This window comes from Arachis hypogaea, chromosome 19, assembly GCF_003086295.3.
Source record: "Arachis hypogaea cultivar Tifrunner chromosome 19, arahy.Tifrunner.gnm2.J5K5, whole genome shotgun sequence".
Classification (NCBI taxonomy): domain Eukaryota; kingdom Viridiplantae; phylum Streptophyta; class Magnoliopsida; order Fabales; family Fabaceae; genus Arachis; species Arachis hypogaea.
The window spans coordinates 99,765,715-99,836,750 of record NC_092054.1 but is presented as its reverse complement, the minus strand read 5'-3'; the positions used below and the strand labels follow the sequence as shown (position 1 = coordinate 99,836,750).

Sequence of the window (71,036 nt, the reverse complement as noted above, 5' to 3'; positions counted from 1 at the left end):
TTCATTAGTATTAGTAATGCATGCATGCTTTCATTATATATTCATGCATGCATAAGGCATTACTAATTAAATGCATCATGGTCATGGGCCACGCTTTTAAAAGCGTGGCCTAACGTTCCAAAGCGTGCTCAACATTAAAGTGTGCTCCAAAATTCTTTTTTTCTCCTTTTTAGCTTATTTTGTGTTTTTTTTGCTTCTTTTTCTTCTTATTTCCTACAAAGTTTATCAAATCAAAAGATCAAAGAAATATACCATTTAAGCACAAAAGAATGCAACATTTAAGCACTAATTATCAATTTCTTGTATGAAAAAGCATAGAAAAACATGACATGATGACATGTCATCACAACACCAAACTTAAACCTTGCTTGTCCCCAAGCAAGAAAAGAATCATGCAATAAAGATTGACAATCCAAGGTATGAAGAATAGCAACTCAATGTTCATGGTTAGCTGATAAACCCCGATTTTGTGGTTTATCTTGTGCTTATTTTGGGGGATTTTATCAACATTTCTCACACTTATTCGCAAGAAATGCATGGTTTTGTGTTCACTTCCCAATATTGCTCCATGATGGAAAACATGCTTATTTTGCCTTAAAACTGCCATATTTAAATCATCTTCTATTGCCATTCGATGCCGTGATGTATTTGTTGAGTAATTTCAGGAGTTATAGGGTAGGAATGACTTAGAAGAGAGGGAGAAAGCATGTACAAAAAGGGAGGAACATGAAGAATTGAGATCTTGGAAAAAGCAGCATCAGCGCGCCCGCGCACTCCACGCACACGCGTGGATGAGGTTGGCTGGAAGCGGCGCGCAAGGATGGACGCATCCGCGCGGATCAGAAGATTCCTATCAACGCGCACGCACGCTTGGCGCGCACGCGTGGATCGCAAAAGCAATCGGCGCGCACACACGCATGGCGCGCACGCGTGGGAAGCTGCACGTGACCTCATTAAAGGAAATCGTGCCTGGCGATTTCTAAGGCTCATGAGGCCCAATTCCAAGCTGTTTCTGCATGAAAAAGACGCAAGGATGCTAGTGGAAAACGGAGGATCAATCATTTTACACTAGGACATAATTTTTAGCTAGTTTTTGGTTCTTGGGTGATTCTAGAGAGAGAAACCCTTGTTCCTCTCTAGATCTAGTTTTAATTTGATCTTCCCTTGTTGATTTATGAATTGGATCTTGTTAATTGCTAATTTTAATTGTTCAATTTGAATTCCTTGCTACAATTTTGCTTATATCTTGTGATAGTTTATGGATCCTTGTTACTTGTCATTTTATACCCATTTCATGAATGTTGTGATTCTTGACTTGTTGATGTTACATTGATGATTTCTATGTTTAGTCTTGTTGTTTTGATGATTGTATGTTGATAATTGTTAGTGAGTATTTGTAGATTCCAATTTAATTGCTATTTTGAACATGTCTTTTGTTAATGCTTACTATGTGTTCGATGAATTGTTTACTTTGATTATGGAGTAGTCTTCTTTACTCTTGCCTAGGTCAAGGGAATTGGGTAAACTTGAGTCATTAGGTCTAATGGATTTGATGATTTGGGAGCCCTTGGTGGTCAATTTGATACTCATTGACTCCAACCCACTACTAATCTAATTAGTAGGTAGGTTGGGACTTATGGGTTGATGTGATCAAAGCCATTTGACGTACTTCAAGTCTAGGAGTAGATATCACGTACTTAAGACTTTGAGGGTAGACTTAATGAGCTTGGTTCCTTATAATTTTTAAGATATGGTTGTTAGACAAGGATGGTGATCCCAATTCCCATGCCTAGCCAAGAGTTGCTTTTATTATTCATATTTGAAAACCAACTTTCTCAATTATTTGCTTTAGTTATAGTTACTTTTTTGGTTTATAATAGAATTAAGTGGAATGTTACTTATTCATTGGAATTGCTCATGTTTTGCTTAGTTAATTGAATTAGTTTGTTGCAATTTAAGATTACTTGCTTGTTAAGATTCCCATTTATTTTCATGCTCATAACTCACAACCCCGGATTTCTAACTAATGTTGAAGCATATGTTTGCCCATTCCTTGTGAGACGACCCGAGGCTTGAATACTTCGGTTATTTCTATTGGGGTTGAACTTGTGACAACCAAATCCCTCTTCTAAATTTGACACCCGAGGATTGTTGTTGGTAGAGCTATACTTGCAATGCAATTTTATTGAAGAAAATCTTTACCAATACACCCTTGGGGACAATCGGGTCAAATTTTTGGCGCCGTTGCCGGGGAATGGTTGCAACATGTGCCTTGATATTGGTTATATGAATATGTGAATATTGTAGATATTTTACCTCTTCCAATACTTAGCTATAGTTTAGACTTCTTTTACATTTGTGCTATGACTTTCAAGTTTGATGACTCGATCTCAATTGAATTCTAGCTTAGCCAATTTTGATCCCGAGATTAAAAGAACTTTGTTACACACTCAGCAAGCTAGACGGCGGTTGGACTATACGCCTAGTACTTCGGCCTCTCTTGAGGAAAATACCAAATCACTAGACGTCATCGAGAGTGACTTGGAGTCTGCTACTTCCTATTCTTCTGTTGACACTACTAATACATCTTTGCATCCTACAGGTGAGCCACACATGGCGGAGCCACGCCGGATCACTTTGCATGAGCAAGGAGCTCTGGATATCATACTTCAACCGTTGCAAGCAAGGTATCCTAACCTTGATCCGAACTTTGAGTTGAAGAGTAGCTTGATAAATCTACATCCTAAGTATCATGGGTTGCCGGGTCAAGACCCCATCCGACATTTGAAAGATTTTCAAGCTCCATGAGGCAGAAGAGGAAGGAACCAACGGAGAACATTCCCTTCGACGAGAAAAGATTCAAGACTGCCTTCCATGAACGAGAATTTGAGCGGATAAAGCTCAAAAAGATACTACCCGAGTTAAACTTCCAAATCAATGAAGACGAATGCCCACAGATTCGGGAGAAGATTAAAGAAAGAGGATGGCAATTGCTCACCAATCCAGAGGGGAAGATCAATGCAAACCTCATCAAAGAGTTCTACACAAATGTGGTCAGAGAAGACAAAACCAGAGCCCCAACCTTCAAAAGCTATGTAAGGGGAAAGGAGGTAGACTTCAGTCCAAATGCTATAATAAGAACTCTTCACCTGAAATCACCATACTTTGATGAGCCTAGCTATCATACAAGGATAAGTAAAAGCCAAGACAATGATGAGCTCACTGAGATAGTGACTGACATCTGTGTTGTAGCAGCTGACTAGGAAAGGTATGGAGATGGGAGACCCCGTTTCATCAAGAGGGGAGACCTTAGCCCAGAAGCCAAGGGGTGGTTTGAACTCGTGAGGAGGTCTATTCTCCTAGCTGCAAATAATTCAGAGGTAAATATTAATCGAGCAACTATGGTACATTGCCTAGTACAAGGTGGAGAAATCAACGTGCATGAACTTATAGCTGAGGGAATTCAAGATTCAGCTGAGAAGCTTGAATCAGGTGCCAGGCTTTGGTACCCCAGTACCATTCTCCGATTGTGCACAAAGGCCAAGGTGGTCTTTGAGGATAGTAATCCAGACTGGGTTAACCCAGGGAGGCTAATGACAACCCAGCGTATGGCCTATACTACACCTGCTCAGTAACAAAGAAGGCCACAAATAGGGAAACTAAAAGCAAGGGAAGGAACTCACCAAGAAGAGTCTCATCAGGAAGAATATCAACAGGGAGAGCATCCTTACCCAGCCGATCTGAATATGAATTATCTTCTAAGAGCTATTGAAGATTTGGGGATGAGACATATGGAAGAACAAGAGCAAATATTGAACTGGATGAGCCAACAAGAAGAGTGGAAGAAACAACAAATGGAGCAGCAACAGGAACAATACTCCCAGCTCACTCAAACCATCCACCAAGTTACCGAGAGGCAAGAACGTCAAGATAAGCATTTGCAGGAACTCAATCAGCGACAACTAGCCCAGATGAAAGCATTCAATGAGTTCACTGTACTTAATGAAGGACGACAACTACATCGGGAGGAGTTCAACGTCAACACTCAAGCCAAGCTAAACTACATGTCCAGTAATATGCATCAGCTACACTATGCCATCCCTAAATATGATGAGGTCCAAAAAGATTTTGTAGAACAAGAAGAGAGGAAAGTGAAACAGCAAAAGGAGACACTCAAGAAGAAGATGGAAGATGGTGGTTTCTGGAAGAAGCTGCTTGGAAAAGGCAAGGGAAGTGGGAGCACAAGCAATCAAGAAGGAGAGCATGGACATCCACAAGAGTAAAAGGTGGTGGAGTTCCTTCTTTGGTCCATCTTTCTCTATGCTTTAAATAAGGAAGATCTTGTATGAAATAGAACTTGCTTCCATTTCAGTTTAAACATTTCTAAATTCCTTCTTTTAAGTTCTTGTTGAAGAGGTTTATGATATCTAGTCCTTATGTCACTGCATCTTTACCGTGCTTACTTATATGTTTGTCCCTTTAAATCAGATGAAAAAGAGAATGAGTGTGTTTTTAAAAAGACCAAAGTGGAGTTCATAATATGGAAGTGCATTCATGAGTTTTTTGGTGTGATCATAAGTTAGCTAAGTTGGTTCAACCATAAGGTGGGAAGACAACTATCTGTCATGAATACTATACTTGAGACACACCCCCATGAGACTAGATAAATAAGAAGATCCTAATAAGAAAAAGGGAAAGAACAATCAAAGTTGAGGAATAAAAGAAAAAGATTAAGCAATAAGACTAGGCACCAATGGTTTTAAATCTTGAGGCATGTGTCTGTGGTGTTCTTGTATTAGGGATCTACTTGGATGAATAAGCTCTTAGGGGTGCCTTATCACTTGGTAACTTGGGTTAACTAACTCGGGATTATCAGCTGAAAGTCCACTATCAAGAGTAACCCTCACCACAGAATATTTAGTAACCCAAAGAGGTGCTGGACACCAAGGCCTCAAGAAAAGAAAATGAATAAACTATATGCCTGTGGTGTGTATGTATGGGGGAGAGGCTTGAGGGAGTAAGTCCTTAGGGGTGTCTCAACACCTAGCACCTTGAACCAACTGGTTCGGGAGTGTTGGCTGAAAGCTTATCTTAAAGAGTTGCCCCCTTATAGAACACTTAGCCTAAGAACACAAATAAGCCCTGAAATAACAACAAAAGGATCAATAAATAAAAGTTTCATGGGATGCAATCATAGTGTGTATTCTATGATATGATAAAGGTCTGAAAGCCAGGAATGAACCTAAGTTGCTATGCATGAAATCACTATAAAACCAGGGACATGACTTCCACAAGAATGACTCATTTCTCTTGGTATCTCATTCATCATTCTCTTGTTCCAGTACTTGCTTAGGGACAAGCAAGCTTTAAGTTTGGTGTTGTGATGCCAGGGCATTTTGGCCAGTTTCACTGACCTTTTCTTTACTGTTTTTAGAATAGTTTCATGCATTTTCTTAGGAAATAAGCTAGTTTTGGGTAGATATTCACTTACACCTTGATTCAAGCATACATTGTGCATTTTACATGATTTCATGAGGATTTTGCATGAGTTTAGTGACAAATTGTATTCTGCATTACCCATGACTTGGACTAGAACTTTGATGCACTCTATTGCTTGATTTCAGGACCAAAGGAAGCAAGGAATGGGAGGTAACTTGCAAAGTTAAAAGTGACTGCCAATGACGCTCTCGAAGCCATCATTACCCACGTTAAGAGTCACGTTAAATAAGTTAACATGAACTCTAATGTGAAGAAGGGAATTTGAGCCAACGTTAGTGACACTTAACATTATCACTAACGTTGGCCAATGCTCACAAGTGGCCACGTTAGAGTCCACGTTAACTTAGTTAACGTGGCCTCTAACGTTAAAAGGGGGAAAGGAAGCAAATGTTAATGACATTCAAAATTGTCACTAACGTTGGCCTAAGTGCACAATGCCACGTTAACTCCCACGTTAACTTGGTTAACATGGAAGCTAACGTGAAGAGGCAAGAGTGGTCGACAACGTTAGTGACACCCAACATTGCCACTAACGTTGGAAGCAACCACACAACCCCAAGGAGCCACGTTAACTTCCACGTTAACTTAGTTAACGTGGAGGCTAACGTGAGAGAAGAAGGTGATGGACAACGTTAGTGACACTCAACATTGTCACTAACGTTGGAAGGAGCCACACAAGCCACTATGAGTCACGTTAACTCCCACGTTAACTTAGTTAACGTGGAAGTTAACGTGGATGAGGAATGATGAGCCAACGTTAGTGACACTCAACATTGTCACTAACGTTGGGGATGGCTAAGCATGGCCACATTATACGCCACGTTAACCTAGTTAACGTGGATTCTAACGTGAGACATGGGGGCACATTGGAACGTTAGTGACAATGTTGAATGTCACTAACGTTCTCGAAGGATGGCAAGCCCACGTTAAAGATCCACGTTAACTAAGTTAACGTGGGCTCTAACGTAGGAGCAATGGGGGCTTTTCAACGTTATTGGGAATGTTAAGTCCCAATAACGTGTGCGAAGGACCTAGAGGCAATGTTGGTGGCAACGTTTATGCCACTAACGTTGAGGTTAAAGTGGCTTTTACTTAGGAACGTTAGTGAGAAAGTTGATGTCACTAACGTTCTCGAACTCATATTTTCACTAAACGTTAACAACCCTAACGTCCTGAGCTAAAATATCTGCCCACTTCACACTTTCTCTCTGCAAGTACAGCCAAGCCCAAATGAAGAAGAGAACTGCTTCAAACTCAAGATCCAAAGGCCCAAGACTTGAAGAGCCAACTAGAAGATGAGAAGAGTAGTATATATAGGAGTAGCTTTGAATTATTTTAGGGAGTTGCTAGTTGTTGGAAAATAGCATAGAACTACTTTCTGTATTTTACTTTCTTTGCTCTTCTAGTTTTCATCATGTATTCTCCATCTTTGTTTTCATTTTCCAGAGCTATGAACAACTAAACCCCTTTCACTAGGTTAGGGAGCTCTGTTGTAATTTGATGGATCAATACTAGTTTTCATTATTATTCTTCTATCTTTTCTCTTGATTTTACTTGAAAGCTTTCGATCTTCATCCAATTGGGTAGTTATCTTGGAAAAGAAACTATTCATACTTGGATCTCTTCTGAACCTTGGAAGAGGAATGAAGAGATCAAGCTAGAAAAGCTTTCTCATGCTGGACCAAATTGGGTTTGGATGGATATGTGACTATAATCCTCTCAATGCTTGATTTGGGAAATGCATGTGGTATAATCAGTGACCATACTTCATCTCTTCTCATGAGCAATTGACCAAGGAATTGGCTATTGATCAAGATTTGAGAGATTGAATTACAAGAAATTGTAATTCAATCACTTAAGATTGCCAAGGAGATCAATGAGTGCATTCATTGAGAAAGAGATGTAAATGAGATTGATCCGGAGAATGCAACATATCCTAAGCCCAATGAACTCCCCATTTCTGATCTTACCCATTCTCTTTAATTTCTGTCATTTACATTTATGAGCAATTCTCCCATTCCCATTTAAGATTCTGCAATTTACTTTCTGTCATTTACTTTCCCGCATTTAACTTTCTGCAATTCACAACTCAATTTCTGATTTGCTCAACTAGAACATTCCTCTAATTAAAGTTGCTTGATCAATCAATCCTTGTGGGATTCGACCTCACTCTATTGTGAGTTTTTACTTAACGACAAATTCGGTACACTTGCCGAAGGAAATTTGTTATGAGACAAGTTTTTCGTCCATCAGCGAACTACTTGGTTGCGAAAGTCTTCCCTCCCAACTTTTTGAAAAACCAAAGGGGCAAGTTGAGGAGTGATTTCAAATAATATATTTGGGATGACCCTCACTTGTGGAAGAGGGGCGTGGACCAAGTAATTCGAAGATGTGTCCCGGAGTCTGAATTCCAACTAATTCTTGAAGCTTGTCATTCGTTCGAATGTGGTGGCCACTGATACGCACAAAACTTGTCTCTCAACAAATTTTCTTTGGCAAGTGTACCGAATTTATCGTCAAGTAAAAACTCACAATAGAGTGAGGTCGAATCCCACAGAGATTGATTGATCAAGCAACTTTAATTAGAGGAATGTTCTAGTTGAGCGAACCAGAATTTGATTTGAGATTTGCAGAAAATTAAATGGCGGGAAAGTAAATAGCAGAAACAGTAAATGCTAGAAATAAAGAGCTGAATGTAAATGGCGGAAAGTAAATTGCAGAATCTTAAACGAGAATGGGGTAATTGCTCATAAAAGTAAATGGCAGAAATTAAAGAGAATGGGTAAAATCAGAAATGGGGAGTTCATTGGGCTCAGGAGATGTTGCATTCTCCGGATCAAGTTCATTTTCATCTCTTTCTCAATCAATGCATTCATTGATCTCCTTGGCAATCTTAAGTGATCGAATTCCAATTTCTTGGTAATTCAATCTCTCAAATCTTGATCAATAGCCAATTTCTTGGTCAATTGCTCATGAGAAGAGATGAAGTATGGTCACTGATTATACCACATGCATTTCCCAAATCAAGTGTTGGTAGGATTATAGTCACATATCCATCTAAACCCAATTTGGTCCAGCATGAGAAAGCATTTCTAGCATGATCTCTTCATTCCTCTTTCAAGGTTCAGAAGAGATCCAAGTATGAATAGCTTCTTTTCCAAGATAACTACCCAATTGGATGAAGATCGAAAGCTTTCTAGTAAAAACAAGAGAAAAGATAGAAGAAGGAGAATGAAAACTAATATCGATCCATCAAATTACAACAGAGCTCCCTATCCCAATGAAAGGGGTTTAGTTGTTCATGAAAGGGGTTTAGTTGTTCATAGCTCTGGAAAATGAAAACCAAGATGGAGAATACATGATAAAAGTAAAACTAGAAGTGCAGAGAAAGTAAAATACAGAGAGTAGTTCTATGCCAAAGGCTCCCTAAAATTTTCAACTCCCTAACTAATTCAAAGCTACTCCTATATATACTACTCTTCTCATCTTCTAGTTGGCTCTTCAAGTCTTGGGTATGGGCCTCTGAATCATGAGTTTGAAGCAGTTATCCTTTTCATTGGGCTTAGCTTTACTTGCAGAGAGAAAAGGTGAAGTATGCACGGACTTTGACTCAGGACGTTAGTGGTGTCAACGTTAAGTGAAAGTGTGGGTTCGAGAACGTTAGTGACAATCACCTTTTTCACTAACGTTCCTAACCCAAATATGATCACATTGACTTCAACGTTAGTGGCACTAACGTGACCACTAAAGTTGCCTCTTAGTCCTTCGCGCACGTTATTGGGACTTACCTTTCCCAATAACGTGGAGAGTCCTCCCTTGTCCCTACGTTAGAGTCCACGTTAACTAGGTTAACGTGGCTTCTAACGTAGCAGTGCCAATTCTTCGAGAACATTAGTGACATTTACCTTTGTCACTAACGTTCCAATGTGCCCCTATTTCCCACGTTAGAGTCCACGTTAACTAAGTTAACGTGGCTTCTAACGTAGTCATGCTAGCCATCTCCAACGTTAGTGACAAAGGTGAGTGTCACTAACATTGGCTCATCATCTCTTTATCCACGTTAGCTTCCACGTTAACTTAGTTAACGTGGGAGTTAACGTTGCTCATGGTGGCTCTTGGTGGTTCACCCCAACGTTAGTGACAAAGGTAAGTGTCACTAACGTTGGCTATCAATTGCTCTCTCCACGTTAGCTTCCACGTTAACTAAGTTAACGTGGGAGCTAACGTGGCTTATGGAGGCTTGGCCAACGTTAGTGACAAAGGTGAATGTCACTAACGTTGGCTTCTCTTTTTCTTCTTAACGTTAGAGTTCACGTTAACTAAGTTAACGTGGCTCTTAACGTGGCCACTTATGAGCTTGGTCTAACGTTAGTGACAAAAGTAAGTATCACTAACGTTGGCTCCATTTTCTTTCTTCCACGTTAGAGTTCACGTTAACTTAGTTAACGTGACTCTTAACGTGGGTTATGATGGCTTCGAGAGTGTTATTGGCGATTACTTTTCTCATTAACGTTGCAAGCTAGCTCCCATTCCACGTTAGTGGTCACGTTAGTTAGACTAACGTGGCTGCTAACGTGGTTCTTCCTTGCTTCCTTTGTCCTGAAATCAAGCAATAAAGTGCATCAAAGTTCTAATCTAAATCATGAGACATGCATCCTCTAATTTGTCATATAATTCATGCAAAATTCTCATGAAATCATGTAAAGTGCACAATGTATGCTTGAATCAAGATGTAAGTGAATATCTACCCAAAACTAGCTTATTTTCTAAGAAAATGCATGAAACTACCTTAAAAACAGTAAAGAAAAGGTCAGTGAAATTGGCCAAAATGCCCTGGCATCACAACACCAAACTTAAAGCTTGCTTGTCCCTAAGCAAGTACTGGAACAAGAGAATGATGAATGGAATGCCAAGAGAAATGAGTCATTGTTGTGGAAGTCATGTTCCTGGTTTTATGGTGGTTTCATGCATAGCAACTTAGGTTCATTCCTTCACTGGCTTTCAGACCTTTATCATGTTCTAGAATACTCACTTGATTGCATCCCATGAGACTTTTATTCATTGATCCTTTTGTTGTCATTTCAGGGCTTATTTGTGTTCTTAGGCTAAGTGCTCTGTAAGGGGGCAACTCTTTAGAATAAGCTTTCATCCAACACTCCCGAACCAGTTGGTTCAAGGTGCTAGGTGTTGAAGCACCCCTAAGGACTTACTTCCTCAAGTCTCTCCCCCATACATACACACCACAGGCACATGGTTTGTTTATTTTCTTTCCTTGAGGTCTTGGTGTCCAGCACCTCTTTGGGTTACTAAATGTTCTGTAGCAAAGATTGCTCTTGATAGTGGACTTTCAGTTGATAATCCCGGGTTAGTTAACCCAAGTTACCAGGTGATAAAGCACCCTTGAGAGCTTAGTAATCCAAGCAGATCCTTGGTACAGGAACACCACAGACACATCCCTTAAGACTCAAACCCTTGGTGCCTAGCCTCTTTTCTTGCTATTTTTCTTTTATTCTTCAACTTTGATTGTTCTTTCCCTTTTTCTTATTAAGATCTTGTTATTTAGCTAGTCTCATGGGGTGTGTTCAAGCATATGATTCATGACAGATAGTTGTCTTCCCACCTTGTGGTTGAACCAACTTAGCTAACTTATGACCACACCACAAACTCAGGAACTTACTCCATAGTATGAGCTCTACTCTGGTCTTTTATAAAACACTCATTCTCTTTTCATTTGATTCAAAAGGACAAGCATACAAGTAAGTAAGGAAATGATGCAGTAATGACATTCAGACTAGCAATCCTAGACCTAAGCAATGAAAAACTTAAAAGACAGAATTTAAAAGGGTTCCAACTAACGAGTAACTATTAATCAAAAGTGCATTCGGACTTCCAACTTTCAACATTCTAAGTACATGGAATTAAGTAACAATACAACCTTCGGGTGATGGTTTCTAGTTGCCCTCTTTTTGTCATCATCCTATTCTTTGCTACCTCACTTCCTTGGATGAAGGTGCACCATTTCCTCATAAGATTCCTGCAAAGTTATTGGAAGTTGCTTGTTCCCAAAGCACTTGAGAAATAGTTAGCTTGCATGTATGCTTGTGACTTCTGAACTTAATTTGGTGTGTGAACACCAAACTTAGTTCTTTGCCCAGTACAAAACCTTGCATATATGCAGAGAACCTCATATATTGTTATTAACAAAACAATTATTAACTAAAGTCTAACTACATTTAAGTGGTTTCCCTTGATTGGTTGGAGCTAGCAATGTGCTTTGGGAGTGGAGTGTGATTCTAACTAAGATCCTTGGTGGAACACCAAACTTAGAATTACACTCTCACTCTTGGATTGTTTTGGTGTGGAACACCAAACTTAGCTCCTCGCAATACATGGGAAACAACTTGTGACCTTTATTGAAATAAAGATGAAAAGGAAACTACCTGAGGTTGGGTTGCCTCCCAACAGAGGGCTCTTTTATCGTCGCTAGCTCGACGATTCCTCAATTACTTGAGATGATACTTTACTCTGGGGTTTTCCCCCATGTTGCCCATATAATGTTTGAGTCTTTGTCCGTTCACAGTGAACGTCCTCTCTGAACCTTCATCCATGATTTCTATGTGCCCATATGGCGAGACCTTTGTGACAAGGTGATGAGCGGATAATTTATACGCTTTTTGGCATTGTTTTTAGTATATTTTTAGTAGGATCTAGTTACTTTTAGGGACGTTTTCATTAGTTTTTATGTTAAATTCACATTTCTGGACTTTACTATGAGTTTGTGTGTTTTTCTGTGATTTCAGGTATTTTCTGACTGAAATTGAGGGACTTGAGCAAAAATCATATTCAGAGGTTGAAGAAGGACTGCTGATGTTGTTGGATTCTGACCTCCCTGCACTCAAAGTGGATTTTCTGGAGCTACAGAACTCGAAATGGCGAGCTTCCAATTGAGTTGGAAAGTAGACATCCAGGGCTTTCCAGCAATGTATAATAGTCCATACTTTGTCCAAGTTTAGATGACGCAAACTGGCGTTCAACGCCAGCTCTCTGCCCAATTCTGGCGTCCAGCGCCAGAAACAAGTTGCAAAGTGGAGTTCAATACCCAAACTGGCACAAAAGCTGGCGTTCAACTCCAAGAAGGACCTCTACACGTGCAACACTCAAGCTCAGCCCAAGCACACACCAAGTGGGTCCCGGAAGTGGATTTATGCATCAATTACTTACTTCTGTAAACCCTAGTAGCTAGTTTATTATAAATAGGACCTTTTACTATTGTATTAGACATCTTTGAATCGGAGGAATCATCTTTGGACGCCTGGTTCTTAGATCAGAGGGGCTGGCCATTCGGCCATGCCTGGACCTTTCACTTATGTATTTTTAATGGTAGAGTTTCTACTCTCCATAGATTAAGGTGTGGAGCTCTGCTGTTCCTCAAAGATTAATGCAAAGTACTATTGTTTTCTATTCAATTCATCTTATTTCGCTTCTAAGATGTTCATTCGCACTTCAACCTGAATGTGATGAACGTGACAATCATCATCATTCCCCATGAACGCGTGCCTGACAACCACTTCCGTTCTACTTTCGATTGAATGAGTGTCTCTTAGATCTCTTAACCAGAATCTTCGTGGCATAAGCTAGATTGATGGTAGCATTCAAGAGAATCCAGAAAGTCTAAACCTTGTCTGTGGTATTCCGAGTAGGATTCAATGATTGAATGACAGTGACGAGCTTCAAACTCGCGATTGCTGGGCGTAGTGACAGACGCAAAAGGATAGTAAATCCTATTCCAGTATGATCGAAAACCGACAGATGAATAGTCGTGCCGTGACAGGGTGCGTTGACCATGTTCACTGAGAGGATAGGATGTAACCATTAACAAGGGTGATGCCTCCAGACGATTAGCCGTGCCGTGACAGGGCATTTGGATCATTTTCCCGAGAGAAGACCGGAAGTAGCCATTGACAATGGTGATGCATTACATAAAGCCAGCCATGGAAAGGAGTAAGACTGATTGGATGAAGATAGCAGGAAAGCAGAGGTTCAGAGGAACGAAAGTATCTCTATTCGCTTATCTGAAATTCTCACCAATGATTTACATAAGTATTTCTATCACTATTTTATTAATTATTTTCGAAAACCCCATTACTATTTTATATCCGCCTGACTGAGATTTACAAGGTGACCATAGCTTGCTTCATACCAACAATCTCCGTGGGATTCGACCTTTACTCACGTAAGGTATTACTTGGACGACCCAGTGCACTTGCTGGTTAGTTGTGCGAAGTTGTGAACCATGGTATTGGCATCATGTTTTTGGCGCCATTACCAGGGAAAGAAAGAGCGATGAATTTTACATAATCAAAGTGTAGTCACAATTTCTGCGCACCAAGTTTTTGGCGCCGTTGCCGGGGATTGTTCAAGTTTGGACAACTGACGGTTCATCTTGTTGCTCAGATTAGGTAATTTCCTTTTTGTTTTATTTTCAAAAATTTTTCAAAAAAATCTTTCAAAAATTTCTTCCTTGTTTTCGAAAAAAAAAATTGTTTTCAAAAATATATTTTTCTTCAAAATTTTTAAGAATGAATTCTAGTGTTTCATATAACATGTTTTAGCTTGGCTGGCTATTAAGCCATGTCTAACTCCCAGGATTTTGATTGAGGACTATGAATTCATTGCTTCCTTTTTCCCAAATATTTTCGAAAAAAATTAAAAGAAAATACAAAAAAATTTAGAAAATCATAAAAAAATCAAAAATATTTTTGTGTTACGGAAAAGCTCTGCATACAAGCCCTAATGGCTTGTATGCCATACAAGTTCATTAAAAAATAAGATCAAAATACGCGCTGCTTCAGGTACGTTGATTACACGCGCTATATAACATCGCGCGTATATCTAACTACCAGATTTAAAATATTTCTTTCCCTTTTCGTTTTCGTTATTTTGAGATTTCGTTCTTCTTCTTCTCCCGCGTTTACCCTCCTTCTTCTCCATTGTTCTTTTCTTCTCCTTTTCTCACTAGCATCTTCTTCGTTTAGGTTACCTTTGTCTCTCTCTGCAACTCCATCTTCGTTTTCTATTTTTGATTTGTTGTTTTTCGAAATCAAATTTTGATCTCGTTTTGAAGATAATGGATCATTCAACCTCAGATTGTCATCTGAATGCAGGCGAAGTGGATTATGAGTCAGAATCTAACGAAGTCCCTGAGGTTTGATTTACATAGGATTAGTATGAAATTTCTTTCAGTAATTTGTATAGCATTGTGTAGTTGAAAAATTACTGAACATTACTGTGAAAGTAACACGTTTACGTGAATCTGTCGATTCAATGTATTAGTTGTGATTAATTACCTGGAATTTGTAGCAGACGCTCGGGTGTAGATCAATTCTTGTTTGGGTGTACTTTAGCTAGAAGTGTGGGTGTATCTACACTTTACTGGTTTTTTGTTATTTTAATTTACTTGTTGTTGTTCAGCTGTATTATAACAGACATGATTAGGTGTGTTTTTAGAACTGTATTATATCTGCATGCTGTGTATTTACAGTTTATGGCTTTAAAAGTCATTCTGTTGTTGAGTTGTTGCGGTTAGGGTGTATCGTATTAGACATGATTGGGTGTATTTTAATCATATCTATGGGTGTATTTACAGTTCTGACACGGTGTATTTTGCAGCCTCTCTCAGTTGTTGATGACGAGCTTGTTCCAAAGGTCGGAATGACCTTTACCACCCTTGAAGATGCTGGAAAATTTTACAGGAACTACGCCAAGGCTGCAGGTTTCTCTACAAGAGTTCGGTGCACAAATAGGAAGGGAAACGAGATTAAGAACCAACTGATTACATGTAGCAGAGAGGGAAAATGGAAATCTAAAATATCTCCGACCGAGAAGACCAATCCGACAGCCGGTCTAAACTGTCCTGCAAGAATTTATATACACACATTGAAGGATGTCGGTGCTTGGATCATTTCAAAGGTTGTGCTGGATCATTCACACCCCTGCTGTCCAAGCAAAGCAGAGATGCTCAAACAGCACAGGGAACTAAGCATGTCCATTCGTCGTACGATAGAGAATAACGAGGAGGCCGGTATCAGACCAAGCAAAACCTACCAATCATTTGTTGCTGCTGCCGGGGGTCACCGCGAGTTAAATTTTATCGAAAAGGACGTGAGGAATTACATTACCAGGGAAGTGCGGAATGTTTCCGAACAAGAAGATGCAAAGGAATTCGGGAAATATTTGTTAAGAATGAAAGAGAAGAATCCGAATTTCTTTTTTGAGCTCCAACTCGAAGAGGATCAATCGATTAAGCTGGCTTTTTGGGCTGATGCAAGAAGCAGAGCCGCCTTTGAGTATTTCGGAGACGTCATTTCATTCGACACCACCTACAATACAAACAGGTAACAAACTGTCCCTGTTTATGATGCCAAATTAATTTATTTTTACGAATCCGCAGTAGAGGTGTATATTGGCTGTTTCATTGGGTGTATGCGAAGCATTTGTTAGGGTGTAGCTAATGATTTTGCATTCTGGACCATGGTAATTTGTTTCAGGTATAATTTGGTCTGTGGTTCTTTTGTCGGGGTGAATCACCACGGTCAATCAACACTTCTCGGATGCTCTTTGATGAAGAACGAAGAAATTGAATCATTCAAATGGTTATTTCAAAGCTGGCTTCGTTGCATGGGAGGAAACGCTCCGAAAGGGTTTCTCACCGATCAGTGCGCATCCATGAAAAGGGCTTTAGAGGCCTGTATGCCAACAACAGTTCACCACTGGTGCATTTGGCACATCATGAAGAAGATTCCAAGCAAATTAAACGGGTACAAGGGACATGCCGATATCGAACAAGAAATGAGCCAAGTTGTTTGGAACTCTCAAAGCAAAGACTCATTCGATAGGAATTGGAACGATTTTCTGCTGAATTTTGGTCTTGGGGACAACAAGTGGCTTTCAGGTAATGTCTTTTTAAAATATGCATCAGAGGTGTAAGTTGCATGTTTTCTCGGGTGTATTTATAGACTGTCTTTGGGTGTATTATGCAGATCTGTACGAAGACCGTCACATATGGGTTCCTATCTATCTGGATCACCATTTCTGGGCAGGGATGAGAAGCACACAAAGGAGCGAGAGCATGCATTCATTTTTTAACAAGTATATCACCCGGAACAGCTCGCTTATTCAGTTCGTCAAACAATACGATAATTGCCTCGGAAGCAGGGAGCAAGCAGAGAGAGAATCAGATGCTGCAGATTTTCATACGGTCATACCGTGTGCAACGAAATCCTGCATTGAAGCTCAGTTTCAAGATGCGTACACTCACGCAAAGTTTAGGGAAGTCCAAGCGCAATTCAGAGGAAAGGCGAATTGCATCACCAGACTGAAGAATTCCGCTCTAGGCTATTCAGTATACGAAGTCGGAGAACAAGTTTCCAGCTCAATATTCAACAAGTTCGTGGTTACTTACGACTCGGTTGCAGCCGAGGTAAAATGCCATTGCTTATTATTCGAGTCGAGAGGGATACTGTGCCGTCACGCACTAAGCGTGTTAAGCTTCGAACAAGTAAGCCAAGTGTCACCGAGATACATACTGGAACGATGGAGCAAGAAGGTAAAGAGGCGACACACACACATCAAGAGCAGCCACGACGAGCCACTAATGGAGCCAAGAAGCAAGAGGTTCGACCAATTGGTTTTTCGTTCGCAAAATATATGCGAATTTGCCTCCGAATCGGAGGAGCTGACTGCAATTCTGCACCGCGCGTACGATAACGTCATGGCCGAGATGGAAGCATTAAAAGCCAAAAGGAAGGGGACATCTTCTTTATCCCACGAAGACGCCAACTTGGAATCCGTTAACGAGCTTCAAAGCCCGCCAAGGATTCGAACAAGAGGACGTCCAAAAAACAGGCTAGGTTCAAAGCTGGAGAAACAGATCGCAAATGCCACAAAGAAGAAGAAGACGAAAGTTTTAAGCGAGGTAAAAGTAATGTTCTTTAAATTTGTGGCGATTGAGTTTATTTTTCTCGTTAATAGTTTAGGTAATGTGTGTATGTTATATTTCAGATAAACCTGTTTGATGCTGCATCAGCGGCGCATTCAAATTGCAGCCAATATCAAGGACACGTTATGAGTTATCAGTTCAGGGTACCAGCAGCAGGGGATAACTGGTTGGGTGTATAGTATTACAGAATATGGGTGTAAAAGCACTGTTATTTCGGGTGTATTTTCGTTAATTCACAATTTAGATATAAATATAAAACAAAAGCTGTAAAAATTCTCAGGTTATGGGTTTATATTTGATTTGATGTTTTTCTTCATATTTTAGTACATGTAATTCATACATTTTGAATACAGCGCAGACAGTTTGGGTGTATATTTAATACAACCTTGGGTGTATTATTAGACTTGCGTTGGGTGTAGCATTTTATAATTTGTGTTTTTTCCTTCATATTTTAGCACCTGTAATACAGCTTTTGAATACATCACAGACAGTTTACCAGCACAGATAGTTTAACTATGGGAAAAAATATACATGGAATAGAAGTTGTAGATAAATGGCAAATATTTACATCATTTGTTCAATTTACAAACTACCCAGTTTTTATATCAGCAGAATTAATCTGACAAAACGGACTTAATAATATAGAGGATGGCTTCGACAGCCTTATAGCACTACTCTCTCTAATTGCCTGATCTCTCTGGGTATTCATCTCACTGAATAGTATCCGGGATGCGTACTCCACTCTATAGTGGTCCACCTCCTCCTACAATAAAAAAGTATATTCTGTTTAAACAGCAATATTAATTCAGTAAAGTAATACAGAGTTATATGGTTCTAAAGACAGTTACCTGTGGCCAATTATCCCATTGATACTTCCCCTTTTTGATGTTTTCCGGCTCAATTATCTCCATCCACTTCATAACGTACACAGCGCAGTCATAGCTGAAAACAAAGAAAATAAATTACAAATCTCATTTACAAAAGTTTAATGATCAGACTCACAAATTTATACCTTGTTTTTTGGCCTGATATTTTAACATATGGTGATTTAATTTCCTTCTCCCTCTCCCCTTTCTGAAGAGGTTTCCCGCCGGCATATGTTATCAATCTTGAAAATACGTATCCCTTAAATACGAAAACAAATCAGTAATACACCCGAATGAATGGACAAGATACACCCAACTGAATGGACAATATACACCCATCACAAGTAACGAAATAGACCTATCTATTAAAGTAAAGAAGACAGAGGCAACTTACAGTGAATTTATTAATGGTCTTTCTCTCATCAGTGGGAGCTATTTTGTGTAGCGGGTCAAGTATTTGACATTTACGCTTTCTTGTATTTATCAGCCATAACCACCAATGCCCGGCGTAGCAGACAGGGGCAAAAATCTGAAGGATTCCCACACATTAACAGTGTGTTATTTTATTTTGCAAATAAGTAAATAAGCGTAGTAACAAATTTAGCAAACGAAAACTTACATATGGGTGCGAAGTTAATTTTTTTCTATCTATGAAGGGAATGAAACTCGGGTAGGCTTCCACCCTGAATTCCTTTTTCGTTTTTGGTGATACGAATTCCCCGTTTGGGTGATCCGAAAGCGCCATGCACTGCAAGAATGGGAAACGAGAAATGAAATACTAAACTTACACCCAATGGAACGTGACAAATACACCCAAATCAATACAGAAAATACACCCGAAGTTCGTAGAAGTAACACTTACCACAATATCGGGGGGGAGACAGTATATTTGTTCTTGAAATCTCTTTTCATTTTTGTTGTTGAGGATGAGGCAGACGGCAGATACAATCTAGAAATATATGCCGAAATCAATTTTACATTAATAAGCATTGTAATTGACTTTGGTGTAAAAACAGTAATCTTATTCTAATATTACCTGAGATTCTATATCACTTTTTGCCTGGAGGGAAGCAAGGTGCATTCTTATCAAAATGTATTCTCCTTGGCCAATCAGAGTGCACATCTCCTCATACTCGTTAGTATTTCCATCTGCATCTTCCTTCAGTCTCGTCCCCCAGATGTAGCACTTTTGTTTCATATCATCCGTAATCTGATATAATCCCCGAGGAGTTTCAAACTTTGCAGAACTTTCTCCCCCAGTCTCCCTCTGAATTTGTGGACTTGTGTTTTTTCCCTTCGTCGCGCTGCTTGCTATTCTTTGGACCAAACTGTCCAATTGTTCTATCAAATTCGCAGCTTCTGGAGATTTTTCCCTTTCTGTCTCCTGTGTTGACGCCCCCTCCTGGCTTGAATCAGTCAATCCAAGGCTGAATGATGGCACCCCTGGATCTGTTTTAGGAACATAGGAAGCTGTCCGTGCCATCATCAACAGAACAGCAGCGTCTTCTGCGTCTGGATGACTGCGTCATCATGTATAAGAATAAGAATAAGAATAAGAATATACAGATGATAAGGAAAGATTGATTTTAGTCTGATGAACTTACACTTTAGTTGGAGCTGGGGGAACCGTGGGTGTGGTCTCTTGAAGTTGTTTGGGGGTTTCAGGAGTGCTGCACAGTTACAAAAAATTAATCACGTCGTAAAAGAAACTAATCAGGAACAATATACACCCAAACTGTTAGCTAATATACACCCAAACTCCAAACAAATATACACTCAATACTATTTCTTACGTTTCCGTAGTCCCTTCAATCTGTAGCATAGGGGTTGGTTCAAAATCTGTCTCTGTGGTTGTTTGGGATGCCGGCACAAAAACCTGAATCGGGACTCTAAACAAGAAGAAAAATGAAAGGTTAACAACGCCTTTGAAAATAATAAGGTTATAAGGTTGAATATTATTGTAAAACTCACATTGCAAGCGCTTCGGACGGTGTCTGTTCCCTCACAACCATCATATTCGAATCAGACGGACTCAACCTAAAATACACCCAAAGAAATTCAAGAAATACACCCGAACAATTCAAAAAGAAGACAGGCTTTGTTTTTTTGAGAACTTACATACTTGCAGTTTTTGCTTTTTTTTCCTGCCTTTTTTTTCTTGAATAAAATAATAAAGGGCTTTTTTTTCTAAAAAAAAATATATACAGAATTAGAAGTAGAAGGGTAATAGAAGAACAAAAGTAACGGTTATTTGAAAGAGAAATTACATGCTCTGTGACGGCTGGTTTACACTACTCTGTTCTGTGTTTCCTTGAGAGGAAGGAGCATCAGTTCCCAAGTTCACAGCCGGTATTCTAAGACAGATTTGATCCAAGCAACACAACAAAGTTAATATTCCAACTTATTAGACAACATACACCCAACTTGATCCACTCAATACACCCAAATGGTACCACAAGACACACCCAATTCATGATAACAAGATTTTATTAAATAATAAAGCTTCTTACGTTTCAGACGACACATAGCGACCTTCTGTCGATCGCAGGTCAGGTTGGTTCTCCCTGCGAAACAAGAAACAATTATTAGCATGCAAAACACAACAAAATATGAAATAGACAGTCCATCAAGACATACCCCTCTGCAGCAGATTTATCAACATTTTGCCCTAGCCATTCATCCAGTTCGTCACTTGATATTTCATATGTCTCACTACATTCATAAAGGAAGATGTTAACAAAAATAATTACGACGATAGACGGTAATATAGCTTACGAGGTACTGTACCCGTCAAAGTATTGGTCTTCTTTAGGAGGTGAATCCTCCACGAGAACTTTTTTCTTTTTTGGTTGTGTTCTGGGTGGAAAAAAAGAGTACCAATCAGAAATAAAAAATTAATTTTATCACAGAATATTATGCAAAGAAGTGCTTACTTTTTTGGTGTTGTTTTTGTTTTTTTCTTCTCCTTCTCCTTCTCTGCAGGTGATGATTCTTCACTCCTATAAGTTAATAACAGACACTTCAGTTAATACACGAAATCTTTATAATGAAGCCAAAAGAAAGGAGTAATAATTTCAGGACATTACTCATCACTTTGTTCAGATTCAGATTCTGAATCAGAATCTGGCTCCTCTTGCCTCTGCTTTCTTTTTCTGGAGTCCATTCTGGAAGGCAAACAGTGATTATTTAGAACATATTAAAATACACCCAACGTGATCAACAAGATACACCCAACTCGAAAAAGAAATTACACCCAAGTATGGTACTTACTTTTTCCCCTTTTTGATGTGTTGTTTTCTTGCTGAATCCTCCGAGTCTTGTTGAGTCTCAGACTCAGAGGTAGAAGTGTCACTGTCAGTAGCTGTTTCTGTCTCCGAAGACGATGTTGGACTCGCCTTCCTTTTTTTTGTTTTTTTGATTTCTTGTTTTTTTTCTTTTTTTTCTTTTTCTTTCATTTTTTCTCTTGCTCTTGTCTCCGCCATCTTCACAATTCCCTGAAACATGAGATATTTTAGCTAGCAGCATTCAGGTAAATATAGAAGCAACATATTATGTTTACTTACCAAAATTTCTTCTTTTTCTGCAGTCATTCTTTCCACCAACTTCTCCTTAGTCCAGTTGGCAATCCAAGGCTTTGGTGGTCTTTCAGCCCTCTTCTTGCCTTTGTTTTCAGAAAGATGAAAGTATATTATCATGAGGGCAAAGAGGCAGCCATCAATTGCCTTCTTCTTCTTATCCTGGTAGTCTGTGATGCCTTTGATCAAGAAGGTCAAAACATGCGCCCCCCAGTTTCTCTCCGATATGCCGTCCATCTTAAAAATTGGGGCGAGGTGCACGGGCGATATTTTGTTTATCGTCGTTAGCAAAAGGAACGCCATCTGTATGTAGAGGATGAATATCCTCTTGAACATCAGGCGTTCCTCTTCGCTGCCAACGCCGATTTCCATCATTTCATCGGTAAGACTTTTGAGGGTCTTACCCTGGAATCTTCTATAAATTATTTTGTCATCATCAGAAAGTTGCTTATAAAGTTGCTTATACTCAACTTTCTCAGGAAACAGATTTCCTACAAAAAAGAAAACAACAAAGTATCAAAATCGGTTCAAAAACACCCAAGCATCAACCTTAAATACACCCAAGCATGAACTTAATATACACCTATAATTTTGAGCTAGTTACCTGTTGCATTGATGCCAAGCGCATCACCTATTGTCTTTGGTGTTATTTGGAAAGAACCATATCCTGTCTTCAGTTTGTTCTCCCCAAGTTTGAAGTTGTTTGCCAGTTCCCTTAAGAGTTGGTGATCCACCCTTAGAGGTGGGACATGCATCAACCCACCAAATCCGAGATCCCTGACAATTGCCTTCTTCTCCTCAGCCATGTTTCTGAACTTATCACTCAGGAGATGTGTGGCACACTTAAGGTCTTTCGTTTGGTTTCTTGCTGCCATTTTGTCTGAAACAAAAAATACACACAAATATATTCCCATTAGTAACAGTAAGATACACCCATATGTAAGAATCAGATACACCCATTGATAACAGTGAGATACACCCATTGAAATTATTCAGATACATTCATATATATCAGTCAAACATGTTTCAATATCAAGCAACATTACAAGGTCTAATAACAGTAAGATACACCCATATGTAAGAATCCGATACACTCATTGTTAACAGGGAGATACACCCATAGATATTATTCATATAAATCCATATATATCAGTCAGTTATCACTCAAACATGCTTCAATATCAAATTAATTCAGATATCAGTAAGATACACGCATATATGAGTCAGATACACCCATTGATAAGAGTAAGATACACCCATATGTAAGAATCAGATACACCCATTGATAACAGTGAGATACACCCATTGAAATTATTCAGATACATTCATATATATCAGTGAGATATCACTCAAACATGCATCAATATCAAGTCACATTACAAGTTCAAACAGTATACAACCCCCAATCTACGGAATAAAGCCCCAAAAATCAACAACAGTAGCAAGAGAACTTAGAACAAGAATGTAGAACGACGTAAAACTTAGAAGAATGACGTAGAACTTAGAACAGTGTGACAAAGAAGCAAGAATAATAGCACAGTAAACCCTAGAGAAGAACGACGTAGAAGAAAACTAAAATTGGGAGGTTTTCTTGATGAACTTACGTTGAGTGTATTTGCTTCGTTTTGTCTTCAGATTCTTCACGGAGAGTTTGATGTTGTTTTGATGGAGGTTTCGAACAACGATTTCTATATTTTGAACTTTGATTTTTGCTCGAAATTGGGAGTGTTTCCTTGGTTTCGAAGCGTTTTGAGAAGTGGAAGAAGTGGAGGAAGTGGAAGAGTCTGCCATACGTAACTGTTTGTGTTGAGCGCGTGATTTTGACGCGCCATGTTATGCTTCCTTATGCGCGTGTCTTCGATTTGGGCTGGGCCAACTTGGAAGCTTGGATACTTGTATGTGTAGCAGGCCCGTTCTTGTTTGAGTCTTGAGTCATGTTATAAGTTTGGTGTTAATTGCATGTGCATCTTGCATTTTTTGAAAATTCTCATGCATTCATAGTGTTCTTCATGATCTTCAAGTTGTTCTTGGTAAGTCTTCTTGTTTGATCTTTGCATTTGCATGTTTTGTGTCTTTTCGTGTTTTTCATATGCATTCCTGAATTCTTTATGTCTAAGCATTAAAGAATTCTATGTTTGGTGTCTTACATGTTTTCTTTGCATTAAAAATTTTTCAAAAATATGTTCTTGGTGTTCATCTTAACATTCATAGTGTTCTTGGTGTTAATCTTGACATTCATAGCATTCTTGCATGCATTCATTGTTTTGATCCATCAGTTTCTTGTTTTTCTCTCTCTTCATTAAAAATTAAAAAATAAAAAAAATATCTTTCCCTTTTTCTCTCTCATAAATTCGAAAATTAGATTTGACTTTTTCAAAAATTTTTAAAATCTAGTTGTTTTTATGAGTCAAATCAAATTTTCAATTTAAAAATATTATCTTTTTCAAAATCTTTTTCAAAAATCAAATCTTTTTCATAGTTATTTTCGAAAATTCCAAAAATATTTTTCAAAAATCTTTTTCTTATTTTTATATCAAATTTTCGAAAATAACAATAACAATTAATGTTTTGATTCAAAAATTTCAAGTTTGTTACTTACTTCTTAAGAAAGATTCAAACTTTAAGTTCTATAATCATATCTTGTGATTTCTTGTGAATCAAGTCATTAATTGTGATTTAAAAAAAAAATCAAACCTTTTTCAAAACCAATTTCAATCATATCTTTTCAAAAATATCTTCTTATCTTATCTTTTTCAAAAAAAAAATGATTTCAAAATATCTTTTCTAACTTCTTAACTTCTTATCTTTTCAAAATTTGTTTCAACTAACTAACTAACTTTTTGTTTGTTTCTTATCTTTTTCAAAACCACCTAACTAACTCTCTCTCTCTAATTTTCGAAAACATCTTCCCTCTTTTTCAAAATTTCTTTTTAATTAATTAATTATTTTAATTTTTAATTTTAATTTTCGAAAATTACTAACCTTTTTCAAAAACTGTTTTCGAAAATCACTAACTCCTTTTCAAAAATTATTTTCGAAAATCCTCTCCCTCTCTCATCTTATTCTATTTATTTATTCATCTACTAACATCTCTTCCTCACATCACTCACCAAATTTGAACCCCCTCTTCTATCTGTGTTCGAATTTTTCTTCTTCTTCTTTTCTACTAACAATAAAGAACCTCCTTACTGTGACATAGAGGATTCCTCTTCTTTTCTTTTTCTCTTCTCTTTCTTATGAGCAGGGACAAAGAAAAAGGCATTCTTGTTGAAGCTGACCCAGAACCTGAAAGGACTCTGAAGAGGAAACTAAGAGAAGCTAAATTACAACAGTCCAGAGACAACCTTATTGAAAATTTCGAAAAAGTAAAGGAGATGGCAGCCGAACCCAACAAAAATAATGCAAGGAGAATGCTTGGTGACTTTACTGCACCTAATTCCAATCTACATGGAAGAAGCATCTCCATTCCTGCCATTGGAGCAAACAACTTTGAGCTGAAACCTCAGCTAGTTTCTCTGATGCAGCAGAACTGCAAGTTTCATGGACTTCCATCTGAAGATCCTTTTCAGTTCTTAACTGATTTCTTGCAGATCTGTGATACTGTTAAGATTAATAGAGTAGATCCTAAAATCTACAGGCTCATGCTTTTCCCATTTGCTGTAAGAGACAGAGCTAGAATATGGTTGGACTCTCAACCTAAAGATAGCCTGAACTCTTGGGATAAGCTGGTCACGTCTTTCTTAGCCAAGTTATTTCCTCCTCAAAAGCTGAGCAAGCTTAGAGTGGATATTCAAACCTTCAAACAAAAAGATGGTGAATCCCTCTATGAAGCTTGGGAAAGATACAAGCAGCTGACCAAAAAGTGTCCTTCTGACATGCTTTCAGAATGGACCATCCTAGATATATTCTATGATGGTTTATCTGAGCTATCAAAGATGTCATTGGATACTTCTGCAGGTGGATCCATTCACCTAAAGAAAACGCCTGCAGAAGCTCAAGAACTCATTGACATGGTTGCAAATAACCAGTTCATGTACACTTCTGAAAGGAATCCTGTGAATAATGGGACGCCTATAAAGAAGGGAGTTCTTGAAGTTGATACTCTGAATGCCATATTGGCTCAGAACAAAATATTAACTCAGCAAGTCAATATGATTTCTCAGAGTCTGAATGGAATGCAAGCTGCATCCAACAGTACTCAAGAGGCTTCTCCTTAAGAAGAAGCTTATGATCCTCAGAACCCTGCAATAGCAGAGGTGAATTACTTAGGTGAACCTTATGAAAACACCTATAACTCATCATGGAGAAATCATCCAAATTTCTCATGGAAGGATCAAAAGCCTCAACAAGGCTTTAATAATGGTGGAAGAAACAGGTTTAACAATAATAAACCTTTTCCATCATCCACTCAGCAACAGACAGAGAACTCTGAACAAAATACTTCTAATTTAGCAAATTTAGTCTCTGATCTATCTAAGGTCACTGTGAGTTTCATGAATGAAACAAGGTCTTCCATTAGAAATTTGGAAGCACAAGTGGGCCAGCTGAGTAAAAGGATCACTGAAATCCCTCCTAGTACTCTCCCAAGCAATACAGAAGAAAATCCAAAAGGAGAGTGCAAGGCCATTGATATAAGCACCATGGCCGAACCTGTAAGGGAAGGAGAGGACGTGAATCCCAAGGAGGAAGACCTCCTGGGACGTCCAGTGATCAATAAGGAGTTTCCCTCTGAGGAACCAAAAGACTCTGAGGCTCATCTAGAGACCATAGAGATTCCATTGAACCTCCTTATACCATTCATGAGCTCTGATGAGTATTCCTCTTCTGAAGAGAATGAGGATGTTACTGAAGAGCAAACTGCCAAGTTTCTTGGTGCAATCATGAAGCTGAATGCCAAATTATTTGGTATTAAAACTTGGGAAGATGAACCTCCCTTGTTTACCAATGAACTAAGTGATCTGGATCAACTGACATTGCCTCAGAAGAGACAGGATCCTGGAAAGTTCATAATACCTTGTACCATAGGCACCGTGATCTTTAAGGCTCTGTGTGACCTTGGTTCAGGAATAAACCTCATGCCCCTCTCTGTAATAGAGAAACTGGGAATCTATGGGGTGCAAGCTGCTAAAATCTCATTAGAGATGGCAGACAATTCAAGAAAACAGGCTTATGGACAAGTAGAGGACGTGTTAGTAAAGGTTGAAGGCCTTTACATCCCTGCTGATTTCATAGTCCTGGATACTGGAAAGGAAGAGGATGAATCCATCATCCTAGGAAGACCTTTCCTAGCCACAGCAAGAGCTGTGATTGATGTGGACAGGGGAGAATTAATCCTTCAAGTGAATGAGGACAACCTTGTGTTTACAACTCAAGGATCTCTCTCTGCATCCATGGAAAGGAAGCAGAAAAAGCTTCTCTCAAAGCAGAGTCAAACAAAGCCCCCACAGTCAAACTCTAAGTTTGGTGTTGGGAGGCCACAACCAAACTCTAAGTTTGGGGTTGAACTCCCATATCCAAACTCTAAGTTTGGTGTTGGAGAGTCTCAACAATGCTCTGAACATCTGTGAGGCTCCATGAGAGCCCACTGTCAAGCTATTGACATTAAAGAAGCGCTTGTTGGGAGGCAACCCAATTTTTATTTATCTAACAATATTTTTCTTAGTTATATGTCTTTATAGGTTCATGATCATGTGGAGTCACAAAATAAATATAGAAATTGAAAACGGAATCAAAAACAGCAGAAGAAAAATCACACCCTGGAGGAAGGATCTGCTTGGCGTTCAACGCCAGAACAGAGCATGGTTCTGGCGCTGAACGCCCAAAATGGGCAGTGTCTGGGCGCTGAACGCCCAAAATGGGCATCATCTGGGCGCTGAACGCCAGAAATGCACCCTGGAGAGGAGCTGGCGCTGAACGCCCAGAACAAGCATGGTTCTGGCGTTCAACGCCAGAAATGGCCAGTAAATGGGCGTTGAACGCCCAAAATGGGCACCAACCTGGCGCTGAACGCCCAGAGTTGTGTGCAAGGGCATTTTACATGCCTAATTTGGTGCAAGGTTGTAATTCCTTGAACACCTCAGGATCTGTGGACCCTACAGGATCATCTCAGGATCTGTGGACCCCACAGGATCCCCACCTACCTCCACTCACTTCTTCTCACCCCTCTTTCACACAATCCCATAAACACTCTTCCCCAAAACCCTTCACCAATCACCTCAATCCCTCTTCCCCATCACCTCTTCACCACTCACATCCATCCACTCTTCCCCATAAACCTACCTCATAAACTCCACCTACCTTCAAAATTCAAAATCAATTTCCCACCTAAACCCACCCTACATGGCCGAAACTTAATCCCCCCTCCCTCCCCTATATAAAGCCTTCCATTCTTCCTCATTTTCACACAACACAACCCTCTCTTCTCTTCTTGGCCGAAACACAACCCCTTCTCCCTCTCCTCCATTTTTTCTTCTTCTTCATCTATTCTTTCTTCTCTTGCTCGAGGGCGAGCAAAATTCTAAGTTTGGTGTGGTAAAAGCATAAGCTTTTTGTTTTTCCATTACCATTGATGGCACCTAAGATCGGAGAATCCTCTAGAAAGGGGAAAGAGAAGACAAAAGCTTCCACATCCGAGTCATGGGAGATGGAAAGATTCATCTCCAAAGCTCATCAAGACCACTTCTATGATGTTGTGGCCAAGAAGAAGGTGATCCCTGAGGTCCCTTTCAAACTCAAAAGAAATGAGTATCCGGAGATCCGACATGAAATTCAAAGAAGAGGTTGGGAAGTTTTAACAAATCCCATCCAACAAGTCGGCATCCTAATGGTTCAAGAGTTCTATGCCAATGCATGGATCACCAAGAACCATGATCAATGTAAGAACCCGGATCTAAAGAACTATGTTACAATGGTTTGGGGGAAATACTTAGATTTTAGTCCGGAAAATGTGAGGTTGGTGTTCAACTTGGAAAACATGGAAGAGAACGCACGCCCCTACACAAGGAGAGTCAACTTTGATCAAAGGTTGGACCAAGTCCTTATGGACATATGTGTAGAAGGAGTTCAATGGAAGATTGACTCCAAAGGCAAGCCAGTTCAACTAAGAAGATTGGACCTTAAGCCTGTAGCTAGAGGATGGTTGGAGTTCATTCAATGCTCAATCATTCCCACTAGCAACCGGTCTGAAGTTACTATAGACCGGGCCATCATGATCCATAGCATCATGATTGGAGAAGAGGTGGAAGTTCATGAGATTATACCTCAAGAACTCTACAAGGTGGCTGACAAGTCCTCCACTATGGCAAGGTTAGCCTTTCCTCACCTCATTTGCCACCTATGCAATTCGGCTGGGATTGACATAGAAGGAGATATCCTCATTAAAGAGGACAAGCCCATCACTAAGAAAAAGATGGAGCAAGCAAGAGAGCCCATTCATGGAGCTCAAGTGGCGTATGAAGCTCATCACCATGAGATCCCGGAGATGCCTCAAATGCACTTTCCTCCACAAAACTATTGGGAGCAAATCAACACCTCCCTAGGAGAATTGAGTTCCAATATGGGACAACTAAGGGTGGAACATCAAGAGCACTCCATCATCCTTCATGAAATAAGAGAAGATCAAAAAGCAATGAGGGAGGAGCAACAAAAACAAGGAAAAGACATAGAAGAGCTCAAGGACATCATTGGTTCCTCAAGAAGGAAACGCCACCATCACTAAGGTGGATTCATTCCTTGTTCTTATTTCTTCTGTTTTTCGTTTTCTATGTTATGTGCTTATCTATGTTTGTGTCTTCATTACATGATCATTAGTAGTTAGTAACTATGTCTTAAAGTTATGAATGTCCTATGAATCCATCACCTCTCTTAAATGAAAAATGTTTTAATTCAAAAGAACAAGAAGTACATGAGTTTCGAATTTATCCTTGAACTTAGTTTAATTATACTGATGTGGTGACAATGCTTCTTGTTTTCTAAATGTATGCTTGAACAGTGCATATGTCTTTTGAAGTTGTTGTTCATGAATGTTAAATATGTTGGCTCTTGAAAGAATGATGACTAGGAGACATGTTATTTGATAATCTAAAAAATCATAAAAATGATTCTTGAAGCAAGAAAAAGCAGCAAAGAACAAAGCTTGCAGAAAAAAAATATAGAAAGAAAAAGAAAAAGCAAGCAGAAAAAGCCAAAAGCTATTAAAACCAAGAGGCAAGAGCAAAAAGCCAATAACCCTTAAAACCAAAAGGCAAGGGCAAATAAAAAGGATCCCAAGGCTTTGAGCATCAGTGGATAGGAGGGCCTAAAGGAATAAAATCCTGGTCTAAGCGGCTAAACCAAGCTGTCCCTAACCATGTGCTTGTGGCGTGCAGGTGTCAAGTGAAAACTTGAGACTGAGCGGTTAAAGTCAAGGTCCAAAGCAAAAAAAGAGTGTGCTTAAGAACCCTGGACATCTCTAATTGGGGACTTTAGCAAAGCTGAGTCACAATCTGAAAAGGTTCACCCAATTATGTGTCTGTGGCATTTATATATCTGGTGGTAATACTGGAAAACAAAGTGCTTAGGGTCACGGCCAAGACTTATAAAATAGCTGTGTTCAAGAATCATCATACTGAACTAGGAGAATCAATAACACTATCTGAACTCTGAGTTCCTATAGATGCCAATCATTCTGAACCTCAATGGATAAAGTGAGATGCCAAAACTATTCAAGAGGCAAAAAGCTATAAGTCCCGCTCATTTGATTGGAGCTATGTTTCATTGATAGTTTGGAATTTATAGTATATTCTCTTCTTTTTATCCTATTTGATTTTCAGTTGCTTGGGGACAAGCAACAATTTAAGTTTGGTGTTGTGATGAGCGGATAATTTATACGCTTTTTGGCATTGTTTTTAGTATGTTTTTAGTAGGATCTAGTTACTTTTAGGGACGTTTTCATTAGTTTTTATGTTAAATTCACATTTCTGGACTTTACTATGAGTTTGTGTGTTTTTCTGTGATTTCAGGTATTTTCTGACTGAAATTGAGGGACTTGAGCAAAAATCAGATTCAGAGGTTGAAGAAGGACTGCTGATGTTGTTGGATTCTGACCTCCCTGCACTCAAAGTGGATTTTCTGGAGCTACAAAACTCGAAATGGCGCGCTTCCAATTGCGTTGGAAAGTAGACATCTAGGGTTTTCTAGCAATGTATAGTAGTCCATATTTTGCCCAAGTTTAGACGACGCAAACTGCCATTCAACGACAGCTCTCTGCCCAATTCTGGCGTCCAGCGCCAGAAACAAGTTGCAAAGTGGAGTTCAATGCCCAAACTGGCACAAAAGCTGGTGTTCAACTCCAAGAAGGACCTCTACACGTGCAACACTCAAGCTCAGCCCAAGCACACACCAAGTGGGCCCCGAAAGTGGATTTATGCATCAATTACTTACTTCTGTAAACCCTAGTAGCTAGTTTATTATAAATAGGACCTTTTACTATTGTATTAGACATCTTTGAATCGGAGGAATCATCTTTGGACGCCTGGTTCTTAGATCAGAGGGGCTGGCCATTCGGCCATGCCTGGACCTTTCACTTATGTATTTTTAACGGTAGAGTTTCTACACTCCATAGATTAAGGTGTGGAGCTCTGCTGTTCCTCAAAGACTAATGCAAAGTACTACTGTTTTCTATTCAATTCATCTTATTTCGCTTCTAAGATGTTCATTCGCACTTCAACCTGAATGTGATGAACGTGACAATCATCATCATTCCCCATGAACGTGTGCCTGACAACCACTTTCGTTCTACTTTTGATTGAATGAGTGTCTCTTAGATCTCTTAACCAGAATCTTCGTGGTATAAGCTAGATTGATGGCAGCATTCAAGAGAATCCGGAAAGTCTAAACCTTGTCTGTGGTATTCCGAGTAGGATTCAATGATTGAATGACTGTGACGAGCTTCAAACTCGCGATTGCTGGGCGTAGTGACAGACGCAAAAGGATAGTAAATCCTATTCCAGTATGATCGAGAACCGACAGATGAATAGCCATGCCGTGACAGGGTGCGTTGACCATGTTCACTGAGAGGATAGGATGTAACCATTGACAAGGGTGATGCCTCTAGACGATTAGCCATGCCATGACAGGGCATTTGGATCATTTTCCTGAGAGAAGACCGAAAGTAGCCATTGACAATGGTGATGCATTACATAAAGCCAGCCATGGAAAGGAGTAAGACTGATTGGATGAAGATAGCAGGAAAGCAGAGGTTTAGAGGAACGAAAGCATCTCTATTCGCTTATCTGAAATTCTCACCAATGATTTACATAAGTATTTCTATGACTATTTTATTAATTATTTTCGAAAACCCCATTACTATTTTATATCCACCTGACTGAGATTTACAAGGTGACCATAGCTTGCTTCATACAAACAATCTCCATGGGATTCGACCCTTACTCACGTAAGGTATTACTTGGACGACCCAGTGCACTTGCTGGTTAGTTGTGCGAAGTTGTGAACCATGGTATTGGCATCATGTTTTTGGCGCCATTACGAGGGAAAGAAAGAGCGATGAATTTTACATAATCAAAGTGTAGTCACAATTTCTGCGCACCACAAGGAAGGGTCCAGACCACCTTGACTTAAGTTTACCAGGGAACAGTCTCAATTTGGAGTTGTAAAGGAGTATTTGTTGCCCCTTTTCAAAACTCCTTGGTGCCAGATGCAGGTCATGTCTTCTCTTCGCCTTTTCTTTATAAATCTTGGCATTTTCATAGGCTTGAGATCTAAATTCCTCCATCTCTTGCAGTTGCAGGATCCTCTTTGCACCAGCAGCAATGTTGTCAAAATTTAGTATCTTGAGAGCTCAGAGAGCTTTGTGTTCTAGCTCCAGTGGTAAATGACAAGCTTTACCATACACCAGTTGATATGGGGACATTCCAAGTGGAGTTTTGAATGTTGTTCTGTATGCCCAAAGAGCATCATCCAGCTTCTTTGACCAATCCTTTCTTGATGCTCCCACAGTCTTTTCCAGAATCCTCTTTAGCTCTCTGTTGGATATCTCCGTTTGCCCACTTGTTTGGGCATGGTAAGGCGTGGCCACCTTGTGTTTTACCCCATATCATAGGAGAAGAGCTTCTAGTGGTCTGTTACAAAAATGGCTCCCTCCATCACTGATGAGTGCTTGTGGGACTCCAAACCGGCTAAAGATATTCTTCCTGAGGAAGTTCATGACCACCTTGTTGTCATTCGTTGGGGTTGCAATAGCCTCTACCCACTTGGAAACGTAATCCACTGATTCCAAGATGTACTCGTTTGAATATGAGGTTGGGAATGGTCCCATGAAATTGATTCCCCACATATCAAACAGTTCTAGTTCCAAGATGAAATTTTGTGGCATCTCATTTCTTTTGGGTAAGTTTCCAGATCTTTGACATTCATTGCAGCTCTTTACTAGTTCTTTGGCATCCTTGAAAAGGGTGGGCCAAAAGAATCCGCTTTGTAACACCTTTGCTGCAGTTCTGTCCCCTCAAAAGTGGCCTCCATAGCATGAGCCATGGCAATTCCATAGGACCTCTCGTCCTTCTTCTTCCGAAACACATCTTCTAAGGATTCCATCTGAGCACTTCTTGAAGAGATATGGCTCATCCCAGACAAAGTATTTTGCATCATTCATGAGCTTCCTTTTTTGATGTTTATTGATCTCTGGAGGTAAGGCTGCAGTTGCCTTGAAGTTGGCAATGTCTGCGAACCATGGTGCTTTCTGAACTGTCATCAGCTGCTCATCGAGGAAGAGCTCGTTCACACTTGTATCATGTGTTCCACTTTCCTCATGAGGGATTCTGGATAGGTGATCTGCTACCTTTTCTCTACTCTTTTCTTGTCTCTGATTTCAATATTGAATTCCTGCAACAATAAGATCCATCTTATTAGTCTTGGTTTTGATTCTTGCTTGGCAAACAAGTATTTAAGTGCTGTGTGATCTGTGAAAACAATCACTTTAGCACCGATGAGGTACGATCTAAACTTGTCAAATGCAAAAACTATTGCTAGCAACTCCTTTTCAGTAGTGGTATAATTTCTTTGAGTATCATTGAGGACTTTGCTAGCATAGTATATCACATGGACTAAGTTATCTTTCCTCTGTCCTAACACTGCCCCAACTGCAAAATCAGATGCATCACACATCAATTCAAATGGTAAGTTCCAATCAGGTGGGGAAATGATAGGAGCAGAGGACAACCTTATTTTCAAATTTTCAAATGCTAGCATGCATGATTCATCGAAGATAAATGGTGTATCAGATATAAGGAGATTGCTTAAGGGCTTGGCTATCTTTGAAAAATCTTTAATAAATCTTCTGTAAAAGCCAGCATGCCCTAAAAAGCTCCTAATTGCCTTGATATCACTAGGTGGAGGCAGTTTTTCAATAAGTTCCACTTTAGCCCTGTCCACTTCAATGCCTTGGTTAGAGACCTTATGGCCAAGGACTATTCCTCCTGTCACCATAAAGTGACATTTCTCCCAGTTCAAGACCAGATTGGTCTCTTGGCACCTTTTCAATACTAAGGCAAGGTGACTCAGGCAGCTAGTAAAGGAATCTCCAAATACCGAGAAATTATCCATAAAAACTTCAATGAATTTCTCTATTATATCTGAGAAGATAGAAAGCATGCAGTGCTGGAAAGTCGCAGGTGCATTACATAGCCCAAATGGCATGCGCCTGTAGGCAAACACTCCATATGGACAGGTAAATGAAGTTTTCTCTTGGTCTCTAGGATCAACCACTATTTGGTTATATCCTGAATAACCATCAAGAAAACAGTAATATGCATGTCCTACGAGTCTTTCCAACATCTGATCCATAAATGGGAGGGGGAAATGGTCCTTTCGTGTAGCCTCATTGAGTTTCCGATAGTCTATACATATCTGCCATCCTGTGACGGTCCTTGTAGGAATTAGTTCGTTCTTCCCATTGGGAACTACAGTGATTCCTCCCTTTTTGGGCACGACATGCACGGGGCTGACCCAGGGGCTGTCTGAGATCGGGTAGATTACCCCTTCCTGCCATAACTTCATAACTTTTTTTTGTACCACTTCCTTCATGATTGGGTTCAGCCTCCTTTGGGATTGAATGGATGGTTTGGCATCATCTTCCAGTAGTATCTTATGCATGCATATGGCTGAACTTATTCCTTTCAGGTCAGCAAGAGTCCATCCAATGGCATCCTTGTGCTTTCGCAATACTTTGAGTAGTTCATCCTCTTGATCTTGGCTGAGGCACGAGCTTATGATCACTGGGTAACTTTCATTTTCTCCTAAGTATGCATATTTGAGAGTGGGTGGCAGTGCTTTGAGTTCAAGTTTGGGTGCTTCTGACTTTTCGTTCTCTTCTTTTGATGCCCCTTGTATATGAATCTCTACTGTTGCAATATCTTCACTAAACGTTGACTCCTCCTCTGTTAACCCTTCAGGTTCTTCTTCTTCAAAACTCTCCTACATTGCATCTTCAAGTGAGTCCAACCTCATACATTCTCCCAATTGTTCTGGTGGGTAACTCATGGCTTTGAACACATTGAATGTCATCTTTTCATTGTGTAATCTCAGGGTGAGGTCCCCCTTTTGTACATCAATGACAGCTCCAGCAGTGGCCAAGAACGGCCTTCCCAGGATGATGGAAGCCTTGGTTTCCTCCTGCATGTCCAGCACTACAAAGTCTGCTGGGAAGATGAAATCTCCCACTTTCACCAGCAAATCTTCTACTACGCCATGAGGGAACTTGAACGATCTGTCTGCCAGTTGTAGGGCCATCTTTGTTGGTTTAGCCTCTTCAATCTTCATTTTTCTCATCATGGCTAACGACATCAAATTTATGCTGGCTCCTAAGTCACATAGAGCCTTTTTCACTGTGATTTCCCCTATGATACAAGGCATCTGAAAGCTCCCTGGATCCTTCAATTTCTGGGGTAGTTTATGCTGAATGATAGCACTACATTCTTCGGTTAGTATCACAGTCTCGCTGTTCTTCCAGCTTTTATTCTTAGTCATTAGCTCCTTTAAAAACTTGGCGTAGAGGGGTAATTTGCTCTATTGCTTCAGCAAAAGGTATGTTGATTTGTAGTTTCTTGAAGATTTCCAAAAATCTCAAGAACTGGCTGTCATCCCCCTTCTTCTTTAATTGCTGAGGGTATGAGACTCTTGGGACGTCTGGCTTCAGCACTCCTTCCCCTTTTTGTGAACTCAAAGTGGGAACTCGAGCTCCATCCTGCTCTTCTTCCTTTTCATTTGAGTCCTTTTCTTGTGGTTTCTGGGGGGTTTCCTTCAGTTCCTTCCCACTCTGAAGGATGATAGCCTGACACTCCTCCCTTTGGGTTGAGTTAGTATTGCTGCGAAGGTTGTGGCTGGGAATTTGCTTGAATAGGTAGCCAATTTGTGTCTCAAGTTTCTTGATGGCAGCATCCTGATTCTGCATATTGGACATCACTTCTTCTCGGAACGCTTTACTGTCTTAAATCTCTTTGCATATACCTTCAAGTAGGTTTTCAATCTTCGAGAGTCTGTCATCAGATGATGGTGGGTTGCGGTTGGATGGATGAGAAAGGTTAGTTTTCCCTTGGTAGAAGTATTGAGAGGGGTGGTTATGTAGGTGCTGATATGGTCTAGGTGTGGCATGTTGGTGACCTAAATTGTTGGGATTTGGACGTCTTTGATCTAGGCCTTGGTCTTGTTGATTTTCCCACCCAAAGTTTGGGTGGTTCCTCCATCCAGGGTTGTAGGTCTTGGAGTATGGGTCATGATTTTGTCTAGGTAAATTCCCAATGTAGTTGGCTTGCTCCTGCTCACTCTCTACCTCTGCATTCACTCCCTCTTGGGTTGTTGATGAGGTGGTGATTGCTGCTACTTGGTTCCTCTCCATCTTCTTGGTGAGGTCAGCTAATTGCTTGGTAATGAGCTTGTTTTGGGCCAGCAGAGCATCTACATTGTTTAGCTCCATCACTCCTCTAGTGTTCCCTCTTTCGGAGGCATAGAAGTAGTCATTCTCTGCTACATTTTCTATGACATCTATGGCCTCCTCAATGGTCTTCTTCTTGTTCAGAGATCTCCCAGATGAGTGGTCTACTGCTTTCTTTGATTCATAAGAAAGGCCTTTATAGAAAATGTGTAGCTACACCCATTCATTGAACATATCTGGTGGACACCTCCTTGTTAGGTCCTTAAACCTCTCCCATGCTTCATATAGAGTCTCACCATCCTGCTGCCTGAAAGTTTGAACCTCAGCTCTCAGCCTGTTGATTCTTTGAGGAGGATAGAATCTGGCTAAAAATTTGTTCACCACATCTTCCCAGGTTGTCAAACTCTCCTTAGGAAAGGATTCCAGCCATTTAGATGCCTTATCCTTGAGTGAGAAATGGAACAAAAGTAGTCTATAGGTGTCAGGATGAACACCATTAGACTTCACAGTATCGCATATCCTCAGGAAGGTGGTTAGATGTTGATTGGGGTCTTCTTGGACGCCTCCTCCGAATGAACAGTTGTTCTGAACAAAGGTGATGAGCTGTGGTTTTAGTTCAAAGTTGTTGGCATGTATGGTTGGCTTTTGGATGCTACTTCCACAGTTTCCTGGGTTTGGGTTGATGTAAGAGCCTAGAACTCTTCTCTCTTGCCCAGCATGATTTGCTAGACCTTCTCTGCCATGGTTGTGAGCCTCTTTTTCATGATGGTTCTCCATATTCTCCTCCATGTCTAGTTCAAAGTACTCTTCCTCTTTCTCAGCACCCACTACTCTTTTTTCTCTTGTTTCCCTCCTTAATCTAAGGAAGGTCCTCTCAGATTCAGAATCAAAGGAAGTTGAAGCCCCGCTTCTCCTCCCTGTCATACAACAAACAAATTACAAGCAAGGAAACAGATCCAGAAAGTATTCTGTTAGAATTACTGTTAGTGTGAGTGATGCAATATATCAAACAATTAGTGGGTGAGTGAAACAGAGTGTAAACAACTGAAATAAAGGGGTTAAAGGGATGGGAATACAAAACAACTAAAACCAAAAGTAAAGTGCTCAAACAGAAATTTAAATCAACAGAATAACAAATGCTCAATCTAGTGATCCTCCAACTTAATCATTGTTGATACAAAATCAATCCCCGGCAACGGCGCCATAAACTTGATACGCACAAAACTTGTCTCTCAACAAATTTTCTTCGGCAAGTGTACCGAATTCGTTGTCAAGTAAAAACTCACAATAGAATGAGGTCGAATCCCACAGAGATTGATTGATCAAGAAACTTTAATTAAAGGAATGTTCTAGTTGAGCGAACCAGAATTTGATTTGAGATTTGTAGAAAATTAAACGGCGGGAAAGTAAATAGCAGAAACAGTAAATGCTAGAAATAAAGAGCTGAATGTAAATGGCGGAAAGTAAATTGTAGAATCTTAAACGGGAATGGGATAATTGCTCATAAAAGTAAATGGCAGAAATTGAAGAGAATGGGTAAGATCAGAAATGGGGAGTTCATTGGGCTCAGGAGATGTTGCATTCTCCGGATCAAGTTCATTTTCATCTCTTTCTCAATCAATGCATTCATTGATCTCCTTGTCAATCTTAAGTGATCGAATTCTAATTTCTTGGTAATTCAATCTCTCAAATCTTTATCAATAGCCAAGTCCTTGTTCAATTGCTCATGAGAAGAGATGAGGTATGGTCACTGATTATACCACATGCATTTCCCAAATCAAGTGTTGGTAGGATTATAGTCACATATCCATCCAAACCCAATTTGGTCCAGCATGAGAAAGCATTTCTAGCATGATCTCTTCATTCCTCTTTCAAGGTTCAGAAGAGATCCAAGTATGAATAGTTTCTTTTCCAAGATAACTACCCAATTGGATGAAGATCGAAAGCTTTCTAGTAAAAACAAGAGAAAAGATAGAAGAAGGAGAATGAAAACTAATATCGATCCATCAAATTACAACAGAGCTCCCTAACACAATGAAAGGGGTTTAGTTGTCCATAGCTCTGGAAAATGAAAACCAAGATGGAGAATACATGATGAAAGTAAAACTAGAAGTGCAGAGAAAGTAAAATACAAAGAGTAGTTCTATGCCAAAGGCTCCCTAAACTTTCCAACTCCCTAACTAATTCAAAGCTATTCCTATATATACTACTCTTCTCATCTTCTAGTTGGCTCTTCAAGTCTTGGGTATGGGCCTCTGAATCTTGAGTTTGAAGCAGTTATCCTTTTCATTGGGCTTAGCTTTGCTTGCAGAGAGAAAAGGTGAAGTATGCACGGACTTTGACTCAGGACGTTAGTGGTGTCAACGTTAAGTGAAAGTGTGGGTTCAAGAACGTTAGTGACAATCACCTTTTTCACTAACGTTCCTAACCCAAATATGATCACGTTGACTTCAACGTTAGTGGCACTAACGTGACCACTAACGTTGCCTCTTAGTCCTTCGCACACGTTAATGGGACTTACCTTTCCCAATAACGTGGAGAGTCCTCCCTTGTCCCTACGTTAGAGTCCACGTTAACTAGGTTAACGTGGCTTCTAACGTAGCAGTGCCAATTCTTCGAGAACGTTAATGACACTTACCTTTGTCACTAACGTTCCAATGTGCCCCTATTTCCCACGTTAAGGTCCACGTTAACTAAGTTAACGTGGCTTCTAACGTAGTCATGCTAGCCATCTCCAACGTTAGTGACAAAGGTGAGTGTCACTAACGTTGGCTCATCATCTCTTTATCCACGTTAACTAAGTTAACGTGGGAGTTAACGTTGCTCATGGTGGCTCTTGGTGGTTCACCCCAACGTTAGTGACAAAGGTAAGTGTCACTAACGTTGGCTATCAATTGCTCTCTCCACGTTAGCTTCCACGTTAACTAAGTTAACGTGGGAGTTAACGTGGCTTATGGAGGCTTGGCCAACGTTAGTGACAAAGGTGAATGTCACTAACGTTGGCTTCTCTTTTGCTTCTTAACGTTAGAGTTCAAGTTAACTAAGTTAACGTGGCTCTTAACGTGGCCACTTATGAGCTTGGTCCAACGTTAGTGACAAAGGTAAGTGTCACTAACGTTGGCTCCATTTTCTTTCTTCCACGTTAGAGTTCACGTTAACTTAGTTAACGTGACTCTTAACGTGGGTTATGATGGCTTCGAGAGCGTTATTGGCGATTACTTTTCTCATTAACGTTGCAAGCTAGCTCCCATTCCACGTTAGTGGTCATGTTAGTTAGACTAACGTGGCTGCTAACGTGGTTCTTCCTTGCTTCCTTTGTCCTGAAATCAAGCAATAAAGTGCATCAAAGTTCTAATCTAAATCATGAGACATGCATCCTCTAATTTGTCATATAATTCATGCAAAATTCTCATGAAATCATGTAAAGTGCACAATCTATGCTTGAATCAAGATGTAAGTGAATATCTACCCAAAACTAGCTTATTTTCTAAGAAAATGCATGAAACTACCTTAAAAATAGTAAAGAAAAGGTCCGTGAAACTGGCCAAAATGTCCTGGCATCAGCCACTTTGGCCCACAAAGGACCGCTAAAAAAGTGTTGAATTGTGGATTCTGGTGGCCAACCTTATTCAAGGATGCTAACCAGTTATGTGTGTCTTGCCATCAGTGTCAGAAGTCAGGAAACGCATCCCAAAAGGATGAAATGCCTCAACAACCTATGTTGTTCTGTGAAATATTTGATTTATGGGGCATTGACTTTATGGGACCGTTTCCCAACTCTAGTGGGTATCTGTATATTCTGTTAGCGATTGACTACGTATCAAAGTGGGTAGAGGCCATACCTACCCGCCTTGACGACACCAATGCCGTTGTGTCTTTCATTAGGAATCACATTGTATGCTGTTATGGGTCGCCACGAGCAATCGTGAGCGACCAAGGATCCCACTTTTGTAATAGAAAGGTAGAAGCATTGCTCAAGCGCTATGGAGTGTCACATAAGGTTGCTACTTCTTATCATCCGCAAACAAATGGACAAGCAAAAGTGTCCAACCGGGAAATCAAGAGAATCTTGGAGAAAGTGGTCAATCCGCAAAGAAAGGATTGGAGCTTCCGGTTAGGAGATGCACTATGGGCGTATAGAACGGCCTACAAGACTCTGATAGGGATGAGTCCTTTCCGGATCGTCTATGGTAAGGCATGCCACCTCCCGGTGGAGATTGAGCATCGAGCCTATTGGGCGGTAAAGCAGTGCAGCATGGATTTAGCCAAGGTGGGTGAAGCTAGGAAGTTACAACTAGAGGAGCTTGAGTATTTGAGGAACGAGTCATATGAGAATGCCCGAATCTACAAGGAAAAGACTAAAGCATTCCATGACCATCACATCCGGAAGAAGGACTTTCAAAAAGGTGATGAGGTCCTCCTCTACAACTCAAGGCTCCGATTTATTCCTGGCAAGCTCCGCTCTAGATGGGAAGGACCTTTCAAGGTGAAGGAGATGAAGCCCTACGGAGTGGTGGAATTGTTTGATCCCAAGAGTGAAGCAACTTTCAAAGTGAATGGACATAGAGTGAAGAAGTACCATGGGTGCAAGCCCCCAAAAGAGCTAGAGGTGTACATATTTGAGGATGCACCAAGAAGAGAGGAAGCTTAACAAAAGGATCGTCCAACTTAAGGACATTAAAGAAAAGTGCTTGGTGGGAGGCACCCCACCGTGGTAAGAACTTCCTTGTTTATACCATCTTGTTTGCATTCTTTAGTTTCTTGTGAATTTTGTGATCTTTTGATGATTGATTGAATGCATAGAAATGCTAGCTTTGTTGATTTTGTTGGATAGGTAGAATGTTCATATAGATAGGATGTGAAAAAGATAAAGAAAACAAAAATTTTTTCTTTGAAGAAGGGCACCGACGCGCTAGCGCACAGTGCGCGCACGCCGGTGGCGAAATTCCATTCTTGGGCCAAATACCCGAGAGTCATGCCCACTTTGTGCCCAACTCGCGCCAGGCACCCACGCGTTTGCGTACATGCCGCCTGCGCGCACCCTTGCAATTTAACCATCGACGCGCCAGCGCACGGTGCGCGCGCGCGCCGACGGAGATATGTGGATTCTTTGGTACAAAAACCAGAGAGTTGTGTCACAATTGGGCCAACCTTGTGCCAAAACTGAAGCGTCCGCGCGTTCTGCGCATCCGCGCCAGTTGCGAAATACCTCAAGCACGCGTCTGCGCAAAGTGCGCATCCGCGCGCCTGCCTCACTGATTCACTCTGGTACAAAAACCAGAGACTTGAGCCAACTTTGTGCCACTTCTGTGCCTGAGGCACAACTTCCCTCACACGCGCGCGCCACTGACGCGCACGCGTCCTCTGCTAGCACCCTCACCGACGCGCCAGCGCACCTTGTGCGCGCGCGCCGGTTGCGCGAGTCAGTTTAATACCTTCGTGCCTTGCCCTGTTTTTCTTTATCTCAACCCCTTTTCTTTCTTAGTTTCTTTTCCTTCTTCCTCCATCATTTCCCTCCTCTTCTTCTTCTTCCTCCATAATCTACCACCACTGTCTCCGGCCACTCACCGGCGACAACCACCTTTTCCGGTGGCACTACACTTCTCCTATTTTCTTTCTCATCTTCACAAAAGAAGATTCAACCTTGTTCCTTCATACTTTTCAAGGTTTCACTTCTTCTACTTCTCTTCTTTATTTTCTCTTGCATTATTTCTTCTAGTTAGATGCTTCTTATTGCTTTACTTAGTTTCTCTTTCACTTGCATGATGATGTTTCTTACTTCTTGTTTGCTTACTTTTCGTTTTTCCTTATTTCTCCATGGATGTTGAATTTGAGCTTAATTTGTATTAATAGATCTTTTGTCATTCTTTTTCTTATCTTTGCGATTGTGTGATGTTTATGTGATGATTGATGTTCAATTTTGGGCTTTGAATTAGTTCAGTATCTCATAATTGCTCATTGCTTGATTATTGCACGCCAAGTGTTCGAGGAAATGCACACATACCATTTTGGTTCATTTTAGTCGAAGATTTTCAAATTGGTGCTCCCTCCTCATTCATTTGCTTTCTCTTAAATGCATTGAGTCTAATTTGTGTGCCTCAAGTTCATACTTGCCAATTAGATATTGATTGAACATGACTTGCTCTTTATTATGGATGCTTGAGATCACTCTTCTCATGCCATTGCATGCTTTACTTCCTCTTGCATCCCATGCCAAGTGTTATGACCTTGCTTTTACATTCACCATGGGCACTACAAGTCACTTGCATATTTTTGTCAAATTGATTATTGGGTTTAATGTTTTCCTTCCTTCCCTTCTTTTTAGGATGGCCACCAAGAAAGGCAAAGAAATAGCTTCGAGGAAACCGGCCGCAAAAAGGGCACCCCAAAGGTCAAACTCTAAGGCGCGCTCTTCATTAGGAGCCAAACCCCTATCTAAGAAAGGGAAGACACCCGCTCCTATTGATGTGAATGAAAAGGGCAAACCGGCGAAAGATTCTTCAAGGTTCCCCAACCGCTTTTGTGAACTTATGTTCCCCTCCATAGCCGTAAGGAACTATCATCCTGAGCATCTACTCGCTCCGTCGGACAAGGTTGCTCCTTATATTTTGCCCCGCATTGAACAACGAGGATGGGAGTTTCTCTTGAGGAAACCAAGGGAAATCAACCTCTTTTTGGTGGAAGAATTCTACACTAACTACCATCTTTCTTCTTTTCAATCGGTATACATGCGCCGAAAGCAAGTCTCAGTTTTAGAAGAGGCTATTCAGTAAGTGCTTAATGTCCTACCAGTACCAAGTGACATGGATGGCTACCAAGACGTCTTACGTCAGCGAGAGAAGTTTGGATTCAATTGGGACTCGATCCTCCGAGTCATTGCTGAACCAGAGGCATTTTGGATCCATGGTCGAGTGCGGATGAGGCCCAAGAGCATTGACGCTCGCTTTCTCACTGTTGAAGGTAGAGCTTGGGCCCAGATCATATCTTATTATGTGCTACCTAGCACCCACAAGTCGTCCCTCATGGCAGACCTCACCTTGCTTGTTTGGTGTGTTCTCACAGAGAAGCCGGTGAACATCCCGCTTCTTGTCTTTGGTGATTGGTTTAGCATGCTGATACGCACAAAACTTGTCTCTCAACAAATTTTCTTCGGCAAGTGTACTGAATTTGTCGTCAAGTAAAAACTCACAATAGAGTAAGGTCGAATCCCACAGAGATTGATTGATCAAGAAACTTGAATTAGAGGAATGTTATAGTTGAGCGAACCAGAATTTGATTTGAGATTTGCAGAAAATTAAATGGCGGGAAAGTAAATAGCAGAAACAGTAAATGCTAGAAATAAAAAGCTGAATGTAAATGGCGGAAAGTAAATTGCAGAACCTTAAACGGGAATGGGGTAATTGCTCATAAAAGTAAATGGCAGAAATTAAAGAGAATGGGTAAGATCAGAAATGGGGAGTTCATTGGGCTCAGGAGATGTTGCATTCTCCGGATCAAGTTCATTTTCATCTCTTCCTCAATCAATGCATTCATTGATCTCCTTGGCAATCTTAAGTGATCGAATTCCAATTTCTTGGTAATTCAATCTCTCAAATCTTGATCAATAGCCAATTCCTTGGTCAATTGCTCATGAGAAGAGATGAAGTATGGTCACTGATTATACCACATGCATTTCCCAAATCAAGTGTTGGTAGGATTATAGTCACATATCCATCCAAACCCAATTTGGTCCAGCATGAGAAAGCATTTCTAGCATGATCTCTTCATTCCTCTTTCAAGGTTCAGAAGAGATCCAAGTATGAATAGCTTCTTTTCCAAGATAACTACCCAATTGGATGAAGATCGAAAGCTTTCTAGTAAAATCAAGAGAAAAGATAGAAGAAGGAGAATGAAAACTAATATTGATCCATCAAATCAAAACAGAGCTCCCTAACCCAATGAAAGGGGTTTAGTTGTTCATAGCTCTGGAAAATAAAAACCAAGATGGAGAATACATGATGAAAGTAAAACTAGAAGTGCAGAGAAAGTAAAATACAGAGAGTAGTTCTATGCCAAAGGCTCCCTAAAATTTCCAACTCCCTAACTAATTCAAAGCTACTCCTATATATACTACTCTTCTCATCTTTTAGTTAGCTCTTCAAGTCTTGGGTATGGGACTCTGAATCTTGAGTTTGAAGTAGTTATCTTTTTCATTGGGCTTAGCTTTGCTTGCAGAGAGAAAAGGTGAAGTATGCAGGGACTTTGACTCAGGACGTTAGTGGTGTCAACGTTAAGTGAAAGTGTGGGTTCGAGAACGTTAGTGACAATCACCTTTTTCACTAACGTTTCAAACCCAAATATGATCACGTTGACTTCAACGTTAGTGGCACTAACGTGACCACTAACGTTGCCTCTTAGTCCTTCGCACACGTTATTGGGACTTACCTTTCCCAATAACGTGGAGAGTCCTCCCTTGTCCCTACGTTAGAGTCCACGTTAACTAGGTTAACGTGGCTTCTAACGTAGCAGTGCTAATTCTTCGAGAACGTTAGTGACACTTACCTTTGTCACTAACGTTCCAATGTGCCCCTATTTCCCACGTTAGAGTCCACGTTAACTAAGTTAACGTGGCTTCTAACGTAGTCATGCTAGCCATCTCCAACGTTAGTGACAAAGGTGAGTGTCACTAACGTTGGCTCATCATCTCTTTATCCATGTTAGCTTCCACGTTAACTAAGTTAACATGGGAGTTAACGTTGCACATGGTGGCTCTTGGTGGTTCACCCCAACATTAGTGACAAAGGTAAGTGTCACTAACGTTGGCTATCAATTGCTCTCTCCACGTTAGCTTCCACGTTAACTAAGTTAACATGGGAGTTAACGTGGCTTATGGAGGCTTGGCCAACGTTAGTGACAAAGGTGAATGTCACTAACGTTGGCTTCTCTTTTGCTTCTTAACGTTAGAGTCCACGTTAACTAAGTTAACGTGGCTCTTAACGTGGCAACTTATGAGCTTGGTCCAACGTTAGTGACAAAGGTAAGTGTCACTAACGTTGGCTCCATTTTCTTTCTTCCACGTTAGAGTTCACGTTAACTTAGTTAACGTGTCTCTTAACGTGGGTTATGATGGCTTCGAGAGTGTTATTGGCGATTACTTTTCTCATTAACGTTGCAAGCTAGCTCCCATTCCACGTTAGTGGTCACGTTAGTTAGACTAACGTGGCTGCTAATGTGGTTCTTCCTTGCTTCCTTTGTCCTGAAATCAAGCAATAAAGTGCATCAAAGTTCTAATCCAAATCATGAGACATGCATCCTTTAATTTGTCATATAATTCATGCAAAATTCTCATGAAATCATGTAAAGTGCACAATGTATGCTTGAATCAAGATGTAAGTGAATATCTACCCAAAACTAGCTTATTTTCTAAGAAAATGCATGAAACTACCTTAAAAACAGTAAAGAAAAGCTCAGTGAAACTAGCCAAAATGCCCTGGCATCACAACACCAAACTTAAAGCTTGCTTGTCCCTAAGCAAGTACTGGAACAAGAGAATGATGAATGGAATACCAAGAGAAATGAGTCATTCTTGTGGAAGTCATGTTCTTGGTTTTATGGTGGTTTCATGCATAGCAACTTAGGTTCATTCCTTCACTGGCTTTCAGACCTTTATCATGTTCTAGAATACTCACTTGATTGCATCCCATGAGACTTTTATTCATTGATCCTTTTGTTGTCATTTCAGGGCTTATTTGTGTTCTTAGGCTAAGTGCTCTGTAAGGGGGCAACTCTTTAGAATAAGCTTTCAGCCAACACTCCCGAACCAGTTGGTTCAAGGTGCTAGGTGTTGAAGCACCCCTAAGGACTTACTTCCTCAAGTCTCTCCCCCATACATACACACCACAGGCACATGGTTTGTTTATTTTCTTTCCTTGAGGTCTTGGTGTCCAGCACCTCTTTGGGTTACTAAATGTTCCGTAGCAAAGATTGCTCTTGATAGTGGACTTTCAGCTGATAATCCCGGATTAGTTAACCCAAGTTATCAGGTGATAAAGCACCCCTGAGAGCTTAGTAATCCAAGCAGATCCTTGTTACAGGAACACCACAGACACATCCCTTAAGACTCAAACCCTTGGTGCCTAGCCTCTTTTCTTGCTATTTTTCTTTTATTCTTCAACTTTGATTGTTCTTTCCCTTTTTCTTATTCGGATCTTGTTATTTAGCTAGTCTCATGGGGTGTGTTCAAGCATATGATTCATGACAGATAGTTGTCTTCCCACCTTGTGGTTGAACCAACTTAGCTAACTTATGACCACACCACAAACTCAGGAACTTACTCCATAGTATGAACTCCACTCTGGTCTTTTATAAAACACTCATTCTCTTTTCATTTGATTCAAAAGGACAAGCATACAATTAAGTAAGGAAATGATGCAGTAATGACATTCAGACTAGAAAACACAGCCCTAATCAACAAAAAGTTTAAAAGACAGAATTGAAAAAGGTTCAAACTAACATGGAAGCATGTTCTATTTCATACAAGATCTTCCTTATTTAAAGCATAGAAAAAAAATGGACCAAAGAAGGAACTCCACCACCTTTTACTCATGAGGTTGCCCATGCTCTCCCTCTTGCTCGTCCTCTTTGTGTTTACTTGTTGCGCTTGAGCTCCCACCTCCCTTGCCTTTTCCAATCAACTTCTTCCAGAAGCCAGCATCTTCCATCTTCTTCTTTAATGTTTCCTTCTGCTGTTTCACCTTCCTTTCTTCTTGTTCTACAAAATCTTTTTGGACCTCATCATATGTAAGGATGGCATAGTGTAGATGATCTATATGACTAGACATGTAGTTCAACTTGGCTTGAGTGTTTATGTTGAACTCCTTCCTATGTAGTTGCCGTCCTTCATTAAGTACACTGAACTCGTTGAATGCTTTCATCTGAGCTAGCTGCCGCTGGTTGAGTTCTTGCAAGCACTTATCTTGACGCTCTTGCCTTTCATTCACTTGGTTGATGGCTTGAGTGAGCTGGGAGTAGTGTTCCTGTTGCTGCTCCATTTGTTGTTTCTGCCACTCTTCTTGTTGGCTCATACAGTTGGACTGAAGGTTTAGTATTTGCTCTTGTCCTTCCATATGTCTCATCCTTTTCAATGTTGCATGGCAACATTTTCCAATGCGTCCCTCCTTGAGGCACGTGTGTAGTACCCTCCTTTTGTGGTGTCCGAACCTTCCTCATTTAATTGTCCAGTCAATCCCCTTCAATGCTCCTTTCCCTTTTCCTATAAAAATAAAATAAGAAAAATTAATATCATTGAGAAATTAAACTTTACGGCTAGAATAATAAAGAAAAAGAACTAGATTGTTTATTCATGAACACCAACTAACTAACTAACTGTGTATTCTTATATGCACATTGGTGGCACGTTGGGTGACACCAAACTTAGTTTGTAGCACTATGATGAAAAAGTTTTGTTCAAGGCTCCATGACTAGCATGCTCTGAATTGCATTCATGCTTTCTTGGCATGCTTTGAACACCACTTATTCTTCACTATATATTGCATAATAAGGATTTCACCAAGTGTTTGTCAAGTTTGGGTTAGAATTCATGAATATTGACTTATTCACTATTTTCTAAAAGCATATAAAACATGGGTTGCCTCCCATGAAGCGCTTCTTTAGCGTCACTAGCTTGACGTTTCTCCTTCATCAGGGAGGTTGATAATGCTTCAAGTCCTCCCCTCTTGCTGTGGACCTATATCCATTGGTTGTATCAATGATCTCTACATGTTCCAAGGAGAGAACTCTGTTGATAGTGAAGACCTTAGGTAACTGAGATGGTATAGTGGGGAGATCAGGGGGGATATCTGGGAAGTAAGCTGAGATCACTTTATTCCCTGGAGAGAAGTCCTCGGTAGGGATCTTCTTGTTCCTCCACCTCCTTGGTACCTTCTTCTTTGTTCCTTGTGATGTTGTCTTACTCTTTGTGACCTCCTCCTCTAAGGAAATGTGGTTACTGGTCTCATATGATTCTAGTGGTTTAGGTTCCTCCTGATTTTTTTTGAGCTGTGGCAGTTGCTGTTTGCCTTGTTCATAAATCAAGGGAGTTCCCAGATGTGCTGGTTATGCTTCAGTGCTTGTTTCTTCTTTCAGTATCTCACTGTGATCCTTCCTTGGTTCCTTATTCTCTTGATCTGTTTCTTGTGAGTGTTTGAAAACAGTGAAGGTGAGCTGTTCATCATGGATCCTCAAGATTAGCTCCCCTCGCTCCACATCTATGAGTGCTCTGGCTGTAGCTAGGAATGGTCTTCCTAATATGATTGGGTGAGTGTGACTCTCTTCCGTGTCCAATATGACAAAGTCTGTGGGAAGAAAGTATTTCTCAACCTTTATCAACACGTTTTCCACCACTCCTATTGCTTGTTTTTGAGTTTTGTCAGCCAGCCTGATGACAACATCTGTGGGCATTATCTCATTGATCTGCAGCCTCTTCATAAGGGATAAGGGCATTAAGTTGATGCTTGCTCCCAAATCGCAGAGTGCTTTATCAAACATTGTTTCTCCTATGGCACAGGGGATGTGAAAGCTCCCTGGGTCCTTTCTTTTTGTAGGCAACTCTGGTTGAATGAGAGCGCTGCACTCCTTGTTCATCACTATAGTTTGGCCTCCCTTGAGTGAGCTTTTCTTGGGAAGCAGTTCCTTCATATACTTGATGTATGCAGGCATTTGTTGGATGGTCTTGATGAATGGTATGTTTACATGCAGAGATGCAAACAAGTCAAGAAATCTTGAGTATATTCTCTTCTCCACAGCACCATTGAGTAGTTGGCGAAAGGGTGCATAGAGTCTCAGCAGCTCCTGTTGTGAGATTTTTGGTTCTTGGTGATCTTTTTCCTTCTTCTCTGTTGAGGTATCTCCAGGTTGTTCTGGCGGCCTGTTTGGCTTGTCCTCAGTCTCTTTACCACTTATAGTGACCATCTTGCAATCTTCCCATCTTACTTTCTTTATTTCACCTCTCAGATTTTTCTCTGTGTCACTTGGGAATCCATCTGTAGGTTTGGGAATCTGCTCAAAGAGATACCCCACTTGAGATTCCAACCTCTTGATGGTGTCTCCCTGGTTTTTAAAATTTGCTCACACTTCCTCCTTGAACACCTTGTTATCTTGAATCTCTTTGCATATGCCTTCAAGCAGGTTCTCAATCCTTGAGAGTCTGTCATCAGATGATGGTAGGTTGGGATTGGAGGTAGAAGGATGAGGAGTGTTATTTTGGTTTTGATATGGATGTGGAGAGGTGTTGTTATGGTGGTGTTGATATGTTCTCTGTGTGAATTATTGGTGAGCTGCATTTTTGTTGGGGTTGTGACGTCTCTGATCTTGGCTTTGATCTTGTTGATTCCCCCACCCAAAGTTTGGGTGATTCCTCCAACCAGGGTTGTAGGTCTTGGAGTATGGGTCATAATTTTGTCTAGGTGAATTCCCAATGTAGTTGGCTTGCTCCTGCTCACTCTCTGCCTCTGCATTCACTCCCTCTTGGGTTGTTGATGAGGTGGTGATTGCTGCTACTCGGTTCCTCTCCATCTTCTTGGTGAGGTCAGCTAATTGCTTGGTAATGAGCTTGTTTTGGGCCAGCAGAGCATCTACATTGTTTAGCTCCATCACTCCTCTAGTGTTCCCTCTTTCAGAGGCATAGAAGTAGTCATTCTCTGCTACAGTTTCAATGACATCTATGGCCTCCTCAATGGTCTTCTTCTTGTTCAAAGATCCTCCGGATGAGTGGTCTACTGCTTTCTTTGATTCATAAGAAAGGCCTTCATAGAAAATGTGTAGCTGCACCCATTCATTGAACATATCTGGTGGACACCTCCTTGTTAGGTCTTTAAACCTCTCCCATGCTTCATATATAGTCTCACCATCCTACTGCCTGAAAGTTTGAACCTTAGCTCTCAGCCTGTTGATTCTTTGAGGAGGATAGAATTTGGCTAAAAATTTGTTCACCACATCTTCCCAGGTTGTCAAACTCTCCTTAGGGAAGGATTCCAGCCATTTAGATGCCTTATCCTTGAGTGAGAAAGGGAACAAAAGTAGTCTATAGGTGTCAGGATGAACACCATTAGACTTCACAGTATCGCAGATCCTCAGGAAGGTGGTTAGATGTTGATTGGGGTCTTCTTGGACGCCTCCTCCGAATGAACAGTTGTTCTAAACAAGGGTGATGAGCTGTGGTTTTAGTTCAAAGTTGTTGGCATGTATGGTTGGCTTTTGGATGCTACTTCCACAATTTACTGGGTTTGGATTGATGTAAGAGCCCAGAACTCTTCTCTCTTGCCCAGCATGATTTGCTAGACCTTCTCTGCCATGGTTGTGAGCCTCTTCTTCATGATGGTTCTCCATATTCTCCTCCATGTTTGGTTCAAAGTACTCTTCCTCTTCCTCAGCACCCACTACTCTTTTTCCTCTTGCTTCCCTCCTTAATCTAAGGAAGGTCCTCTAAGGTTCAGAATCAAAGGAAGTTGAAGCCCCGCTTCTCCTCCCTGTCATACCCTTACTGTTAGTGTGAGTGATGCAATATATCAAACAGTTAGTGGGTGAGTGAAACAGAGTGTAAACAACTGAAATAAAGGGGTTAAAGGGATGGGAATACAAAACTACTGAAACCGAAAGTAAAGTGCTCAAACAGAAATTTAAATCAACAGAATAACAAATGCTCAATCTTGTGATCCTCCAACTTAATCATTGTTGATACAAAATCAATCTCCGGCAACGGTGCCATAAACTTGATATGCACAAAATTGGTCTCTCAACAAATTTTCTTCGGCAAGTGTACCGAATTTGTCATCAAGTAAAAACTCACAATAGAGTGAGGTCGAATCCCACAGAGATTGATTGATCAAGAAACTTTAATTAGAGAAATGTTCTAGTTGAGCGAACCAGAATTTGATTTGAGATTTGCAGAAAATTAAATGGCGGGAAAGTAAATAGCAGAAACAGTAAATGCTAGAAATAAAAAGCTGAATGTAAATGGCAGAAAGTAAATTGCAGAATCTTAAACAGGAATGGGGGTAATTGCTCATAAAAGTAAATGGCAGAAATTAAAGAGAATGGATAAGATCCGAAATGGGGAGTTCATTGGGCTCAGGAGATGTTGCATTCTCCAGATCAAGTTCATTTTCATCTCTTTCTCAATCAATGCATTCATTGATCTCCTTGGCAATCTTAAGTGATCGAATTCCAATTTCTTGGTAATTCAATCTCTCAAATCTTGATCAATAGCCAATTCCTTGGTCAATTGCTCATGAGAAGAGATGAAGTATGGTCACTGATTATACCACATGCATTTCCCAAATCAAGTGTTGGTAGGATTATAGTCACATATCCATCCAAACCCAATTCGGTCCTGCATGAGAAAGCATTTCTAGCATGATCTCTTCATTCCTCTTTTAAGGTTTAGAAGAGATCCAAGTATGAATAGCTTCTTTTCCAAGATAACTACCCAATTGGATGAAGATCGAAAGCTTTCTAGTAAAATCAAGAGAAAAGATAGAAGAAGGAGAATGAAAACTAATATTGATCCATCAAATTACAACAGAGCTCCCTAACCCAATGAAAGGGGTTTAGTTGTTCATAGCTCTGGAAAATGAAAACCAAGATGGAGAATACATGATGAAAGTAAAACTAGAAGTGCAGAAAAAGTAAACTACAGAGAGTAGTTCTATGCCAAAGGCTCCCTAGAATTTCCAACTCCCTAACTAATTCAAAGCTACTCCTGTATATACTACTCTTCTCATCTTCTAGTTGGCTCTTCAAGTCTTGGGTATGGGCCTCTGAATCTTGAGTTTGAAGCAGTTATCCTTTTCATTGGGCTTAGCTTTGCTTGCAGAGAGAAAAGGTGAAGTATGCAGGGACTTTGACTCAGGACGTTAGTGGTGTCAACGTTAAGTGAAAGTGTGGGTTCGAGAACGTTAGTGACAATCACCTTTTTCACTAACGTTCCTAACCCAAATATGATCACGTTGACTTCAACGTTAGTGGCACTAACGTGACCACTAACGTTGCCTCTTAGTCCTTGTCACACGTTATTGGGACTTACCTTTCACAATAACGTGGAGAGTCCTCCCTTGTCCCTACGTTAGAGTCCACGTTAACTAGGTTAACGTGGCTTCTAACGTAGCAGTGCCAATTCCTCGAGAACGTTAGTGACACTTACCTTTGTCACTAACGTTCCAATGTGCCCCTATTTCCCACGTTAGAGTCCACGTTAACTAAGTTAACGTGGCTTCTAACGTAGTCATGCTAGCCATATCCAACGTTAGTGACAAAGGTGAGTGTCACTAACGTTGGCTCATCATCTCTTTATCCACGTTAGCTTCCACGTTAACTAAGTTAACGTGGGAGTTAACGTTGCTCATGGTGGCTCTTGGTGGTTCACCCCAACGTTAGTGACAAAGGTAAGTGTCACTAACGTTGGCTATCAATTGCTCTCTCCACGTTAGCTTCCACGTTAACTAAGTTAACGTGGGAGTTAACGTGGCTTATGGAGGCTTGGCCAACGTTAGTGACAAAGGTGAATGTCACTAACGTTGGCTTCTCTTTTGCTTCTTAACGTTAGAGTCCACGTTAACTAAGTTAACGTGGCTCTTAACGTGGCCACTTATGAGCTTGGTCCAACGTCAATGACAAAGATAAGTGTCACTAACGTTGGCTCCATTTTCTTTCTTCCACGTTAGAGTTCACGTTAACTTAGTTAACGTGTCTCTTAACGTGGGTTATGATGGCTTCGAGAGCGTTATTGGCGATTACTTTTCTCATTAACGTTGCAAGCTAGCTCCCATTCCACGTTAGTGGTCACGTTAGTTAGACTAACGTGACTGCTAACGTGGTTCTTCCTTGCTTCCTTTGTCCTGATATCAAGCAATAAAGTGCATCAAAGTTCTAATCCAAATCATGAGACATGCATCCTTTAATTTGTCATATAATTCATGCAAAATTCTCATGAAATCATGTAAAGTGCACAATGTATGCTTGAATCAAGATGTAAGTGAATATCTACCCAAAACTAGCTTATTTTCTAAGAAAATGCATGAAACTACCTTAGAAACAGTAAAGAAAAGGTCAGTAAAACTGGCCAAAATGCCCTGGCATCACATGCATTTATATTTCCTTCCTGAAATTATTACATAATTGAAAACTGCTTCTTAGAGACTTTTAATTATGCATTTTTATTCTCCTTAATTCCATTCGATGCCGTGATCTGTGTGTTAAGCGTTTTAGGCTTTATAGGGCATGAATGAGTTGGAGATTGGAAAGGAAGCTAGCAAAAATGGAAAGAACACAAGAAATTGAGGAGATAACCAGTGAGAAATGACGTGGCCGCATGGCTCATGCGACCGCGTGAAAGAGGAGAAATCGCAACGACGCGGCCGCATGGCTCACGCGACCGCGTGGACTGGAAAAGCACAAGGGACGCGGAGGCGTGGACGACGCGAACGCGTGGCGAGGAAAAGCGCGAATGACGCGTCCGCATGGATGACGCAATCGCGTGACATGCGCGATCTGCATAATCTGTAGGATTCGCTGGGACGATTTTGGACCCTATTTTGACCCAGTTTTCGGCCCAGAACAGCAGACTAGAGCAAGAGAACATGTAGAAACCAGACACAACATTCATTCTACACAGTTTTAGTTTTAGATCTAGTTTTACTCCTCCTCTAGGTTTTTTCTCTACACATTCATAGTTCTTAGGATTTAATTTTCACTTACCTTTTTGGCATTGGAACACTGAGAAGAGTTATTACCTCATCAAGACTTCGTCATTCTAGTTCGTTTTCTTTACTTGGCTTCACTCTTCCATGTTCTTTGCTTTATTTAATTTTACCATTGGAATATTCTTAGGATTATTTAATACAAGGATCACTTTTATTTTTTATTGATTATTTTAATTTTTATTCACAATATCTTTCTTTAATTCCTTTTCATATTCTATGAATTTTACCTTTACAATGAGTGAGTAGTTCCCTAACTTGATGGGGAATTGATTGAAAGGAGCCCTTGAGTTGGAAGGCTTGAAAGAAAAATTGTAATTGGGTTTATGGTTGGATTGCCTCCTAATCACTAACACCAATCCCTTTTAATTAAGTGGTTTGCAACTTGTGAACAGACGTAGCATTCCAACTTGTTTGACTTTCCTTTACCTAGTGAAGGATAACTAAACAGGACAACCTTCAATTGTCAATTAATCCTGAGAGCATTCCAACAATAATAGGGATGCCAACTAATCAATTCCCAATCAAGGCTTTTATTTACATTATTCAAATTCACCAATTTAATTTCTTGTTTGCCCAATTCAAACCTTTTTGAAAACCTATGATTAATAAAATAGCACACTTTTCTGTAACTCGTTGGGAGACGACCTGGGATTCATACTCCCAGTATTTTAAATTTCAATTTTCTATGACACCTTTCTAAATTGATAGGCGGATTTCTGGCGAATTAAGAACTATACTTGCAACGTATATATTTTAACAATTTTTAATTCGCCAATTTCTGTCCGCATCAATTTTTGGCACCGTTGCCGGGGAGTTGCAATAGAGTGCTAAAGTTATTAATTAGAATTTATTTATTTGTATTTTTATTTTATTTTGCTACTATGAGCTGCATGTTTCTTTCGCTAGATGATGCGTTCACTTCATGATCCACGCTTGCCAGTATTCGATCCTGAGATTGAAAGAACTATCTCACGAATAAGGCGAGCTCGGCGTCGATTAGTCCTCTCTGAGGGCGGATTTGAAATGCCATCTGAGGAAGAAACCAGCCCCCGTTCTACTGATTCGGTTGATTTACGTACAGGTAACATGGCGGTAGCCAGAAGAGTTACCATCCAGGAGGAAGGAGCCCCTGATTTTACAATGCAACCGTTTCAAGCGCATCACCCAGCGGTGGCTACAGATTTTGAAATAAAGACCGCACTGCTCAATTTGATACCCAAGTTTCATGGCTTACCAGCTCAAGAGCCTATCAAGCACCTGAGAGATTTCCAGGCAGCCTGTTCTACTGTCAGGCGAGATGGTACAGATGAAACTTCAATTCTGCTGAAAGCTTTCCCGTTTTCTCTTGAGGAAAAAGCAAGAGAGTGGTACTACACTCAACCCCTAGCAAATGTATCCAACTGGGATACGCTCAGAAAAGAGTTCTTAGAGAAATTCTTTCCATCTGAAGTTACTGATAAACTGAGGAAAGACATTTCCACGATTGTTCAAGATGACAACGAGACTCTCTTTGAATACTGGGAGCGCTTCAATGGTCTTCTGGAAGCATGCCCCCACCACATGATCGACAAGATAGTGTTACTCAGCTACATCACACAGGGTATGAGGCCCCAAGATAAGACCACATTGGAAAGTGCTAGCAATGGGTCTATGAAGAAGTACAAGACCACTGATGAGGCATGGCAATTGATCAGCGACTTAGCTGAATCTACTTGGAACCATAGGTAGAAACAAGGCCGTTCAAAAGCCGTTGCAGAAGTATCCTCTAGCAGAGAGACTGCTGCTTTGACTCAGAGTATCTGTGAAATGACCAACTTGCTGAAGCAAATGCAATTGAATCAACAACAAGTTCAGCAAGCTCAACCTCCTTCACCACAGTAAAACCAACAGTTAGTCCCACAGAGAGTTTGCGAAATTTGTGCTGATTATAGCCATTATACTGATGAATGCCCGCAACTCCAACAGGAAGACAACATGGTGGCATCCACTCATAACTTCTATGATCGCCCCAACCAAGGGTACAATCAAGGTGGAAATAATAACCATGGATGGCAGGACAATTCTAACCAGAATTGGAGGGACAACAATAACAGAGGAGGCAGAGATAATCAGGAAAATCGGAGGTGGAATAATAACAACAACAGGCAGCAGAACCAACCTTACAGAGCACCTCACCTGAGGCAGTCCCAAGGACCACAGAATACCCAACAGTAGACCTCTCAATTCACTCATCCTTCTTCATCTCCTAATGAAGAGCTACTAAAATTTTTTGAGCAAAGTCAACAGACCATGGAAAATAACATTAATGCCAGTCTGAATGGTCTGACCGCTACTTTGCAAGCTCTTGTCTCACAGATTGGATCAATGCAAAATTCCAATAACCAACCTTCAAGTTCCACTGGAATTCCCTCTCAACCATTACCCAATCCGAAGGGGGGCATTAATGCCATCACCCTAAGGTCCGGAACCACACTGTAGGAGAGGAATCAGGAGGAACCAAGCTTACCAGAACACGCCTCAGCTGAAGAGGTCGTAGAAATAGAAGATGTTGAAGAGGAAGAGAACATACAAGACATAACTGAAAAAGAAGAAACCCAACCATAGGAGGAAGCACCAAGAGGCGCAGACACTGCAGAAAAAACCACTCCCATTCCATTTCCACAACTTGCAAGGAAGCCCAGGAAGCAGCTGGAACCCGATCCCAAAATGGTAAAAATATTCAAAAAGGTTGAGGTAACCGTTCCTCTTTTTGATGTTATTCAACAAGTACCTAAATATGCAAAGTTTCTAAAAGATTTATGTATATATAAGGACGAAATTCATGAATTAGAAACTATTCCTTTAGGTAGTTCCATATCTGCTTTAATGGGAGGATTACCTGAGAAGTGTAGTGACCCAGGTCCTTGTATAGTTAGTTGTACTATTGGTGGAGTAGTAATTTATGATTGTATGTGTGATTTAGGAGCGTGTATTAGTATAATGCCATTGTCTATATATGATATTTTGAGGCTCCCTCCCTTAAAAAGGTCGGCAGCTCGTTTTGTGTTAGCAGATAAAAGCATTATTACAGTGGCTGGAGTTGCTGAAGATGTTTTGGTGAACATTAAAGGGCTTACATTCCCTACTGACTTTTATATCTTGGAGATGCCCCATAATGACTAAGATAAGCCATCATCAATCCTACTTGGAAGACCATTCCTGAAGACATCAAAATTCAAATTTGATGCTTTTTCAGGAACATACTCCTTTGAAATAGATGGCCGCATAGTAATCTTCAATCTGAATGGAGTCATAAACAACCCTCCAGAAGATCATTCCATCTTCCAGTGTGATGTCATAGATGAAACTGTAGCTGAAGTCCACAAGGAAGAGTTAGAAGAAAGGCACATTGGACAAGGTCCAAGTGTGGGGACCCTCTTGACTGACAATGAGGGCTCCTCAGCATTTTCACAAGCTCCAGACAATCCAGAGCCTACCCATGATCAGAAGTTAGAACTGAAACCTCTTCCTCCACATCTCAACTATGCTTATCTTGAAGATGAGCAGAAGTTCCCCGTTATCATTGCAAGGGAACTCACTTTCCAACAAGAAGAGCAGTTACTTGATGTACTGAGGAGGCACAAGAAAGCAATTGGGTGGAGTTTGGCAGACATAGTAGGCATCAACCCTCAAGTATGTGAGCACAGAATATTTTTAGAAGAGGGAGCAAGACCTGTCCGTCAACCCCAAAGAAGATTAAATTCCACTATCTTGGAAGTTGTCAAAAAGGAAGTGACCAGACTATTGGAGGCAGGTATCATCTATCCCATGTCAGACAGTGAATGGGTTAGCCCAGTAAAAGTGGTGCCCAAGAAGTCTAGAGTCACTACAGTGAAGAATGAGCATGGAGAGCTCATAGCAACTAGAGTTCAGAATGCTTGGAGAGTCTGCATTGATTACAGGCGTCTCAACCAAGCTACCCGTAAGGATCACTACCCACTTCCATTCATTGATCAAATGCTAGATCGCCTGTCAGGTAAATTACATTATTGCTTTTTAGATGGTTACACAGGTTATTTCCAGATTCATATAGCTCCTGAGGACCAGGAAAAGATCACTTTTACATGTCCTTTTGGGACTTATGCTTACAAGAGAATGCCCTTTGGCTTGTGCAATGCACCAGCTACTTTCCAAAGGTGTATGATGAGTCTTTTCTCTGATCTTATTGAGGACTTTATGGAGGTTTTTATGGATGATTTTAGCGTTTATGGTGATTCTTTTAGCCTTTGCTTAGATGGATTATCTAGAGTATTAGATAGATGTGTTAATACAAATCCTGTATTGAATTTTGAAAAATGTCATTTTATGGTAAAACAAGGGATTGTATTAGGACATGTGGTATCTAATAATGGCATTTCTGTAGACCCAGCAAAGGTGAGTGTTATTTCTAGTTTACCTTACCCCTCTTCTGCGAGGGAAGTCCGTTCGTTCCTTGGCCATGCAGATTTTTATAGGAGATTTATTAAGGACTTTAGTAAGGTAGCACTTCCCTTATCCAGATTACTACAGAAGGATATTGAGTTTGAGTTCAGTGAAGATTGCAAGCAAGCGTTTGATAAGCTGAAGGCCACCCTGACTCAAGCTCCAATTGTGAGAGGACCAGACTGGAGCCAGCCGTTTGAAATCATGTGCGATGCTTCCAACCATGCAGTAGGAGCAGCGTTGGCTCAGCGCGAAGGTAAGGATCCTTTTGTTATTGCTTATGCATCTAAGACTTTAGACGCTGCCCAGTCCAATTATACTGCAACTGAGAAAGAGATTCTTGCTATTGTTTTTGCTCTGGATAAATTCTGAGCTTATTTAATTGGTACTAGAGTAGTAGTGTATTCGGACCATGCAGCTTTAAAGTATCTATTATCTAAAAAGGATTCCAAACCAAGGCTTATACGTTGGATACTGCTATTACAAGAATTTGATTTAGAAATAAAGGATAGGAGTCGTAACCAAAATTTAGTGGCAGACCACTTGAGTCGCCTTGAGTACATTAAGGATGATTCTGCTCCTATAGATGATAATTTTCCATTTAATAACCTGCAAGCAGTATCTGAGGTATCTCCCTGGTATGCACCTGTAGCTAATTATCTGGTTAGCCGCACATTTCCTCCTAACTTTTCTAAGCATCAAAGAGACAAGCTGAAAAGCAAGTCTAAATATTATATATGGGATGACCCATATTTATGGAGATGTGGCGCTGATCAGGTAATTAGACAGTGTGTGCCTCAATCAGAATTCCAGTCCATCTTAGAGGCATGTCACTCATCTGAGAGTGGAGGACATTTTGGCCCACAAAGAACTGCTAGAAAAATCTTGGACTGTAGATTCTGGTGGCCTATTCTTTTTAGAGACACTGCTGAATTTTGTAAATATTGCCCCCATGCCAAAAATTTGGTAATATATCCAGGAGGGATGAGATGCCTCAACAAATTATGCTTTTCTGTGAAATTTTTGATGTTTGGGGCATTGACTTCATGGGTCCATTTCCAAATTCTAATGGTTATTTTTATATATTATTAGCTGTGGACTACGTTTCTAAATGGGTGGAAGCAATTCCTACCCGCACTGACGATGCTAACACTGTTGTTTCCTTTGTGAGAAACCATATTATCTGTCACTTTGGATCCCCACGAGCAATCGTGAGCGATCAAGGCACCCATTTTTGTAACAGGAGACTAACAGGACTAATGAAGAAGCATGGGATAATTTATAAGGTTGCAACAGCATACCATCCTCAGACCAATGGGCAAGCCGAGGTGTCGAACAGAGAGATAAAGCGTATCTTGCAGAAGATAGTCAAACCTCATAGAAAGGACTGGAGCACCAGGCTACAAGATGCACTCTGGGCATACAGAACAGCATACAAAACACCCATTAGGATGAGTCCGTTCCGCTTAGTTTATGGAAAATCTTGTCATCTCCCTGTTGAGGTAGAGCACAAAGCCTTTTGGGTAGTCAAGGAGTGCAACATGGGGATGGAGAACGCCGGAGCTGAAAGGAAGTTGCAACTGCAAGAACTGGAAAGCCTTCGCCTAGAAGCTTATGAGAACTCAAGACTATACAAGATGAAGGCTGCACATGATCAGCACATCAAGAGGAAAGAGTTCCAACCTGGGGATTTAGTCCTCCTTTACAAATCTCGTCTGAGGCTCATGCCAGGCAAGTTGAGATCCAGATGGGAAGGTCCATACATAGTAGAGAAGGCCGAACCGTACGGAGTCTATCACCTAAGTCATCCTTCAAGTTTTGAACTTATCAAATTTAATGGACAACGCCTGAAGCTATACCATGGCGAGAAGATGCAGAAAAATAAGGAGCTTGAGATCTTCCTCTTGGAGGATCCCCACATAGCAGAAGATTGAGCTAGTGGAGCATCCAACTTACGGACGTTAAAGCAAAGTGCTAGGTGGGAGACAACCCACCATGGTATGATCGTTCTTTTCTTTATTTTTAGTTTTTCATATTCAATAACTCTTCTCTTTATCAATACTTTCGTGCATCTGCAGCTGCATATTTTAAAAAAAAAAAAGGTGCCACGCGACGCGACCACATCAGCGACGCATCCGCGTGGCAAGGAGATGAGAGAAAATTAAAAACGAACAGAGAGTCATGCTGGAGCGTGGCTGGAGGAGTGCCAGTGGCACAAATCAGCCCACGCGACCACGTCGTATGGGCATAATGACCTCCCACGCGACCGCGTGCCCCACGCGGCCGCATGCCCTGATTTTCGACGTAGAAAGGGTGCATAGCTGAAAGTTGTGCTAGAGTGGTGCTGGACTGACGCTGGACGCGCAATCCCCCTCACGCGACCGCGTGCCCCACGCGGCCGCGTCGTACCCCATAAACTGCCCACTCACGCGATCGCATGCCCCATGCGATCGCGTCACCTAAAATTTGGCATTTAATGATTTTAAACAGAGAGTTGTGCGAGTGCGAGGTAACCCTCGCGCCACTGGCAGAAACTGGGTCATGCGACCGCGTGGCCGACGCGACCGTGTCAATCACCTTAAGCGCAAGACGTGCGACCGCGTGCCCCATGCGATTGCGTCACTTGCGGCGCACGGTTTTCCTAATTTTGTCAAATATCATATCTTTCTCTTCTCCAAATCCTAATTTTTCTTTTCCCTCCTTATTTCTTCCTTCTCCCTTCTTCCTTCTATCTCACCTTTCACTCTCTATCTTGATGCCAAGGCATCTTAGGCTAGTTTCACTAGCATTTTTTTGTTAGTTTTAGTTGTTTTATGCATTTTCTTGAGCTTAAAGTAACCAAGAATGGTTAAATGAATAACAAAGCAATGAACCATCCAAAGAGTATGATTTTGATGCAAATTCCATGAGTTTTTAGTTATATTACTTGAATGCTATGAATGGAAGATTTCTCATGAAGTTTTGCAAGACTTTGATGCAATTGTTTGGATGATTCCAGGGAAGAAGAGGCTAGGCAAGGAAGCAACAAAATCAATAAAGGAAGCTTGAATATCACATGTGGAGTTTAAGTTCCAGTTTAAGCTTAAACTGGAACTTAAACTACCAAACCATATAATGCTGGAAATGGCGTTTAAGTTCCAGTTTAAGCCTAAACTGGAGCTTAAACGCCAGAATCATGAAGGCTAAGAAATGCTGGAACTGGCGTTTAACCTCCAGTTTAACCTTAAACTGGAAGTTAAACGCCAGAATGAGAATTTCCCCAAGGGAGCATTTCCACGTTTAAGCTCCAGTTTAACCTTAAACTGGAGCTTAAACGTGTTTGACACAAAATCTCACCAAAGAAGCATTTCCACGTTTAACCTCCAGTTTAACCTTAAACTGGAGGTTAAACGCCAGAAGTAAGAAAGGCACCAGGAGCATTTCCACGTTTGAGCTCCAGTTTAACCTTAAACTGGAGCTTAAACGTGTTCGACTATTTCTCCCCTCCAGGGTTGCTTTCTTCATTTCCACGTTTAAGCTTCAGTTTAACCTTAAACTGAAGCTTAAACGTGTTCGACTATCTTCCTCCTCCAGGGTTGTTTTCTTCATTTCCACGTTTAAGCTTCAGTTTAACCTTAAACTGAAGCTTAAACGTGTTCGACCCAATTGCTCCTCCAGGGTTGCTTTCTTCATTTCCACATTTAAGCTTCAGTTCAACCTTAAACTGAAGCTTAAACGTGTTCGACATTTCACACTCCTGGGTTGCTTTCTTCCATTTCCACGTTTAAGTTTCAGTTTAACCTTAAACTGAAACTTAAACTTCAACTTAAATGCCACTTTTTGAAAGAGGTTTCTGGGCCAAATATCTTGAAGTTTAAGTTAGCATTTGAGCACAAACATTAACTTAAACGTATTATGGTATGAAACCCAATTGAATATCATGGTTTATGGGATTGGGCCTGAAGGATTGATGAGTCTGGAGCTTTAATTTGTTGAGTTTTGTGTCATTACTTGTTTATCACTAAGTCTGCTCAATGAATGTTACAGAATTGGATCACAGCCTCATCAGGATTATGGACCATAAACCCAAAGCAAAAGGAAATCAGGGAAAGGCCTCAAAGCCCAAGAAACACAACAGAAGCTCAATTTAGAAAGTGTATAAATAGGATAGAATTTAAGTTAGTTAGGATCATCGGGGGAGAACTGGAGATCATTCTCTTTTAGTTTTGTAATTGAATTCAGAGCTATGACTCACTAAACCCCTTTCATTGGGTTAGGGAGCTCTATTGTAATTCAATGAATCAATAATAGTTTTATCTTCTTCTTCAATCTTTTCTCTTGAATTTTGTTAGAAAGCTTCTCGATCTAATTCCATTGGGTAGTTGTCTTGGGAAAGAAACTACCCATAATTGGAATCCTTCGGAACCTTGGGAAAGGAATGGAGGATTCATGCTAGAGAAGCTTTCTCACAGTGAATTGGATTGGGGTTTGGATGGATATTGTGACATGTAATCCTACCAAATTGTGGTTCATGAAACTGTGTGGTATAATCAGTGATCGAGCATCATCTCTTCTTATGAACATTTAAACCAAGGGATTGGGAATTTGTTCGTTTTTAGAGAGAATTGGTGAGCCAAGGGATTGGGATCCAATCATATAAGATTGCCAAGCAAAATTCAATGAATGCATTGGTTGAGGAAGGAATAAAAATGTTTTGATTCGGAGATCTCAATATCTCCTAACACCCAATGAATTCCCTATTTCTGATCTACCACTTTCTCTTTACATTCTGCAATTAAATTCATGCAATCACCCCCATCCCTTTTAATTTCAGCAATTTAGCTTCTCGCTCTTTAATTCATGCTATTTTACATTCCGCAATTCTCATCTAAATCTTGATTCCGCTCAACTAGAACATACTTCTAATCCGAATTGCTCACTCAACCAATCCTTGTGGGATTCGACCTCACTCTATTGTGAGTTTTTACTTGACGATAACCGGTGCACTTGCCGGAAGGAATTTTGCCGATCGTGCAATTTCCTAAATCGTAGCATAACAAGTTTATGCGCATCAAGTTTATGGCGCCGTTGCCGGGGATTGGTTTTCGATTGACAATTCTCAAATTGGAAGTCAACTAGATTGAGCATTTTTCTTGCTTTGTTAATTCAGTTCAAGTTACTTGTTGAATTTTAATGTCTGCACTCCGTTACATGCTTTCTTTCTTTATGCCTTTAAATTCAAGCAACTAACTCACTGACTCACTAACTATTTGAATTAATTCCTCAACTACTCTAACCATACTCTTCCATTAACCAAGAGTATTTCAATTGTTTGTTGCCTGTGCTGTGTTCTTGTATGACAGGTAGGAGAGGAGAAACATCAACTCCTCCATATACCGAACCAGAGAGGACCCTTCATAGACTTAGAAGGGAAGCAAGAGGGAAGAGAGTACTGAGAGAAGAGGAATCTGAAGGAGAATCTGAGGACAATTTTGAGGAAGCTCTAGATCTCAACATGGATAGAGAAGTTCACAACCATGAGAGAGCTGATGGAAACAATGCCATTCCCGAGAGGAGGGTTCTTAGTTCATACATAAACCCAACCTCTGGGAATTGTGGTAGCAGCATTCAGAAACCACCCATTCAGGCCAACAATTTTGAACTCAAACCACAGCTAATATCACTTGTGGAGAATCATTGTTCATTTGGTGGGAGTGCTAATGAAGATCCAAACCAACATCTCACAAAATTCCTGAGAATTTGCGACACTGTGAAGTCCAATGGAGTCCAGAAAGATACCTATAAACTGCTCTTGTTCCCATTTTCACTTAGGGACAAGGCAGCTAAGTGGCTGGAATCATTCTCAAGGGGGAGCCTAACAACCTGGGATGAGGTGGAAAGCAAGTTTCTGGCACGTTTCTACCCCCCACAAAAGGTCAATAGGCTTCGATCTGAGGTTCAGACGTTTAGACAACAAGATGGTGAAACTCTCTACGAGGCATGGGAGAGATTCAAGGATTTGACAAGGAAATGCCCACCAGACATGTTCCATGACTGGGTGCAATTGCATATTTTCTATGATGGACTTTCTTATGAATCAAGGAAGGCTGTGGACCATTCATCAGGAGGTTCATTGAACAGGAAAAAGACTGTGGAAGAAGCCATTGAAGTGATTAAGACAGTGGCTGAGAATGAGTACTACTATGCTTCAGAGAGACACAACACTAAGGGAGTCATGGAGCTGAGCCATGTTGATACAATTTTAGCCCAAAACAAGGTGTTTGCCAAGCAACTAGCAGAGCTCACCAGGAAATTAGAAACAAAGCAAGTGGCTGCAATACACACACAAGATCAAGAGGAAGTAAGCACTGAAGGAGGTGATTGGGAAGAGGCCAACTATGTGGGAAACCAACAAAGGCAATCATATGATCCACATTCCAACACTTACAACCCAGGATGGAAAAACCACCCAAACTTTGGGTGGGGGAACCAACAAACCCAACCACAAAACCACAAACCTTACAACCATAACCAACATAACAATTCCACATACCAAAACTCCAACCAAAGATCATACCAAGCCACACAAAACACTTACTCCCAACCATCATATCATGGCCAAAATAATCAACCTACCCAACCTAACCCGAACCAACAATTTCAAGATCAATTAAACAGGATAGAAGGAATGCTAGCAACCATGAGTCAAGACATAACCGAATTGAAAGCCTTTAAGGAAGAAGTAAACTCTAACCTGCAAAACCAAGGAGCTGCCATCCAGAAGCTAGAAAATCAAATTGTGTATTTATCTAAGCAAACCCCTGGGCCAAGCGTTTCTCATGCTGCCAAGGCTATTGCAAGGGAAGAATGTAAGGCCATAACCCTCAGAAGTGGAAAGAATCTAAAGGAGATCTCAAAGGAAACCACAGAGAATGAAGCAAAGGAAAATGTGAGAGACAAGGAACAAGGACAATCTTTTACACCGTCTGCAACAAAAGAAAAAGAAAAAGAGGTCCTGAAGCCTTATACACCTAAAGCACCATATCCTCAACGTTTGATGAAAAGTGAAAATGATGGCCAATTCTCCAGATTCTTGGAGATTTTCAAGAAGCTTCAAATCAACATTCCGTTTGCTGAGGCAATAGAGCAAATGCCACTCTATGCAAAATTCTTAAAGGAATTAATGACCAAGAAGAGAAGCTGGAGAAATGAGGAAACTGTGTTGTTAACTGAAGAATGCAGTGCCATCATTCAGCACAAATTGCCTCAGAAATTGAAGGATCCAGGCAGTTTCCAAATCCCCTGCATCATAGGAGAAGTCATGGTGGAGAAGGCCTTGTGTGACTTAGGGGCCAGTATCAATTTGATGTCTCTAACAATGATGAGAAGAATGAAGATTGAGGAAACCAAACCAACAAGAATGGCCCTCCAATTGGCAGATCAAACTTTTAAATTCCCTCATGGGATAGTTGAGGATTTGTTGGTGAAAGTGGGAGATTTTATATTTCCTGCTGATTTTGTGGTGTTAGATATGGAGGAAGAAGCCAAAGCTTCAATAATTCTGGGAAGACCCTTCCTGGCTACTGCTGGAGCCATCATAGATGTACAAAAGGGTGAACTCACTCTTAGACTACATGACGAGAAATTGGTGTTTAACGTATTCAAGGCAATGTGCTATCCATCAGAATCACTAAAGGAATCCATGAGGGTGGATGTAGTGGACATTGCAATACAAGAAACCTTTGAGGAAACAACAAAGGAAGTGGCAGAGGAGGAGTTCACCAAGGATATTGAAGTTAGTGACATCAACAATGCTGAAACAACCATGCCAAGCATGCCAGAGAGAGTGAAAGAAGAGAAGGAAGCACCAAAACCTGAGCTCAAAGCATTGCCCCCTAATCTCAAGTATGCATACTTGGGTAGTGATGAGAGCCATCCTGTTATCATTAGCTCTGCCCTGAACCAAGAACAAGAAGAAGAATTGATCAAGGTGCTACAAACTCATCAAGATGCCATTGGATGGACCCTAGCTGATTTGAAGGGGATAAGTTCATCCATATGCATGCATAAAATCCTGTTAGAAGAGGATGCTAGACCCTCCATTCAAGCTCAGAGAAGATTGAATCCCGTCATGAAAGAAGTGGTACAAAAGGAGGTCATGAAGTTATGGCAGGCAGGGGTAATCTACCCCATTTCTGATAGCCCATGGGTTAGTCCCATCCATGTAGTTCCCAAGAAAGGTGGCATAACTGTGGTGCCAAATGAGAGGAACGAACTCATACCCACAAGAACTGTCACTGGGTGGAGGATGTGCATAGACTACAGGAAACTCAATGAAGCCACCAGAAAAGATCATTTCCCACTCCCATTCATGGATCAGATGCTTGAAAGGCTTGCAGGACATGCTTACTATTGCTTTCTGGATGGATACTCAGGCTATAATCAGATAGTAGTTGATCCTAGAGATCAAGAAAAAACATCATTTGTTTGTCCATATGGAGTTTTTTCTTATAGACGCATGCTCTTTGGATTGTGCAATGCACCTGCCACTTTCCAAAGATGCATGCTGTCCATCTTTTTGGATATGATTGAAAAATTTATTGAAGTTTTCATGGATGATTTTTCTGTGTTTGGAGATTCTTTTCCTAGCTGCCTACACCACCTTGCCTTGGTGCTTAAGAGATGCCAAGAGACCAACCTAGTATTAAACTGGGAAAAGTGTCATTTCATGGTCACAGAAGGAATAGTCCTTGGCCACAAAATCTCTAATAGAGGGATTGAGGTGGACAGAGCTAAGGTGGAACTCATTGGAAAACTACCTCCACCGAGTAATGTCAAGGCAGTTAGGAGTTTTTTGGGACACGCTGGCTTTTACAGAAGGTTTATTAGAGACTTTTCTAAAATAGCCAAACCTTTGAGTAACTTGCTTGTCTCTGATACACCCTTTGTATTTGATAAAAATTTCATGCTAGCCTATGAACTTTTGAAGCAAAAACTTTCCTCTGCACCTATCATTGCCCCACCTGATTGGAACTTACCTTTTGAACTGATGTGTGATGCATCAAACCTTGCTATTGGGGCAGTGTTAGGACAAAGGAAAGACAATTTGGTACATGTGATTTATTATGCCAGTAAAGTCTTGAATGATAACCAAAAGAACTACACAACCACTGAAAAAGAACTCTTGGCAATAGTCTTTGCATTTGACAAATTTAGATCCTATCTCATTGGATCTAAAGTCATTGTCTTCACTGATCATTCAGCTTTAAAATACTTACTTGCTAAACAAGAATCCAAACCAAGACTTATTAGATGGGTTCTTTTGTTGCAGGAATTTGACATCGAAATCAAAGACAAGAAGGGTGTAGAGAACAAGGTGGCAGACCATTTATCAAGGATACCATGTGAAGAAGGAAGCGCACAAAGCACACATATAAATGAATGCTTTCCTGATGAACAACTCATGGTAATTCACAAAGCACCCTGGTTTGCAGACATAGCAAACTTCAAGGCCACTGGGAGTTTGCCGTTGGAATTTAACAAGCATCAAAGGAAGAAATTGGTAAATGATGCCAAATACTTCATCTGGGACGAACCATACTTATTCAAAAAATGTTCGGATGGCATACTCAGAAGATGCATATCAGAGGAAGAAGGAAGGGAAGTCTTATGGGACTGCCATGGCTCCACTTATGGAGGACATTTTGCAGGAGAAAGAACAGCAGCTAAGGTGTTGCAGTGTGGTTTTTATTGGCCCACTATCTTCAAAGATGCAAAGGAACTAGTGAAGCACTGCCATGAATGCCAGAAAGCGGGGAACCTGCCAAGAAGAAATGAAATGCCACAACAATTCATTCTGGAACTTGAATTGTTTGATGTATGGGGGATAGATTTCATGGGACCCTTTCCCACCTCATACTCAAATAATTACATTCTTGTGGCAGTAGATTATGTCTCCAAATGGGTTGAAGCAATAGCAACTCCAACCAATGATAATAAGGTAGTCCTGAACTTCCTCAGAAAACACATTTTTTGCCGTTTTGGGGTTCCAAGAACAATCATCAGTGATGGAGGAAGCCACTTCTGCAACAAACCATTAGAGACATTGCTTCCAAAATATGGAGTCAAACACAAGGTAGCCACACCATACCATCCACAGACAAGTGGGCAAGCCGAAATATCTAATAGGGAACTCAAAAGAATCCTGGAAAAGACTGTGGGAACTTCAAGGAAGGACTGGTCGATTAAGCTAGATGATGCTCTTTGGGCATATAGGACAGCTTTCAAAACACCAATTGGAATGTCTCCTTACCAACTAGTATATGGAAAAGCTTGCCATTTGCCACTGGAGTTGGAGCACAAGGCATACTGGGCCTTGAAACTTTTGAACTTGGACAGCAAAGCTGCTGGAGAAAGAAGGATGTTGCAAATTCAAGAGTTAGAAGAATTCAGAGCTGAAGCTTATGAGAATGCCAAAATTTACAAAGAAAGAGCAAAGAAGAAGCATGACAGCAACATAGCCCCAAGGAAATTTGAAGAAGGACAAAAAGTATTGCTCTACAATTCTAGGCTGAAGCTATTCCCAGGGAAGCTAAAATCAAGGTGGTCTGGACCATTCCTTGTCACCAAGGTCTCCCAATATGGACAAGTAGAAATCATGGAAGAAAAGTCACAACGAACCTTCACTGTGAACGGTCAAAGACTCAAACATTACTTGGGAGATGTGGAGGAGAAAGACAAGGTTAAATATCACCTCAACTGAGGAAGACAACCGTCAAGCTAATGACGTTAAAGAAGCGCTTGTTGGGAGGCAACCCAACCTGAGGTAATATCCCTTTGCTGTTTCTTTTATTTGTTTCAATAAAAAGGGTGAAGTAGTTTCTGTGCATTGCAAAGAATTAAGTTTGGTGTTTCACACCAAACAATGAATTCGTGGATCAATAATTCAAAGGGAAATGTGTGACTCTAAGTTTGGTGTTCCACCATAAAGATCAACTGAACACAACAACCTTTGAATTATATGAAAGGAACAACCATTCTAAGCAATCACAGAAATGCTTAAAATCCTTAGCAGCAACTTCATTCCAAGGAGAACTCAAGGATTCAAAGAACAGAGAAGTAAGTAGGAGACTAAGTTTGGTGTTCACACACCAACTTAAGACTCAGACACTTGCCCATACATAGTTGAGCTAACCACTCAAGTGCTTGAGAAGCAAGCAACTTCATCACTCTTTGCAGGAAAGGAAACAAGGATCTTAGAAAGAACATGAAGCAACAACTAGGAGAAGAAGGAGAAATCAAATTGTTCCTGGCAACAAAGAGAAAACAAGAAATTTCACAAGGTGGTGTTGTTCCTTGACAATTCTTTAAAAAGGGCAAACAAAAGCATGCTTGTTCTGGTATAAACTGAAATTGTTGAATCTTTCTGGAATGTAAAGTTTCTAGTATGTTTGTCTGTTTAGTGCTTTGAATAAAGTGAATGCCTAGATGTTTGGATATAACTTCACCTTCTTAAACAAATGCTTGCCATGCTTGTTCTGTTTCCAAAAATAAAAGAAAAGTTTGAACAAAAGTAACTTGGCTCAATTAGTGACAAATCAAGTAGAATTAAGTGGTGGTATGCATGCTTGATTGTTTAGTCAGATCACTGGAAATAGAGTGTAGAATTATCATTTTTTGTGTAGAATTTGAAAACTGTCTATGGATCTTGAGGAATAAATGTCTTTGGCCATGAAAAAGAAAGAAAAAGAAGAAGAAAAAGCCACTGAAAATGGGCAACCAAAAAGCAAAAAAATTGAGAAAATAAGCTAGGCACCAATGGTTTGAACTTCTGAGACAAATGCCTGTGGTGTTTATGTATTAAGGATATGCTTGGATGAATAGGTTCTGAGGAGTGTTTCAACACTTGGTAACTTGGGTTAACTAACCCGGGATTATCAACCAAAAGTCCATTATCAAGAGCAACCTAAATACAAAACATTTAGTCACACAAAGAGGTGC

The 71,036-nt window shown here is 40.5% G+C and overlaps 3 protein-coding genes, 1 long non-coding RNA gene and 4 other non-coding genes across 8 annotated transcripts; 3 read left to right on the top strand and 5 right to left on the bottom strand.

Annotated features, from left to right (window-relative positions):
- The first annotated feature begins 15,826 nt into the window (after positions 1–15,826).
- On the top strand, positions 15,827–17,676 carry LOC140182303 (protein FAR-RED IMPAIRED RESPONSE 1-like). Its single transcript, XM_072228464.1, has 4 exons — positions 15,827–15,893; positions 16,047–16,450; positions 16,539–17,473; positions 17,560–17,676. The coding sequence occupies exons 2-4, from the start codon at positions 16,120–16,122 to the stop codon at positions 17,674–17,676; spliced, it is 1,383 nt and encodes a 460-aa protein (XP_072084565.1). The 5' UTR covers positions 15,827–15,893; positions 16,047–16,119.
- Positions 17,677–18,126: 450 nt separating this feature from the next.
- Positions 18,127–18,917, bottom strand: LOC112777651 (uncharacterized). The gene is made up of 4 exons (XR_003190533.3): positions 18,758–18,917; positions 18,510–18,622; positions 18,346–18,439; positions 18,127–18,260 (listed from the first exon to the last, which is right to left on the bottom strand). It is a non-coding gene; the product is annotated as an uncharacterized lncRNA (long non-coding RNA).
- A 1,235-nt stretch (positions 18,918–20,152) lies between these two features.
- Positions 20,153–21,625, bottom strand: LOC112779282 (uncharacterized). Its single transcript, XM_072228463.1, has 9 exons — positions 21,450–21,625; positions 21,297–21,362; positions 21,151–21,219; positions 21,001–21,075; positions 20,874–20,927; positions 20,631–20,717; positions 20,482–20,550; positions 20,335–20,400; positions 20,153–20,252 (listed from the first exon to the last, which is right to left on the bottom strand). Exons 1-9 carry the CDS (start codon positions 21,524–21,526, stop codon positions 20,153–20,155), a joined length of 663 nt encoding a protein of 220 aa, XP_072084564.1. The 5' UTR covers positions 21,527–21,625.
- A 253-nt stretch (positions 21,626–21,878) lies between these two features.
- On the bottom strand, positions 21,879–23,830 carry LOC140182302 (uncharacterized). Its single transcript, XM_072228462.1, has 3 exons — positions 23,543–23,830; positions 22,543–22,818; positions 21,879–22,429 (listed from the first exon to the last, which is right to left on the bottom strand). Exons 1-3 carry the CDS (start codon positions 23,727–23,729, stop codon positions 21,879–21,881), a joined length of 1,014 nt encoding a protein of 337 aa, XP_072084563.1. The 5' UTR covers positions 23,730–23,830.
- A 1,881-nt stretch (positions 23,831–25,711) lies between these two features.
- On the bottom strand, positions 25,712–25,819 carry LOC112780188 (small nucleolar RNA R71). Its single transcript, XR_003191041.1, has one exon. It is a non-coding gene; the product is annotated as a small nucleolar RNA R71 (small nucleolar RNA).
- An 11,271-nt stretch (positions 25,820–37,090) lies between these two features.
- LOC112780793 (small nucleolar RNA R71) lies at positions 37,091–37,197 on the top strand. The gene has a single exon (XR_003191608.1). It is a non-coding gene; the product is annotated as a small nucleolar RNA R71 (small nucleolar RNA).
- Positions 37,198–50,677: 13,480 nt separating this feature from the next.
- Positions 50,678–50,784, top strand: LOC112780938 (small nucleolar RNA R71). Its single transcript, XR_003191744.1, has one exon. It is a non-coding gene; the product is annotated as a small nucleolar RNA R71 (small nucleolar RNA).
- A 14,193-nt stretch (positions 50,785–64,977) lies between these two features.
- On the bottom strand, positions 64,978–65,081 carry LOC112781975 (small nucleolar RNA R71). The gene has a single exon (XR_003192721.1). It is a non-coding gene; the product is annotated as a small nucleolar RNA R71 (small nucleolar RNA).
- Positions 65,082–71,036: the final 5,955 nt, after the last annotated feature.

Coding starts and splice junctions, on each gene's coding strand:
- LOC140182302 (XM_072228462.1), bottom strand. CDS start 23,729: ATGGCAGACTCTTCCACTTCCTCCACTTCTTCCACTTCTCAAAACGCT. Junction 22,819..23,542: donor ACGAAGCAAATACACTCAAC/GTAAGTTCATCA, acceptor TTTTTGTTTCAG/ACAAAATGGCAGCAAGAAAC. Junction 22,430..22,542: donor GCTTGGCATCAATGCAACAG/GTAACTAGCTCA, acceptor TCTTTTTTGTAG/GAAATCTGTTTCCTGAGAAA.
- LOC140182303 (XM_072228464.1), top strand. CDS start 16,120: ATGAAGAACGAAGAAATTGAATCATTCAAATGGTTATTTCAAAGCTGG. Junction 16,451..16,538: donor GGACAACAAGTGGCTTTCAG/GTAATGTCTTTT, acceptor TGTATTATGCAG/ATCTGTACGAAGACCGTCAC. Junction 17,474..17,559: donor AGACGAAAGTTTTAAGCGAG/GTAAAAGTAATG, acceptor GTTATATTTCAG/ATAAACCTGTTTGATGCTGC.
- LOC112779282 (XM_072228463.1), bottom strand. CDS start 21,526: ATGGACTCCAGAAAAAGAAAGCAGAGGCAAGAGGAGCCAGATTCTGAT. Junction 21,363..21,449: donor GAATCTGAACAAAGTGATGA/GTAATGTCCTGA, acceptor ATTAACTTATAG/GAGTGAAGAATCATCACCTG. Junction 21,220..21,296: donor ACAAAAACAACACCAAAAAA/GTAAGCACTTCT, acceptor TTTTCCACCCAG/AACACAACCAAAAAAGAAAA.